This window comes from Cryptomeria japonica, chromosome 6, assembly GCF_030272615.1.
Source record: "Cryptomeria japonica chromosome 6, Sugi_1.0, whole genome shotgun sequence".
Classification (NCBI taxonomy): Eukaryota; Viridiplantae; Streptophyta; class Pinopsida; order Cupressales; family Cupressaceae; genus Cryptomeria; species Cryptomeria japonica.
Window position 1 is genome coordinate 162581139 of NC_081410.1, and position 72089 is coordinate 162653227.

Sequence of the window (72089 nt, forward strand, 5' to 3'; positions counted from 1 at the left end):
AACTGTTGAGGTGGTTAGAGATCAATAGGTATTACAATGATCTAGTAATAGCACTCAATGCCAATGCAGATCCACTTAAGCTCCTCTTTTCCTTCTGCACTTACACTCTACAAGTATCACTTCTCTCCTTTTGGTCTGGCAAGAATCACGTACCCTTCTCTTGGATCCTCATGCACAACTTTTGCCAACAACCCTAGAAAGAGTCACAACATCGACCTTATAGAAAATAGTTAGGTCGGTAGCATAAACCCTAAACCCTAAACCTAATAGGTTAAGGAATTCAAATGGTTCAATCCTGACCGTTGAGCATGCTGCATTAATCTCCATCATTTGTTTTCTGCCATTTTCATGGTGGCTGATAACCCATCACACGTTATCACTGTTTTACAGTCTTCTCATATTCCCAAGGTAGATTGGAAAGATCTTCTTCATGAATGATCCTTCTTGTACACAGAGCTTACGTGGCAACATGATCTTGTTCTTTGTTTTAATGCTAACTCATTGCACAAAGTCACTGGTTGAGCCACACAGGCTTGAAGCACTTCAACCGAAAACCCTGAAGTTGAGACTACGAACCGGTAGTCATTCAATGCTTCCATGTGCCGGTTCCCATAACCATATGCTAGTTCACCTTTGAACAAGCACACCACTTCACTTTGGCACAAATGTCAGTTCATAGTGTTATACCGGTTCTCACATATGCTGGTTCACACCTCTGCAACATATTGACATCAATGACAACAGACAATGTTATTATGTCCTCATACCGGTTCACATAATGCCAACAAAGGTAAAATAAACCAAATTGCATAATCTCAGAGCCCAATTTGAAGGTTTGAAAATGAAATAGGAAGAGAAGATAGTTGATTATCTACAAAGGGTAGATGAAATTATCAATGCAATAAGAGGTCTTGGAGAAGACAATCTAGATGAAGTCATAGTAAAAAAGGTGTTGAGATCACTTATATCTAAGCATGACACTAAGGTCTTTGCTATTGAAGAAGCTAAAGAATTAAAGACTTTCTTTATGGATGAATTATATGGCTCCCTATCATCTTATGAGATGAGGATAGTAAGTGGTGAAACTTCAAAAAGAGAGTTTTCCTTCAATACAACCAAGAAAGGGAAATAAGAAGCTACTTCTTGGGTCTCAAATCACTAGATTGGATAGGTTCTAAGGAAATGCCAACTCCTATGATCAAACCCTCCAATTGACTTGGCCAACTTATAGAGTGAACCTATTTGGTTACTAACTCTCTCACTTTAGGCTCTGCAAGACCTAGGCGGCTATACCTACTCACTAGTTATTTTCAATGACTAATGTTTTTTGTAGAAGATTAAGTATCTTAATCTAATTTCCTCATATCACAGAATGGCATAAATTCCCAGGATGGAGATATAGCAGATGAGTTCAAGATTTTTGTTGTAGAAGTGATTCGATCTTTGTGCTTGAAATTTATGTATATACACTATTGCTAGCCTATTCTATATTTCCTACTCAACTACTCCTATTACTTTTAAAGTGAAATGTGAACTAATGAGTTGTATTCTATAGATGACTAGTGCTTTTCTTCGCTGGTTGGGCTACAGAGTCTTTATATTTCTTTAGGACTTATTGTGTAAACTTATGAGACAATTTTTAAACCCACCACCTCTCGATGAGTCTGTCAGTTACTGTTTCTTATGAGCTCTACTTCAATGTCTATATGTAAACTGCTTGAATGAATTTAACCACAACTTTTAAGAGACCATCCAAGGAAGAAATACAAGGAACAATTACAATTCATGAGTAAATCTTTTGGATCCAAATCTACAATATGAAACACAGAATTTCACTGGAAGAACACAAATAACCTTATCCAATTTTAGATAATATCATAAGCAACTGCCTAAAGAAAATGCAATAATACACAACATAAACGCAAAGGAAAATGACTGATTATACTATATATATTTGCCAAAATATTACAATGGTAAGCTTGAGGCTATAATATACTCCTTCTCTAATTCCTAATCATTATCTATATTACAAAAGATTCCTCCTTTATATGAGAGTATACATTATCACCAAGCGTTGTGGCTTTTCAACATATAACCACTAACTAACACTTTTGTTAACAAACTGGAAGATAAACAAATTCAGCACCCCTATGTGTTTGATGTACTTGTCATCTTTATACATCACCATATCACTATTTAGCATCCTCATGTCATTCTCCGTCAGGAAATAATCAGACAGAATGTGATTCACATCATGTGATAAGTCTTTGTCCCGATCCAACTCTGCCACTGCTCAATTCTTCACCTCAACCAACTCCTATTTCCATTGTTCTAATGATGCCAACTCACCATCATTATAAAAAGAGGGCACTCTAGGGGTATTCCCATCATCTAGACTCTAAAAATCATTCCTTAACTGATTCATAAATTCATCATGGGATTTGAAGTAAGCCTCAGCTTCAATTCTCTCACTTGGATTCATCTCAAATTTTTGTAGGAGTCAATAATCATTAGATGAAAATATGTCTTTCGATCATTTAGTCTATCGACCCCTTTTACTTCTATCGACTACACTTTTGTTTCGAACATTACTTCGACTAGGTATTTTCTCCCTTCATTGAAATGTTGCATTTGGTCATCATTGCCACCTCCTCATCAATATACATCTGACATCCATCGGGTTTCATGTTGAAGAAACCTTAGGCTTTGGTGACTTCCTTTATCTTTCCATTGAAACACCTTTTCTATCGATATCACTACACTCCTTCAATGAATGGGTATATTGTTTCATCGAAGCCTTTCTTTATCCTCTCTTGTCATCTTCCACCAATAAAGTTGTATCGGTGAACAATGCATATGCCTTTTAGCCTCCTCGAAACTCATATCCTTATCGATATCTTTTATCAATGTAGCTTCCTTTTGTTTGATCGATATCATTCTTTCGATAAGAATGCTTCTTTCGGTGAGTTTCCTTCATGCTGCGTTGATGGTATTATTTCCTTGAAAGCTTTCTCCCGTCGATGAAAACGTCTTTGCTTTCTTTGATATCCTCTGTCAGTAAAATCATTACTTTCGATGAGTCCTTTTTAGAGTTCATCGGTGTTCCCTTTCCTTCGATGCCCTTTTTATATTGATGAGACATTGCTGGGTCTCATCGATATCTTTTGAATTTTGGATATTTCAATAGAATGCTATTAGACTTGTTCGATAACTTATGGGTTATGATAATTTCTTCCAAAGATAGATGGCTTCTATGGTTTAATTTCTCAAATCAAGATATTTTACTTAATTCAGATTTGATGCTCAACAGTGGCTCTGACTAGGGATGGGGGTATGCTACGGATACCTTCAAGAATCTAGATTCTCTGGTTTATATAAGGGAAAGGAAATTTGAAGAAAATGTGGCTTTTTTACAATGGCAGTGAGACCTAAACTGTTGTACATGAGGATGGTTCCCCCTTTTCTCTTTAGGAAAAGAATATTTTTAAGAATTGTCCATGTACTGGCAGTTCTTGGATTTCTCCTATAACATTTTGGAGGAAATAGGAATCCTCTCCTGCTCTATCCATAATCTTATAAGGTCCAAGCCATAAAGCTTCAAACTTACCATGTTTACCTTTATCTTGACTCCTAGCATTCCACATCAAAACCAAATCACCAATTTGAAATTTCCTATCTGTTGTTCATTTGTCATACAATATTTTCATCTGATTCTAGATTTTAATGTTTTGTTTTTGAGCTTCTTCCCTGACTTCATCGGGCTCTATCAACTGCACCAGCCTTTCTTGTAAAGGGTCATCAATCTCTATCCCTTCTTGTGCTATGAATTTATGTACAGGTAGGAGGTTATCTAAAGGGAGTCTAGCCCTTTTACCATAGACCAACTCATATGGGGACCTCCCTGTAGATTTTTTTACTATTATTCTATCTATCCATAACGCTAGATTTAGTTTTGAGTCTCACGCCCTTTTATTTTGTCCTAGCACTCTTTTCATGATCTTTAGGATGTTTTTGTACTAGACTCAGCTTTCCCATTACCTTGAGGGTGGTAAGGGGATGAATGAGATATTGTGATGCCATATTTTTCACAAAAGGTATTGAATTCTTCATACCTAAAAGCCATGTTGTTATCAGAGATGATCCTTACAGGAATACCGAATCTAGTAATGATATTTTTGAGTATGAATTTTATCACTATTTTACTAGTGGCCTATTTAGTAGGTATTGCTTCCACCCATTTGGTAAAGTAATCTGTGGCAACCAAAATCCATCTGTGTCCTCCACTCGACTTTTTTGATATTTCTCCTATAAAGTCTATCCCCCACTGTTGAAATGGTTCTTCAACCTGCATTGGTCTTAGTGGGAGTGATCCTTGATACTTTATTTTGCCTGAGAATTTCTAACAAGCCTCACATTTTCTAACATAAGCATAGGAATCATTAAAGACACATGGCCAAAAATATCCATCTCTCAATATCTTGTGTGTGGTAGTTTTGGCTGAAAAATGACCACCACAGACCCCTTCATGCATCTCTTGTACAATCTTCTCTGCTTGGTGTTCATCTAGGCATAGCAGCAATATACCATCTCTATTTTTCCAATACAAGTCTCCATTAATGATAACATATTTTGCAGATTTCAGTTTTAATGTTCTCTTTTGATTATCAGTCATACCATTTGGACATCTTATGTGCTTGAGATAATACATGATATCTGTAGACTAGGCTGTATTTTCAATACTGAAACTGGCTTCATCTAGTCCAACCTCATTTACCTAAAATTATTCAACCCCTGCTCCTGCCATAAGTTTAGCCAATCCCTAACCTTTGATAACTTGTGAAATCTTGAGCTCAATATTGAATTCTTGAATCTGGTTGATCCATTTACATCTTTTTCCTATGACCTCAGTTTGTCTAAATATGTCCTTCACTGCTGCATTAGGAACATATGCTATAACTTCTATGTCTACCAAATATGGTTTGAATTTTTTTATTGCTTTTACCAATGCATAAGCTTGTTTTTCATTTAGGTCATATTTAATTTTGGATGAATTCAGTGACTTACTGAAATATGCAATAGGCTGCTCGCAATTGTCCTGGTTCTTTTGTAATAACATTTCTACCACTGTATGACGAGATGCAAATGAAAAAATTAAAAAAGGTTTATTGAAATCTAGGGTATCAATACTAGTTCCTCAAATATTGCCCTTTTTATATCTAGAAATGCATCTAATGCCTCTGAATCCCAATCAATCTTAGCTTCCTTTTTCAGCATCCTCACTATAGGTTTTATGATATCTGCAAAATTAAGGATGAATCTTCTAACAAAATTGATTTAACCCAAAAATGATTGAATAGCTTTGATAGTCTTTGGGATAGGTATTTCATTTATTGCAGCTACTCTTTCAAGGTCAATTTTCACCCCTTCCTTAGACACTATATGTCCTAGGAGCTTCCCTTCTTCAACTACGAAATGACATTTCTTCAGATTAAGGGAAATTCCATATTCTAGAGCTTTCTTGAATACTTTCTCAAGGTGATCGCAATGATCTTCAGCCCTTTTTGAATAAGTTGTTAAATCATCCTAATACACCACCATTATTACATCAATCAATTCTGCAAACACTACATCCATTTCCCTTTGAAATTTTGCGCCTGCATTTGTTAATCCGAATGGCATTCTTGCATATACATATGTGCCCCATGGTGTTGTGAAAGTTGTCTTATATTGTTCAACTTCTTTAACTTTTACCTAATTATACCCTGAGAACCCATCCATCATGGACAATAAATCACATCCAGTTACTTTTTGCAGCATATTATCCATGTTTGGCAAAGGATAATTATCTTTTAATGATGATATGTTTAGATTTTTGAAGTCCACACATAGTCTTATGTCCCCATTTTTCTTTCTAACAGGTACCAAATTTGAAACCCAAGTAGAGTATCTACAAGGTTTAATTATCCCTGCATCTTTCATTTTTATTATTTCCTCTTTCATCTTAGGGAGTAAAGTGGGGTTTATAGGCCTCTGTTTTTGTCTGAATGGTTTAGCATTAGGCTTAAGAGGTATCTCATGTTGGAAGAGATCCTCCTTGTATGCTTTGAGGTCATCATAAGACCATGCAAATACGTGCTTATATTTTCTAAGTAACATTACTAATTGCTAATTCATTTTAGGAGTCAATTTATTACCAATAAAAACATGTCTTGGTGATTCTTTGCTTCCCAAATTAATTTGCTCAACGTCATTTTCTTTGACTGAGGTTCCTTTGATTTCAACTTTGTCTTGTATGTTGAAAGCTCTTTCCAATGCGACTAGTCCTTTAGGTATTTTATTATATTTTAACTGTATGATTTCTTGTCCTAAGAGAGTCTCTTTCCCATCTGCCATCTCCACAAAATCATTGAAGTTGATAGCTTGTGCTTGGTAGTGATCCACACAGTGTAAGAATTTTAACAAATCATTGTCATCATGAAAAACTTGCCAGTTATACAAGTTATCTGGAACAAAAGGTTTGACTTTTATTTCCATTTTTAAGACCCCATTTAGTGTTATATCATTTACCTTCAAAGCAACATTGGCCAAGAAGTCAGCCATGATATTCTTCGATCTGTCAATCCAACTTATCTAGAAAGCATCAAACAGTTCCATGGTATCCCATACAACATCCCTGTATTGTCTCAACCTGAGATGTTTGAAGGCATACTTTTGTTTGATTTGAGATATTACTAGTTCTAAATCCCCAAAGACACTGAGCAATTTAATTCCATTCTTGGTAGCTACATTAAGTCTAGTGAGTAAGGTTTCGTATTCTGCAATATTATTTGTACATTCAAACATCAGTTTGAAAGAATACTTGAACGTCTCTCCATCTGGTGAGATAAATACAATTCCAGCCCCACTTCCTTCCTTGTTGCATGATCCATCAAAGTACATCTTCCATACTTGATCTTTACTCTTCTTGACTATAGACTCTATCGAGGTCAATCCTCTTGATTTTGTTTTCATCAATTCTACTTTGAAGATGTCCATATCTGACTAGATGAAACATACCAAATCAATAGGTTCTGCCTCCTTGATGATGTATTTAGAGAGAGGTTCTCTCTCAATCCTTACCTCCTATCCATTTACTGGTATAGTAGCATATGATAAGTCTAGCTGGACATGACCTCCTATCAGGTTCAGCCATTGTCTTGACAATAACATACCATAGTTAGGAGGGACATCAACCATAGTGATATCCATTTTATAAGATGCTTCTGGACATGCTGCCAATTTGAATTCAACATCCTTCATGACACCAACCACTAGGATGGAACGGTTATCCATGGCATAGTATTTACCAATATTTGTGTCTACTGACATTCCAAGTTCTTTCATTACTCCTACTGGCATAACATTTATAGCAGCTCTTGAGTCAATCATACATTTTTTTATCATCTTGTTATTGATCATCAGGGTTACATAAAATTGGTCTACTTAAGAGGGATTTTTTGTTATTATTGACCCTAAATATATGGTTGGAACAGGGTTATCATTATTTTGGCTATTTTGCTTATGTTCCTTGGTCTCTTCCTTAGATACACCATTGATCACCTTCAAGGTTTTTTCTCGGTATTCTGGAAAATTCATCATCTCAAGTAGTGGAACAAAGACCTTCATTTGTGCCAAGGTGTTGGAAATATCAAATGATGTTGTAGTAGGCAGTATTGAAATGTTCACTGTCTCATCCTTATCACCCTTTTAAATCCTAGAAACTTGCAACTCCTTTTCCTTAATTAACTTTGTGTTTTCTTCCTGATTCTTGCTTGGCTTAGTTATTGGTTTAGATGTTTTATTACTTTCCTTTATGAACATGCCTGATGGTTTTCTTTATTTAGGGTCTACGGTTCTCTTTCTTAGCATATAAGTCCTTTTGGCTTGTTCAACATCAGTTGTAGTAATCCTTTCTCGCTATTCTTTAGTAGGGATCCTCAACCTGACTTCATCTTCCTCATCTGAGAATACCTATTGCATACAGCACTACTGATTAATCCACCTAGAATTTACATCACTTCCTTCACTCCCCTCAGATGAGTCACAGTTCTCAAAGGATAGTAAATTTATCGTACAATCATATGCATATTCTTCACATTCTTCCTCTCTTCCCTGCAACTTCATTGCCACTGCACACCGGTAAGGAGGATGAGGCATATCACATGCTAAACACCACATATCTTCATCAACCACCTGGTTCACCACTTTTCTTAAAGGATCTGGTATTTGGTTACCTTCTTTTGGATTCTTGTCCACTGGCTTCCCATCCTTCCATGTGGTGTTATAAGGCATATCATGCAATCTAGGTCTATCATGGCTATATAATTGTTGTTTCTAAGTTTTGATTACTTTGATAGACAAATCCTTGAGGACATTCAGCACCTTGTCCAACTTGTCATCGTCCTTTATTTGTTTAGGGGTTTTGGATTGAACAACCTTGCATCCTCCCTTCTTCCTATAGTTCCAGTTGCTTTTCTATTATTCTCTATAATTATGGCCGCTTTCAGGACTCCTTGAAGAGTTGTATGATTCTTTGTTCTGAGCTCATAGTTTGTTTTACTATCAAAAGCATTCATGTAGTACAAAATATTGACTTTAGGAACTGGTTTCATTCTATTAGGAATTTTATTCATAACTCTATTAAATCTCTTATTGAAATCAGCCATTGTTTCATTTGTATCCTTCTTGATGCTTATGATCTCATGTAAGGAAAACTCCAGTCTATTGTGATCTTCGTATTGTTCAAGAAAAAATCTCTTGAGCTCTGTTAGGCTGTTTACTGAAAAATCCAATAGTGCTCTGAACCAATCTTGGGCATCCTCTATTAATGACTGCATGAACAACTTCATCTTAACATCCTCGTATGGGAGACAAAAATCCTCCATAACTGTGTCAAAAGCCTTGCAATCTACTTCACCTGATATGGCGTTACTCCCAATGAACTTTGGTATTGCAGTCCTAATTTCATTAGGGATAGGGTGAGGATACACCATCATCCCTGAAAAGTCAAATTGCCTGATGTGTTCTGTATTCATCAACTCATATCCACCTTGGAAGAAGTTTCCATAGTTCAGTTTCACTTTGTTATTACCAAAAGGAAATTGGTTTTGTGGTTGAAAGTGGTTTTGATATGTAAAGTTATTGAAGTGATTGTATTGATGCTTAGGAGGTGTATTATTATATGGAGAGTTATTTGGCTTAGAATTGTATAGAGGGTTTTCAAACACCTTGTAAGTATTGTTTTTCACATTGGCTTTATCTATATTGTTTCTCCCTCTATTTGATCCTTGGGCTTCCTATTCACACATCGCCTTGTATCTCTCCAAGTTATGATCAATATCATCTTCATTAATATTTATACCCACTCTAGTACATGATTCTATACATTCATGTACTCTTCCTTCATCTTTCATTTCAATGGCTACTTCCATCATTTGCCTCATCAAGTTCGCCATATGATCTGATGCATCTACCTTGCTTGAGCTTGAGGATCTTGAAGCTCTTGCCCTTGAATTTGGATGGTGATTCTCAAAACCAGGAGGGTATTTATTACTACTTATCAAATTGCCAATAGTTTTTATATTCAAAGTCATACTATATATTCTAGTCGGTTAGCACTACCTAATCATGCAGTCGGTACACATAGAGAAGTCGGTATGCACAGTATAGTCGGTTACAGAGGAAAGCAGTCATAGAACATCGTATACACCGAGTATCTTTTTGAGACTACCGAGCAGTAAAGATGACACACCAAGTTGATATTCACCGAGTGAAACATATTACTAGTTACATTGAACCTGGACATGCATATGAAAACATGTTACAAGATTGAGGCACATCTAACCATTATTACATTGAAAATTGCACCAGAAGATTGTGTATGATTACAAGGACAATCTGACCAATGAAATATTTTGTTTAGTTATTCATTCGAGGAATCTTGTTTGTAAGATCGAAGCAATGAATTGGATCACTGTTTTAAGAGATCTGTTTATACAACATTAGTGAAATGTATGTATGCATATAGGAAGACTGTTACAGAGACACAGAGGTCACTGAGAAGGTTTTTAGAGAACAGTTGAAGAATAGAGTAAACAGAAGGGTTTACTGAGTTACTATATCGATTACCGAGGTATGCTATAAGCAAGGTAATCTACTCTGAGCACATAGAATCTTCTATAACATTTCAGATGTAAAGTTGCAGATATTTGTAATGTTTTATTGTAATATTGTGAAGTTCAAAGAGAAACCTTTAATAGGGTAAAAGACTCTAACCAAGTCTATAAATCGTAAAGCCTCTAATCAGGTGCAGCATTCAGAATAAATGTTGTAAAATCCTTTAGCAAGGTAGATCTAACAAATCTTGTTACTCCTAATAGGGTAAGCTATCAGAAATAGCTAAATGTAGCTCTAACCGAGCATTCTTTATTATTGCAGTAGTGAAGTTGTGGGTGCCATCCCCACCACAGTTTTTCTCTCTAACCAAGAGTTTCTGCGTAACCAAAATATATGTGTTATGGAGTGAATCATGTATGATTGTTATCTATTTGTTTTCACTTTATTTTATGTTACTGCACTATTCATTTTATGCATAACAATAAAGTTATTATTCAGGAAAATTTTTGGAGTACTAATTCACCCCTACCCTCTTAGTACATTAGCTTTCCATATTGGGCCTAACAATTGGTATCAAAGCTTGAATCTTGGAAAAGGGTTTAACTACCTAAAGAGAAAGATCTTATCAATGGAAGGCTATAAACAATCTCAGAGGATTGTATATCTGCAAGAAGAGCTGGATCATACAAATCAAGTGATTGCAAACATGCAAAGGAAAATGCAAAAAACTTTGAAAGTAAGAAGAAGATTATCTGATGACTTGCAGGATTCTCAAGAGTTAGTGGAACAAATAGAAACATCATATGAGAACAGTATATGTGAAGAGACTGAAGAAATGATTGGAGTGTTGAAAGAAAAGAACAAAGCATTGGCTGACCAACTAAAAGAAATGAAAAGAGAACATGAACATTTCAGTACACAAATGACTAAAAATCTAGATGCATTGAGGACAGCAGAGGATAAAGCAAGAGATCTACAAAGAGAGAAACAACAACTTGAAGTCTTAGTATCTAATAAGAACGATGAAATCATAAGGTTAACTGGGATTCAACAAAACATGATAGATCAACTAGGTTATGCACATCATGAAGCAATTCTGAAGAATGATGAAAATCAAGCATTGAGACTTGAAGTATCAAGATTGATCAATGAACTTGAAACAGAGAAGAAATCAAAAGAAACATTGAAGAAGAGTTATGAAGCATCAAAGATGTTGGATGAGCAACTGAATACAAGAAGACCCAACAGAGATGCAGAACTCAGTTACAAAGGAAAAGAATTTACCGAGAAAGGAATTCATACTACTGAGAGAGGAGAATCATCAAAGCAAGCTGGAAACAGGAATAACATCATTCACCAAGTTTTCAAAAGAGCAGAGCAGAGCGAATCAAGGTGATCAAACCTCATTCAAGAGAATCCAAGGTATTTACATCAAATCTCATCACACTGTTAAGCTTGTTTTCCGATCTTGTCAAATTGCTATTATCTACCAAGTGTGAAACGTCTGTTGTTTGTAAACCGTCAAACCCTAAGGATAATTTGCTAAGTTTTATCTGAAATTTACAAATGGCACCCAAGATCCAAGATCCCATAGTTGTCAAGAATGTAGAGAAGCCATCTCTGAAATACACTTTGACTCCTAAAGTTGCTACTGAACCGTATGACAAAACTGCCTTTTCACTCATCCCGGATCGAGTCTTGTTAGTTGAAGATGTTAGATTCTTCACCAAGTACCATGTTGAAGAACTCGGTCATGTTGAGATTAGTGACACATATGATGAACTATGTACCGATGGTAAAATGGATAGAAAGTATGAGCATATCAAAATCAAGGGATTAACTAAAGCCCTAACCTATCCCCGTGTGTTCAAACCCTAGTGGGTTAAGTTTGTTTTGAGCAGAGTTCATGATGATTTTATGAGGCTAGAGGAGCAACCATTCAAAATCACTAAGGAAATCATTCATGTGATCATCGGGTATCCTATCTATGATCATGCATGAGCACAGAAGATGATATCATAGAAGGAGTTAATCAGTTTAACTGGAGTAGAATCTGATTACCGAGGACTGAAACTGAACAATGTCATTGATCCAGAACTTAAGTTTGCAATTAGAGTAATTGGTTACTGTTTCTTCCAATCAACAAGGGAAAACAGTGTACCCTATGCAGCAGTTGACCTAGCCTATAAAATAGTGAAAAAGGGTATGAAAGTTGATTTATGTGAAGTATTATTGAAAAACTTGTTTGAGAACCTGAACACAATAAGGAAGCCAAAGAAGAACAACTCGGCAAATACACTGAAGTTTGGTTCACTTCTTGTATGCATGTTTTTCTATTTTGAGAAATTCTTTCCATCAGTCGATAAAGTAGTTTGGGAGCTACACCGACCAATCACCCATCAAATCAATGACTTTATCAAGAGATTGGGAGATAATTTCAATGATATCATGGATGACTACTTCAGCAAATTTCAAGAAAAGATGCACAACAGGTATTGGATACCACCATAGCTGGTAGAGAAATATAAGGATGATATATGTTTTGAGGTAGACACCGATTACTGTTATAAGAATGTTGTAGAACCAAGGACTCAATCTTTGCCACCAATGGGTTACGAGATTGACTATGATATCACATAAAAGCAAATTGATGCATATCTTTCATTGCCAAGGCATGCTACCGAACTGAGATATGGGACTTATGAAGAAGTTAAGGAAAAGGTGAAAATGAGCATTGTAGTACCTAAAGCTACTAGAAAGGCTACAAAGATGATTAAGACACTATCTGAGAAATTTGGAGAAGACTCTTCCTCTACACCTATCAAAGGCACTCTTGCCATCACCGAAGAGGAATCAGAAGCTCAAGAGGCAACAATAACATTGAGCACCAAACTACCTAAGGGTAAAGTATTGAAAAGAAAGAAAATGGACACTTCAAAAGCCCTACCGACTCCACCTCCAACAAAGAGACCTAATACAAGAGCATCAACTGCATCACCCGAGTAAGAAACAAAAGAGTGTTACTGTTCCCAAGGTAACCAAGACCTACAATAAATCTACTTGGAGAGTCATTTTGGCAAAAGAGTCTAGTGATATAGAATTAGAAGAAACTTATTGTGTCTTTGCGGAGACAGGATTTGAACCCGTGACTTCAAGGTTATGAGCCTTGTGAGCTACCAAACTACTCTACTCCGCGCCATCCCCTCATATTACCTTTGTTATAATACCCCAAAATGGGTACATCGAGCAATCCCTTGGGTATGCTATTCTCCCTCCTATATAGGGAGGGAGGATAGCATAATAATAACTTTAAGCAATTTTTTTGAACCTACCAACTCGATTTGGTTACCCCAGCCAACAAACATGCGTGAGCCATTTCACGGATTATATATCCGGATAATTCAAAGTCTCTATAATTGGCTCTGGGTCTTCTAGTCTTCAAACAACATCGACGAAGACATGTAGGTGCACTATTACACGGTAGAGATTGTAATTTTCTATAAATATCCAATGTATCATCCAGTGATGAGACTTCGCTCATCTCTTTTTTCAAAGATTGGCAAAGCAAATTATATTTTCTTTCCAATCTTTGTTTCTTTTTCTCTCTTTGAATGAGACTTTTTCTTGCCATAATGATTCGGCTAGTTTATATAGGTAATATAGATCAAATTTGAGATAGAGAAGTATTACATGGATTACTCTTTCTTTTTATGCATAGAGATTAGATAGAAAATCTAAATATTAGAATAAAATGAAAAAGAATTAACCGAATTTGCCTAATGTAGAGGCGATTAAGAAAGCTACATAGGTGAATATATAGCCTACAGAAAAGTGAGCTAATCCAACTAATCGCACTTGAACAATGGAAAGAGCTACCGGCTTATCCCTCCATTGAACTAAATTAGCCAAAGGTGTGCGTTCATGAGCCCATGCAAGAGTTTCAATCAGTTCTTGCCAATATCCACGCCAAGAAATAAGAAACATAAATCCAGTAGCCCAAACAAGATGCCCAAATAAGAACATCCACGCCCATACATATAAACTGTTCATACCAAAAGGATTGTATCCATTAATTAGTTGTGAAGAATTTAACCAAAGATAATCTCTTAACCATCCCATTAAATAAGTGGAAGACTCATTAAATTGAGCTACATTTCCCTGCCATAAGGTAATATGCTTCCAATGCCAATAGAAAGTAACCCATCCAATGGTATTCAACATCGAAGAAACTGCTAAATAAAAAGCATCCCAGGCCAAAATATCGCAAGTACTGCCCCGTCCCGGACCATCGCAAGGAAAACTATAACCAAAATCTTTCTTATCAGGCATTAGCTTAGAACCGTGCGCATCTAAAGCACCTTTTACTAAAATCAATGTAGTTGTATGAAAACCTAGAGCAATAGCATGATGAACCAAAAAGTCTCCAGGACCAATTGTTAAGAACAGTGAATTTTTATTATCGTTAATAGCACTCAACCAACTGGGTAACCATAAGCTTTTGCCAGCATTGAATGCTAGATCATTTGCTAAAGATAAGAGTACATCAAAACCATATAAGGTCTTACCATGAGCAGATTGTATCCATTGAGCAAATATGGGTTCAATCAAGATTTTCTTTTCTGGAGTACCAAAAGCGAGCATAACATCATTATGAACATAAAGTCCCAAGGTATGACAACCTAGGAATAAACTAACCTAGCTCAAATGAGAGATTATGGCTTCCTTATGCTCCAACATTCTCGCCAATACATTATCCTTATTCTATTCTAGATTATAATCTCTAATGAGAAATATAGCTACATGAGCAAATGCCCCTGTCATAATGAATCCGACAATGTATTGATGATGAGTATACAATGCGACTTGGGTAGTAAAATCTTGTGCTATGAATGCATAGGCAGGTAAAGAATACATGTGTTGAGCTACCAAGGAAGTAACAAATCCCAAAGAAGCTAGAGCAAGACCTAATTGAAAGTGAAGAGAATTATTGATTGTGTTGTAAAGACCCTTATGCCCGTGTCCTAATAAGCCTTTCGGAGGAACATGTGCTTCTAAAATATCTTTTATACTGTGTCCAATCCCAAAGTTGGCTCTATACATATGGCTAGCAATGAAAAACACAAATGCAATAGCTAAATGATGATGCACAATATCAGTCAGCCACAAACTTTGTGTTTGTGGGTGAAATCCCCCGAGAAGAGTTAGAATAGCAGTTCCCGCCCCTTTAGTAGTACCAAATAAATAACTACTGGAATCAGGATTTTGAGCATAAAGATTCGACTGACCTGTAAAAAGTGGTTCCAACCCTTCGAGATGCAGTAATACATCTAAAAAATTATCCCATCTTATGTGTTCTCCTCTTGATTTAGGAATAGCGACATGAACTAAATTCCCCATCCAAGCCAAAGAACTGACTCTGAAAAGCCCTGACAAATGATGATTGAGATGAGATTCGACATTTTTAAACCATGAAACACTTGGTTTCCATTGAGGTTGTAGATGCAACGAACCCGCTGTTAAAAAGAGAGCAGAAAGAAATAGCAAGAAAAGAGCTCCAGTATAAAGATCTTCATTAGTGCATAAGCCAATTGTATACCACCACTGATAAACACCGGAATAAGCAATATTGATCGGACCGGGGGCACCTCCTCAGGTAAAGGCTTCTACGGCTGGTTGACCAAAATGAGGATCCCAAATTGCATGAGCAATAGGTCTTACATGTAAGGGGTCGTGGACCCATGCTTTGAAATTGCCTTGCTAAGCTACGTGGAACAAATTACTAGAGGTCCACAGAAAGATTATAGCTAACTGACCAAAGTGAGAAGAAAAAATCTTTTGATAAAGACGCTCTTCGATAATATCATCATGACTCTCAAAGTCATGTGCAGTAGCAATACCAAACCAAATACGACGAGTAGTTGGGTCCTGGGCCAAGCCTTGGCTGAACTTTGGAAATCTTGATGCCATAATGCTTTTCAAATCCTCCTAGTCATTATCCTACTGCAATAATTCTTGCTAGGAAGAACGCCCATGTTGTGACGATTCCACCCAGAAGGTAATGAGCTACTCCTATAGTACGTCCTTGGACAATACTCAAGGCTCTTGGTTGGATAGTAGGAGCAACTTTAAATTTATTATGAGCCCAAACAATAGATTCAATAAGTTCTTGCCAATATCCACGGCCACTAAATAGGAACATTAAACTAAAGGCCCAAACAAAATGAGCACCTAAGAATAAAAGGCCATAGGTAGATAATGAAGAACCGTAAGATTGGATTACTTGAGAAGCTTGTGCCCATAGAAAGTCACGAAGCCACTCATTAATTGTAATGGAACTTTGTGCAAAGTTTCCTCCGGTAATATGAGTTACCACTCCCTAATCACTTATACTACCCCAAACGTCAGACTGCATTTTCCAACTAAAATGAAATATTACTACCGAAATTGCATTGTACATCCAGAATAATCCTAGGAAGACATGATCCCAGGCAGATACTTGACATGTTCCTCCTCTACCAGGCCCATCGCAAGGAAAATGAAAACCAAGATTCGCTTTATCGGCTATTAAACGAGAACTGCGAGCAAATAAAACACCTTTCAGTAATATTAATATAGTCACATGGATAGTAAATGCATGAATATGGTGTACTGAAAAATCCGCAGTTCCTAATGGAATAGGTAACAAAGCCACTTTGGCACCTACTGCTACCAAATCGCCACCTCCCCAGGTTAAGCTGGTGCTTGCTATTGCATCAGGAGCTGTCAAACTGGGTGCTAAAGCATGAGTGTTTTGTACCCATTGAGAAAAGATAGGTTGTAATTGTATAGCAGTATCTGAAAACATATCTTTAGGACATCCTAAAGCACTCATAGTATCATTATGAATATATAGACCAAAACTATGGAAACCTAAGAAAATACATGCCCAGTTGAGGTATGATACAATTGCATCACGATGTCTCAGAACATGGTCTAAAAGATTGTTGTATTGAGTAGTCGGATCATAGTCTCTTACCATAAAAATAGTTGCATGTGCAGCAGTGCCAACTATGAGAAATCCACCAATCCACATATGGTGTGTGAACAGAGATAGTTGGGTACCATAGTCAATAGCTAGATATGGATAGGGAGGCATAGAATACATATGGTGAGCTACGACAATAGTTAAAGACCCTAACATAGCTAGGTTAAGAGCTAATTGAGCATGCCATGAAGTAGTTAAGATCTCGTAAAGACCTTTATGTCCTTCCCCTGTAAATGGACCTTTATGAGCTTCCAAAATATCCTTGAGGTTATGACCAATAACCCAATTGGTTCTATACATATGACCAGTGATTAGAAAAAGAACTGCAATAGCCAAATGGTGGTGTGCAATATCGGTCAGCCATAGACCCCTCGTTACAGGGTTGAGTCCTCCGCGAAAAGTCAAAAAATCTGAATATTCCGACCAATTCAGGGTGAAAAATGGGGTCAATCCATTAGCGAAACTGGGATAAAGTTGAGCTAAAAGCTCACGATTTAAAATAAACTCATGAATAGTAGTATTAAGAATGGAACTTAATAGAAAATGAATCCAATTGGAATTCTTAAGATAAGAAATAATTGAATCTATTAAAATGACATAGTGGGTTTTCATTTACTCAAAATTCGTGAGTATATACGTATGTAAGAATTGATAATTATTATCAATTTGTATCGTGGATCCCCTATTGCTAATCAATATTATATGAATAAGGTTGCAAAATGTAAGAAAAATGTGATATAATATTCTAAAAAATGAATTTAAAGATATAATAAGTTTGCAAAATAAAATTAAAAAATAGTATATAATATTAAATATTATATCTTTTCTAAATAGGGTCTAAAAATCCTATTTTATTTTTGGTATGTTTGGTTTCGTATAATAGATACCTATCTATTTTTTGCCCTTTTAAAAAAAGTATCCACAAAAAATCTTCCTCTCTTCTGTAGGTATTATTATTAATGTTTAAATATTGCATTGTTTACTAATTAAACTCTCTCTCTGTAAACAGGGGAGACAAATCGTCTTCGCCTCTATCTATTCTATAAATAACAAGAACTTTTTCTGTACAAATTAATTGCACAAAGTTAGTTGAATAAGTTGCATTAACTGCGTCTTTCTTATTATAATTCAATTTGATTAGTAATAATCACATTCTATCGTTTACAAAATTACATTATATTATTTACAATACAAAAAATCTCTATGAAAAAACATGAGAACCCGTGGTCTACGGACCCTATTGGAAAGAACCGAGAAATAGTTTGGTTCTTTAGCATTCAGTCGAAATTGAAAGATAACATGATGGAAATAATTAATAGAAAAAAGTAAGAATATTCTAGTAATTGAAATTGAAATTAAGTATTAATAATTTCAATTATTATTCTTAAATCAAAATTACGAAAGTGAACTAGATTATGCCTAATCTTGTACTATTCCTCGTTTTATCAGCAGCAAGATAAAGGAAATAAAAAGCTAGATCTAAAAAAAAAATTCTACATTAGTTGTCCTCAATTCTATTACATATTCTATTCCGTTATAACAAAAAAATCATCATGAAAGGTATTTTTTTTTTATTGCAGCTTTTTTGTCTTAATCAAATATTCAAAATGAACACTGGGCTTTATTGCAAGAGCCCTTTATCGGGCTTGAACCGATGACTTACGCCTTACCATGTATTCGTAGATATGAATAATCTAATGGGGTGTATATATTAATACATATATATATGTGTATATATAATAGAATATAGCTATATATAGTTATATTGCTGATCCTGACAATGCAAGAAGAATATTCAATAATGAATATGAAGAAAGATTCTTTTTATTGACAAATTCCTAGGGATTTGAATATTATGACAATAAGTAGGCCCCTATCGTCTAGTGGCCCAGGACATCTCTCTTTCAAGGAGGCAACGGGGATTCGATTTCCCCTAGGGGTACTAGGCTAGGAAAGTAATTATAATACCTAATTAGGTATTATAATTACTTCCCATTTTTTCCTGGGTCGATGCCCGAGTGGCTAATGGGGACGGACTATAAATTCGTTGGCAATATGCCTACGCTGGTTCAAATCCAGCTCGGCCCAATACCAACTTGATCAATAGATTGAGATTGATACCAATCTATTGATATTGGTAAAAAAGGTAATTGGTTTTTGAATCTCGTATACTTGATATAGAAAGAATCGGAATGAACAAATACTTTCAGAATATTTGAAATAGAAAAGTTTTACAACCTGTTTTATCGACCTGGCACAGTTGAATTACTATGACTAATTAGTAAATAAACTGTACCTAGTGGGATTGTAGTTCAATTGGTTAGAGTACCACCCTGTCAAGACAGAAGTTGCGGGTTCGAGCCCCGTCAGTCCCGATTCAATAAATTGAACAATTGTTTGAGCGATCTCTGCCCCAAACAAGAGCAAAAAAGGAAAAGAGAGTAGACTAGAATAGATTTGATTATTTCTTTTTTTTCACATTTTGAATGTGGATTATACCACCGAATTATCAGCATAGATCTGCAATCCTCTTTTATCCATACTGCGTATAGCTCTATGCTTTGCGGTCATCTCTCATATTTTTGTTTGCTCGGAAATAAATAAAATATTTCAAATTTGCTAGTTCCCCGTTTTTCAAAAATGAAAAGAACATTTTTTCATTATTTAAAAAAAATAAAAAAGATTCCAATTAATTATCCTTAAAATAAGAATTCAATTCTATTTCTTTTACTATTCAAAGAATTCTGCTCATTCCAGGGTCATGGTCTTATCTTAGGATAAGATAATTTTGGGCAAAATAAAAAAGAAATAATTACCCTTTTCAGGGTTTCAATCGACTTAGATTGATTGAACTTATCAATATATAAGAAAAAAAGGACAACCTTTTTTTCTAATATATTGATAATTTTGAAAATGAAAATGAAATACCTACCCAGAATTAGCAAGCCAAAGTTTTTTTTTACAAAATTTGAATGGATATATAATAGAGGATGGCTGCTAATTAAAAAGGAAGCAACCATATTATGGCCAATTTTTCAAAAACATCTTCAGAACATAAATTCATTATGTATTTATTGAGTGAATAACTCGGACGATTCGCATCAACAACATCACTAGGACTTTGTACCCCCTCCCCCTTTTTTTAGCTCCAGTTACCCCCAGTGATTTGTTCTCTAAAATAAGGTAAAAGCTTCGGCACCTTTCTCACCCGAACAAAAGAATTCATTCTTTTTTTTCGTTTTATCTATTATTATATCCCTGTATTGCGAGGGGGATTTTTTCTAATGAAGGTAAGTTTTCAATTATTAGTTAGTCCTATTAAAATAACAAATCAATTAGTATAATCCATCAGAGCAATCTTTATGATACTTTTCTGATCCTCGAATTGGCAAAGGTTGGATCGTTATTAACATCTAAATATTTGATTGAGACAAAGACTTGATTCATTAATCAAATTTAATTTGCATGTCTGATGTTATTTGTTACTAATGATAAAATTGAATTGAGTCAAACCTTGGAACTATACTAATAAGACGGTGGGATCGATCCATTAGGGACCGTATTACTAAATCTGATATGAACAAGAGATAATAGTATGTTATACTAATTAATTTATATTGAAGAATTCATCAAATCCGCTCAATTCCGTTACTCAGATTGATCCTATTGATGGAATTACTCCATGGATTCAATCCATTTTTTTTGACAAAAAAATGAGATACTCTATGAGATCAAATCTCGAGTTATTGTAAAACGAATGGAAAATCAATCATGGAAGTAAATAATCTCGCATTTATTGCTATTGCATTGTTCTCGCATTTAGTGCTCAGGTAGTTTGGCCGATAGTAGGCCAAGAAATTTTGAATGGAGATGTGGGTGGAGGTTTTCGAGGAATACAAATAACCTCTGGGTTCTTCCAGATTTGGCGAGCATCCGGAATAACTAGTGAATTGCAACTTTACTGCACCGCAATTGGTGCATTGATCTTTGCAATGTTAATGCTTTTTGCTAGTTGGTTCCATTATCACAAGGCTACTCCAAAATTGACTTGGTTCCAAGATGTAGAATCCATGTTGAACCACCATTTAGCAAGGTTACTAGGACTTGGCTCTCTATCTTGGGCAAGACACCAAATACTCGTTTCTTTACCTATTAATCAACTCTTAGATGATTATTGACTGATCAACTCATTACGGAGCATTTGTGCTTTTTTAGGTTTTTTGCTAGTATTAGCAATTTGAATCAATATCCTTTTTTTATTTTTATTTTTATGAGAACCAATCCTTTTATTCTTGGGGTTTCCGCACTTGTAGAAAAGAAGGCAGGACGTATTGATCAGATAATCGGCCCAGTACTCGACGTATCTTTCCCTCCAGGTAATATGCTTAGAATTTACAATTCCTTGATAGTTAAGGATAACAATACAACTGGTCAGCCAATAAGTGTGACTTGTGAGGTACATTAATTATTAGGAAATAATAAGGTTAGAGCTGTAGCTATGAGTGCTACAGACAGTTTGATGAGAGGAATGAAAGTAATTGATACAGGAGGTCCACTTAGTGTTCCAATTGGTGAAACTACTCTTGGAAGAATTTTTAATGTTCTTGGGGAACCTGTTGATGACTTAGGTCCTGTAGATGCTCTCACAAGATCTCCTATTCATAGATCTGCTCCCGCCTTTACACAATTGGATACTAGATTTTCAATCTTTGAAACAGGCATTAAAGTAGTGGATCTTTTAGCTCCTTACCACCATGGGGGAAAAATTGGATTATTTTGGGGAGCTGGAGTGGGTAAAATAGTGTTAATTATGGAATTAATCAACAACATTGCTAAGGCTCATGGAGGTGTTTTGATATTTGGCGGAGTAGGAGAACATACCCATGAAGGGAATGATCTTTACAAGGAAATGAAAGAATCGGGAGTCATTAATGAACAAAATATATCAGAATCAAAAGTAGCTTTGGTCTATGGTCAAATGAATGAACCACCAGAAGCTCGTATGAGAGTAGGTTTAACTGCTTTAACTATGGCTGAATATTTTCGAGACGTAAATAAACAAGATATACTCCTATTTATTGACAATATCTTCCGCTTTGTCCAAGCAGGATCAGAGGTATCTGCATTATTAGGCAAAATGCCTTCCATAGTGGGTTATCAGCCAACTCTTAGCACAGAAATGGGTTCTTTACAAGAAAGAATAACTTCTACCAAAGAAGGATCTATAACCTCCATTCAAGTAGTTTATGTACCTATAGATGACTTGACTGATCCCACTCCTACTACAACATTTGCACATTTAGATGCTACTACTGTCCTATCGAGAGGATTAGCTACCAAGGGGATCTATCCAGTAGTAGATCCATTAGATTCCACGTCAACTATGCTCCAACCTTCGATCGTAGGCGAAGAACATTATGAAACTGTGCAAGGAGTTAAACAAACTTTGCAATGTTATAAGGAACTTCAAGATATTGTAGCTATTCTTGGATTAGACGAATTATCAGAAGACGATCATTTAATCGTGGCAAGAGAAAGAAAAATTGAACGGTTTTTGTCACAACCCTTTTTTGTAGCAGAGGTATTCACTGGTTCCCCTGGTAAATATGTTAGTCTAATAGAGACAATTAGAGGTTTTCAAATGATCCTTTCCGGAGAATTAGATGTTCTACCCGAACAATCTTTTTATTTGGTGGGTAACATTGATGAAGCTACCGCAAAGGCTATGAACTTAAAAGAAATTTAAAGAAACAAAATGAACCTAAACCTTCATGTAGTCACTCCCAATCGAGTTGTTTGGGATTCAGAAGTTCAAGAAATAATATTAGCTACTAATAATGGTCAAATGGGTGTATTACCGAACCATACTGCACTTGTAACAGCTTTGGATATAGGAGTCATGAAGATACGACTCAATGCTCAGTGGTCCACTATGGCTTTGATGGGTGGTTTTGCCATGATAGACAATAACGAAATCACATTATTGGTAAATAATGTAGAAAGAGGTATTGATATTGATCTTCAAGAGGCTCGGGAAAGTTTTAGACTAGCTGCAACTGATCGTGCGCGAGCTGAAGGCAAGAGACAAGCAATCGAGGCTGATGTGGCTCTCAAAAGAGCTAGAACACGACTAGAGGCTGCTGATGCTCTTTTGTTCAGATAAAGAAATATTAATTTATGAAATTGGAAGTAAATGGATAACGATCATAAAGAAGTCTTCAATTTGCCTGAGCCAATAACTAGGCACATTTTCACCTATGCCCATACGGTCTGCTATTGCAATTTTTTTCTCATTTTCTTTTTTGCCTAAAATGAAGAAATCTATATTTTTTTTAATATAAAATGAGAATTACGGAAAGGTCCTCAGGTCAATCGAAATAAGAAATTGGGTTGCGTCATACATACATAACATGATACAATATCACTTGAAAGAAAAGCCTTTTTGACAATAAAGGCTACAAAATGAGTATTTTGTATTACAAAAAAATTTGTAATATAAAAGTGATTCTTTATGTTCGACACCCAGGTTGAGTAGACCTCATTCTTGTAAGAGCTATTAACCAATAAATCATAGGGAGGGACTTATTTATGTCACCAAAAATAGAGACTAAAGCAAGTGTCGGATTCAAAGTTGGTGTTAAAGATTATAGATTAACTTATTATACTCCAGAATATCAGACCAAAGATACTGATATCTTAGCAGCATTCCGAGTCACTCCTCAACCTGGAGTACCCCCCGAAGAAGCGGGAGCAACAGTAGCTGCTGAATCTTCCACTGGTACGTGGATGACTATTTGGACTGATGGACTTACTAGTCTTGATCGTTACAAGGGGTGATGATATGATATTGAACCCGTTCCTGGAGAGGAAAGTCAATTTATTGCCTATGTGGCTTACCCTTTACATCTTTTTGAAGAAGGTTCTATTACTAACCTGTTCACTTCTATTGTAGGTAATGTATTTGGATTCAAAGCCTTACGGGCTCTACGTCTAGAAGATTTATGAATTCCTCCTGCTTATTCAAAAACATTCCAAGGCCCAGCACATGGTATTCAAGTAGAAAGAGATAAATTAAACAAATATGGTCGTCCTTTGTTGGGATGTACTATAAAACCAAAATTGGGTTTATCTGCCAAGAATTATGGTAGAGCGGTTTATGAATGTCTCCGTGGTGGACTTGATTTTACCAAGGATGATGAAAACATGAATTCCCAACCATTTATGTGTTGGAGAGATCATTTCTGATTTTGTACAGAAGCAATTTATAAAGCTCAGGCTGAGATGGGTGAGATTAAGGGACATTACCTAAATGCTACTGCAGGTACATGTGAAGAAATGATGAAAAGAGCAATATTCGCTAGAGAATTGGGAGTTCCTATAGTCATGCATGACTATCTGACTGGAGGTTTTACGGAAAATACTTCGTTGGCTCATTAATGCCGAGATAACGGCCTACTTCTTCACATTCACCGTGCAATGCATGCAGTTATTGACAGACAAAGAAATCATGGTATGCACTTTCGTGTACTGGCTAAAGCACTACGTATGTCTGATGGAGATCATATTCACGCTGGTATTGTAGTAGGTAAACTTGAAGGAGAACGGGAAGTGACTTTGGGTTTTGTTGATCTATTGCATGATGATTTTATTGAAAAAGACCGAAGTCATGGTATTTATTTCACTCAAGATTTGGTCTCTATGCCGGGTGTTCTGCCTGTAGCTTCAGGAGGTATTCACGTTTGGCATATGCCTACTCTGACCGAGATCTTTGGGGATGATTCCGTATTACTGTTCGGTGGAGGGACTTTGGAGCACCCTTGGGGAAATGCACCTGGTGCAGTGGCTAATCGGGTAGCTTTAGAAGCTTGTGTACAAGCTCGTAATGAAGGACGTGATCTTGCACGTGAAGGTAATGAAGTGATCCGCAAAGCTACTAAATGGAGCCCTGAACTAGCTGCCGCTTGTGAAGTATGGAAAGAAATAAAATTTGAATTTGATACGATTTATTGCTTGTAATCAAGTGACTTTCATCTGTTTGGTCCCTTAATCAAATCGAACTCGGCCCAATCTTTTCTTTTAAGATTGAGCCGAATATCGAATGGATGGGAATAGATAATTCGGCTAGAGGAAAGATAAGACCATTGGCTATTTCTTGAAGTTCACACTCTCTTCCAGATAGACCATATAGCCAAGAAAGACCATAAATAAGAATGGAAGAACTTGTTCCACCCATAAGTAAATATTTCATAATAGCCTCATTAGACCGTACATCTCTTTTGGTATATCCAGAAAATAGATAAGAACATAGACTTAAACATTCTAAAGATACGAAGACAGTTGTTACATCATTAGCACCACATAAAAACATTCCTCCTAGAGTAGCTGTTAATATGAAAAGCAAAAACTCTGTTACAGCCATTTCTGTACATTGAATGTATTCCACGAATAGAGGAATACATAAAGTGGAACATAATAAAATTAGAAACTGAAATATTTTATTAAAATTGTTTGTTTGGAAATTACCAAAAAAACTGATTGTAGGTTCTTCTCTCCATTGAAATAGCAAAAAGGTTGTGCTTAGCACTAAACTGGTTAAAGAGATGAAATAAAACCAAGTCGTCTTTTTCTGATCAGAAATGAAGTTGATCACTAGAAGAAGGAATAGGCCGAAAATCAGGATACATTCTGGAAAAATGGAACTTCCATAGAAGAGAAGCAAATGAAATTCTTTCATAAAAATGATTTAAAAGTATTAATTGAAAATGAGTTTTTCATTTTGTCCGGATCATAATTTAGTAACTTCAATGAATCTTCGAGCAACATTTTCTTTCATTTACATTTCTATAAACCTAATGAATAAGATTGAATATTCATCCATAATCTCCTTATTATCATTTATCTACGATTTATTTTTCATTCTTCTTTTCCTTTCATTTTCGTTCCAATAAAAGAAAATTTGGATAAATTTTGACAAAGTAAGTTTTCTTTTATTGGCCAGAATGCAACAAATCTATGGATCTATTTATATAGTTAGTGGGTTAATGGTAATGCACAAAAGCTTTATTGGATTCTGCCATTTTATGAATCTCCTCCTTCTTGCATATAGCATTGCCTTTCTCTTTGGCAACATCCATTATTTCGTAACTCAATTTGAAATGCATATTTCGACCAGAACGTTTTCTAGATGATTCTAATAACCAACGAATAGCAAGTATTTTTCCTTCTTTTTTTTTTATTTCAATGGGAACTTGATAAGTGGATCCACTTACACTTCTTGATTTTACTATCAATTTGGGAGTTAATTTTTGTATTGCTTGACGTAGAACAATTAGTGGATTTTTCTCTGTTTTTTGTTGAATCTTTTTTAGAGATTGATAAAAAAATTGATAAGATAATGATTTTTTTCCGTGTTTAAGAATACGGTTAATGACCATCTTAACTAATCGATTATGATAAATCAGATCAAATTTCTCAATTTTCTTTTCTACAGTACTTTGGCATGACATGAGTGTGAAAAAGGTTCATAAATTTATTTCATAAAGACTAATAGTTACTTATTTCGGCTTTTTAACTCCATATTGTAGGGTGGATCTCTAAAGGTATCAAAGATCTCCCTCCAAACCGTACATACGACTTTTGTCGAATACGGCTTTCCACATGATTCCATCTACATATATAAGATATTCATTCTTATGCATTCAAATTATGTTTACTCATTCTCATATTGAGTATCTATTTCCTTTCTTTTGGTATGATTACAAATCTTGTATTTTCTATATCTATACAATTAAGTCCTTAGGTTTAAAAAAAGAGTTAAAAAAAAAGAAGGTGTTTTAAATCGATGCTATTTGAATTGAACTTGTTCCAAAAAGGTCAAGACATTTCCAATTTATATGTTAACTCACACTACAGTAAGGGAAAACTTATGAAATGAATTCAATACAATATTAAACCTTAGACATATAATATCCTTACAAATTAGTTTGTTTTAGCCTGCTCTAGTCCCCTTACAAAATGTTTGTTATTGGGTTAGCCATAAACTTTACATGTTTTTAGCAATTGGCATGGCATCATCATAAAATGATACAAATCTTAGATAAGAATATACAACGCACTAGAATGCCCTTGTTTACAATTTTTTACTGAGACAGCATCTAAGATTCCTCGAATTATGTGATATTTAACACCGGGCAAATCTTTAACTCTTCCACCTCTTACTAATACTACGGAATGTTCTTGTAAATTATGGTCAATACCAGGTATATAAGCAGTGATTTTATATTTAGAGGTTAATCGTACTCTGGCGACTTTACGTAAGGCAGAGTTTGGTTTTTTAGGGGTGATAGTGGAAAAGTTGACAGTAAAGTTATCTTTACTGCCACTATACAAAACCGTACATGAGAATTTCTCCTCATACGGCTTCTCGTTCAATTCTTTTGAGGACATTTTTGTTTTTCGAGTATTCCCTTTCTTCATTATGGAAACTTGATTGGGCAGTTTTCCTGTTTTAACACGAATGATTAGTATATATATATATATATTGTAACAAAAAAGCTCTCTGAATCCTTTGGGATTAATTCTTCGTTCTCTACTAAAAAGAATGAGAGTGACAATCTTTTTTTAGTCCATTTTTGTTATTAACATGCTAATTTTTAATTTATATCTCGAAATATCATTTTTTATTTTTTAATCACAAATTCAATTCAAAATTGAAGGGTTAATGTCAGCTTATCCGTGTAGTTATGCATTATTTAACTAGGAATTGATTTGATGAAAGATCTTTACTTTTGTGCTTTAGTTTGGGTGGCGTGGTTTGGCTGCTCAGGATTATTTCGATGGCCTATGATAAAATGGTATCAATAGATATATAGGTTCCAAGTGGTTGTGCGTGCCAATCGGCAATGTAAACCAAGAAAGTCTAGGGAAAAACAGTTCTTTTTTTTTTTAGTCTATTATGCGAATCTAAATAGAATAAGTCTATGCAAAATAGAAGAAGCAAAAAACTCTTTGCCTACTAGGTTACATAGTTTAGTTACAAATTTTCTTTCAATAAAATGTCAATCTGTAAATAGTTACAGAATGATTCCATTCTTTTTTAACAAGGTTTTGAAAGAGTATGAAAACAAGATATAACTTCCGAAGAATAATAATATAGTTTCATTTTCAATTCTTTGGGAATGAAAAGTTCTTACAATTTCCCTTCTAGATGAGGATAGGAAAGGGATATAACTCAGTGGTAGAGTGTCACCTTGACATGGTGAAAGTCATCAGTTCAAAACTGATTATCCCTAAATCTAATGCGAGTTCTTCCATTTTTATTTTTGTTCATTTATTTTTAATATCGTGAAAAAAGAGGCTAGGGGGTTTATATTTATAGTGTATTAAATGTAAATTTAATTTATTTAATACCCACCAGAAAAGATAAAGTAAAACGTATCATTAATATGTAGCAAAGTGTTAATGAACATTCTATCCTATATATGGAGTACAAAAACTCATAATTTCACAGTATTCAATATATATATATATATATATATATATATATATATATATTGAACCCTAATAATGGGTATATGGGTTGAAACAAATAATACAAATGACAAAAAGTTTTATCAATTAATGTCTTTGTTTTCTATTACTCTATCATCTTATAACGTTAGTAGTTAGGATGATATTAGCAAAATTGAGCAAACAAAGACATTGATTGATAAAAAACTGAGAGATACTCATTATTTAGTAAACAAAATGAAAGGATATTGATAAACATCTTTCTTATAAGAAAGATATTATATAGATGATAGATAATTCATAAATCGACTTCGTCCATGAAGAAGGGAGCTATAAGTAATAAGCAATGAAACTCTGAATTTCATTGAGAGTTTGATCCTGGCTCAGGATGAACACTGGCGGCATGCTTAACACATGCAAGTCAAATGGGAAGTGGTGTTTCCAGTGGCGAACAGGTGAGTAATGCGTAAGAACCTACCCTTGGGAGGGGAACAACAGCTGGAAATGGTTGCTAATACCCCATAGAATTAGTACCTCTATGAGGTAGGCTGAGGAGAAAAAGGGAGGAATCCACCCAAGGAGGGGCTCACGTCTGATTAGCTAGTTGGTGAGGCAATGGCTTACCAAGGCTCCGATCAGTAGTTGGTCTAAGAGGATGATCAGCCACACTGGGACTGAGACACGGCCCAGACTCCTACGGGAGGCAGCAGTGAGGAATTTTCCGCAATGGGCGAAAGCCTGACGGAGCAATGCCGCATGAAATAACAAGGCTCACGGGTCGTAAACTTCTTTTCTCAGAGAAGAATAAATGATGGTATCTGAGGAATAAGCATCAGCTAACTTTGTGCCAACAGCTGCGGTAAAATAGAGGATGCAAGCATTATCTGGAATTATTGGGCGTAAAGTGTCTGTAGGTGGCTTTTCAAGTCCGTCGTCAAATCCCAGGGCTCAACCCTGGACAGGCGGTGGAAACTACCAAGCTAGAGTATGGTAGAGGCAGAGGGAATTTCTGGTGGAGCGATGAAATGTGTTGAGATTGGGAAGAACACCAACAGGTGAAAGCACTCTGCTGGGCCATCACTGACACTCAGAGACGAAAGCTAGGGGAGTGAATGGGATTAGATACCCCAGTAGTCCTAGCCGTAAACGATGGATACTAAGTGTTGTGCGTATCGACCCATATAGTGCTGCAGCTAACACGTTAAGTACCCCGCCTGGGAAGTACGTTTGCAAGAATGAAACTCAAAGGAATTGACGGGGGCCCGCACAAGCGGTGGAGCATGTGGTTTAATTCGATGCAAACCGAAGAACCTTACCAGGGATTGACATGCCGTGAATCCTTTTGAAAAAAAGGAGTTCCTTCGGGAATGCGGACACAGGTGGTGCATGGATGTCGTCAGTTCGTGCCGCAAGGTGTTGGGTTAAGTCCCGCAACGAGCGCAACCCTCGTGTTTAGTTGCCATAAGAGTTTGGAACCCTGAACAGACTATCTGTGTTAAGCCGAAGGAAGGTGAGGATGATGTCAAGTCATCATGCCCCTTACACCCTGGGCGACACACGTGCTACAATGGTCGGGACAAAGAGTTGCACCCCCGCGAGGGCAAGCTAACCTCAAAAACCTGGCCTCAATTCGGATTGCAGGCTGCAACTCGCCTGTATGAAGTAGGAATTGCTAGTAATCGTCGGTCAGCCATACGGCGGTGAATTCGTTCTGGGGCCTTGTACACACCGCCCGTCACACTAGGGAAGTGTGCCATGCTCAAAGTCATTATCTTAACCACAAGAAGGGAGATGCCCAAGGCACGGCTAGTGACTGGAGTGAAGTCGTAACAAGGTAGCCGTACTAGAAGGTGCGGCTGGATTACCTCCTTTTTAGGGAGAGCTAATGCTTGTTGAGCTCATACACTGTTACGCTTGTGAAAGAGAGCGAGTGACATGAGGATCCATCTGCAAGAGATGGAGTCTTTTGTTGTTTATCGGCAGTGAAGTTCGCTACTTGATAGTCATGTAAGTAAGAATGAAGTTCATAAGTAAGCTCATTTTCCCAGGTCGAGACAAGTTGATAGGCTCCTATTTTCTGTGTTTGTTTTAGTTTAATATTGAATTTGAAATAGAGATATTATTGAAATAATTTCTCTATTTCTCTTTTTTTAAGAGGTAAAAATCATACTTATAAAAACATTGTTAAGTTAAGTTTCACTATTTATTATTCTTTTTTTTAGTTTTTATTAATGAATGAAAACTTCACATAATAAACAAGTTTTCATTCATTAATAAAGAAAGAAGAAAAAAAAACACACACACAAATAAGGTCTCAAAAAAGGTAAGCGAACAAGAGGATTTCTTTTGCTTTTGGCAGGCATCCCCTACTACTGGGGAGGCCTACTGGGCTATTAGCTCAATGGTAAAGCGTGCCCCTGATAATTGCGTCGTTGTGCCTGGGCTATGAAGGCTATCAGCCACATGGATAGTTCAATGTGCTCATCAACGCCTGACCCAGAGATGTGGATCATCCAAGGCACATTAGCATGGCGTGCTCCTTCTGTTCGAACCGGGGTTTGAAACTGACTTTCTTATCAGAAGGATAGATGGGGTGATTAAGGTGAGATCAAATGTAGATCAAATTTTCTATTCATTCGTGGGATCTGGGCAGTCCTGGGTAGCCAATTTGGCTACTTTTTTCTCGAGAATCCATACATATCTTATCAGTGTATGGAAGGCTATCTCTCGAGCACAGGCTGAAGTTCTTATTTATAAGCCTAAATGTGTAAAAAAAGCACCTAATAATGCATCTTCACAGACCAAGAACTACGAGATCACCTTTTATTCTAAGGTGACGGAGGGATCATATCATTCGAGTCTTTTCATGCTTTTTTCGTAGGATGCGGGAAAGAAATCTATAGTATAGGATTCTTGTCCAGCCGGGATACTTTTTATAGTTATAAGAAGAAGAGAAAAAAGAGTGGAAGTAAATACTTCCTTGGTCTTCGACTCGCTCAATCACTATGAACAATTCTCGGATCAGTACATTAGGAAATCGTTATTCATCTCCTAATGAACGATGAGAAAAGAAGGATCGAAAAAGGATCTTGGAGTGTCTGGGATTGGGTTAGGAGGATCTTATTAACGCCTCCTTTTCTCTTCTCATCCAATTTTTGACTTCTTTTCTTGTCATTGGCGAAGAAGAAAGAAGGGGAACAAGTACACTTGGAGAGCGCAGTACAGCGGAAAATTGTATGCTATGTTCAGGAAGGATGAGTCGCTCCTGAATGAAGAGAGAGCTGATTCTCACGTAATCATAGGTGCGATGATTTATTTCACGGGTGAGGTCTCTGGTTCAAGCATAGGATAGCCCACCCATTATGCACTATGTAGTAGGATTGTTGTCTACTTCATTTGACATCTATGGGGATATAGCTCAGTTGGTAGAGCTCCGCTCTTGCAATCGGGTCGTTGCAATTACGAGTTGGATGTCTAATTGTTTAGGCGGTAATGATAGTATTTTTTACCTGAACCAGTGGCTCACTTTTTTTCAGTAATGGGGGAAAGGACCGTAACATGCCACTGAAAAACTCTTTTGAGACGAAGATAGACTGTCAAGAACATAGAGAAGGTAGGGTGGGTAGTTGGTTAGATCTAGTATCGATCGTACATGGCCCATAGTTGGAGTCGGCGGCTCTCCTAGGGATCCTTCTTCTAGGATCCTTGGGGAAGAGGATCAAGTTGGCCCTTGCAAACAACTTGATGTGCTATCTCCCTTCAACCCTTTTGAGCCCCAAAAATGGGGCAGAAGGAAAAGTCATGCCATGGACCGACCCCATCATCTCCACCCCATAGGAACTACGAGATCGCTCCAAGGATGCTTTCAGCATCCAGGGGTCACAGACCAACCACATACCGTGATTTGAGAAGTGGAACGCATTAGCTGTCCCTTTCGATTGGGCAAGAAGGGTCAGAGAAGGGCACTCTTTTTTAAGACCAAAGAGTTGGGTGGAAAAAAGAAGAGCTTTTAGTTCCTGGTTCTTTCGGAGTTTTAATTCTTTAGAACTTCAAGAATTCCTAGGGTCGACAACTTTTGCTTTTGGGAGGAGTTGCTCTTTGGAGAGCACAGTACAATGAAAATTGTGAGCTGTGTTTGGGGGGAAGGCTATTGTTGGTTGTTGACCTTCTATAGTAGACTTAATCAAGAGGGTCCAATAGACAGTGGTTGACCCTGTGGCAGATGTCAGCGGTTCGAGTTTTCTTATCTCCATCCCGTGATGATTCTGCGGAGCAAATCAGTCAGAATCAGCAATTTTATCTATTATTTATCATTCATGGATGTTGATAAGATGCTTTCATGTCTTTACTATAGTAGCTCCTTAAGACAGCCTTGAACGGCAAGGTTCAAAAAACTAAAGGGCCTACGGTGGATACCTAGGCACCCAGAGATGAAGAAGGGCGTGGTAAGCAACGAAATGCTTCGGGGAGTGGAAATTGAGCATAGATCCTGAGATCCCCGAATAGGTTAACCTTTTTAACTATCTATCAAATCCATAGGTAGACAAGGGGCAACCTAGCGAACTGAAACATCTTAGTAGCCAGAGGAAGAGAAAGAAAAAGCGATTCCTGTAGTAGCGGTGAGCGAAATGGGATCAACCTAAACCATTTAAACGGGGTTGTGGGAGAGCAATCTAAGCATCATGCTACTAGGCAAAGTAGTGGGTGGAATACGGCACCGTAGATGGTGAGAGTCCAGTAGCCGAAAGCATCGTGATAGCTTACGCTCTAACTCGAGTAGCATGGGGCATGTGGAATCCCTTGTGAATCAGCAAGGACCACCCTGAGATGTCACAAAACTTTTCTTTAGCCAAAAAGAAAAGAATTGCTCTAATCGAAGCTATTGGGTTTAATTCATTGGTAATGAGATCGGTAATGAATAAATCGTCTGGCATTTTGGCCCTAACCACGAGAGGTTTCATTTTAACATGCAGAAAATAACCTAAAAAAGAAAAAGAAGTCTTGGATAATTGAAGACTGTATATCCTATACGGTTGAAACCAAAGATGAAAATAGTATTTCCAAAAATGAAACAGATGATATCTACATTTTTTCACTTGAAGGTGCGTACCCTTTAGAGCCATAAGGGATCTTTCTCCATATCTCACATAATGGATGAAAGAATCCTTCAACAACCAGATCTTTTTTGTTGAAATTTTACAGGGAAATAGAACAATATCTTTGATCTTTTTATCAAAATGAGTTCGACCGGGAAAAGATCCATATAACAACGATTGTGAATTAAAAAGTCATTTAATAAGAGGAATTAAAAATGATTCGCTTTCATACACATAAGAATTCCAATGGAAAAGGGAGAACCTCGTATTTTCTATCTGTGTAATTAGAGCTTTCTGCAAATTTTCTCGACTAAAACTATTTTTCCATTCATGGAGAATGGATCGTAATAAATGCAAAAAAGGAGCATCTCGAATCCAGTGACGAAAAATTCGAACCAAAATTTCCAGATGAATTGAGTAGGGCACTCGTATATCTGATATATAATTGGAATGCGGTAACTTATCCTCCATAAGAGGAAATAGGCAATGGATGGATTGGAGACTGTTCCACCCATTCATTCCTTCTATGAAATGTTTTGATCGCATTGCGAACGAAACTTCCAAGACAATTGTAAAACCTTCTAGTATCAATTTAGAATAAAAATTCTTATTGCATTCAATCAATTTATTTGGATCGAAATTCCCGAATAAACTAATGGAATTAGTTTGTTTACGCATCCAACGAATTGAACGTTTTACAGTTAGGAAACTCAAAAAATTAGAAACTAAAATTTCCGTTGGTTCGGAGGAACCAGATCTATCTAAATGATGATCATGAGCAATTGCGTAAAGATCTTCCCGAAAAAAAAGCGGATATAAAAAGAATTGTTGCCAAGATTTATGTTTGTTTTCATTTCTTTGGAATTCACCCATTTTTTAAAAACCCCCGGACCCAAGAATAACCTCTTGGATTATTAAATGATACATGGTGCGATCTAGTTAGGACATAATAGAAAATATCTATCTGATAATTTTCTTCACATAGATCTTCATTCGTCATGAGGAAGAATGAAAATCTTTTATTTTGGCGGTCCGATCGCTCTCCTGACTCATGGAATACAATTAACTTGGTCAGTACACTATTTTTCTTACACATTTTTCTTTGAGTACTTAGGACTCATTGTGGATGTACAAACCTTGATTTACTACAGGGAAAACTTCCTTTATCGATTACTAAAAGGCTCTTAACTTCCAATTAGTAAAGGGAATTCCTCGTTGAAATGAGGAACAGAAGCTCGTTCTTCTGGTTTTACTTATGATTCAAGCCATCTAGCTTTATCCATTGACTCACTTGACTTAATCACTCACACTCTCAATTTATTTGATCTTATTTCAAGATCAATCCATTTTTTTTTATTATACATACATGTAAATAATATGTCTTTACATGCATGCATAATTTCTTGGATAAAATCCGCTTCTGATCAAAAAAGAAAGAAAGTCGAGATTCTTAGAACGACATGTTGCTTTTTCCATTTTATTTACTTTTTAGGATTAGTTGTAGCCTTACTAATTTTACCGATGGTATAGACGAATTTAGTAGTTCATCTGAATGTCTAAAAGACCATAGTCGCACTTAAAAGCCGAGTACTCTACCATTGAGTTAGCAACCCTTATTTGGAGAGATACAGTCGTAGTGCAATACGCAGTTACTTTAATCGATATTTTAACAATCGTTCTGATTGAACGACAGAAATAGAACCTTTAAAAAAAGAAATCATCAAGGGATATATAATTGAACTTTACCATTTCTGAATCAGATCAAGTGATCTTTCCGGATCAGGTTATTTCTGATATGTTAAACGAATTCACCATAAAAAATAAATGGTGGAGATACTCACTTTTATTATATTCAAAATATATGCTATTGTCAATCCCAAAATGTTGGGATTGACTGTTGGATTGGCACTAACTATAATAAGATGAAAAATTATTAGAAATAGAAAGAGAAGACCGTTAGGAATGGCAGTAAAAAAAGGTTTATATTCATTAAATATAATTAAATTTTTTCGCTTTTTATTTCCTCCATTCGGTTCATTCTCGGTGGAACAGCTCTAATCTTTTTCATTTCCATACACATTGAAAAAGATTCCTTATGTGCTTCCCTATATAAGATCGCAGGGCAAAAAAATACATAAAATGAACATATAATAAGACAAATAAAAATGGATAATAAGAAAACAACCACGAAACAAAACGTGTATAATAAAAAAATCTTATATGATTGAAAGTTATTGATAAATTTATTGGACCTAGATGTAGAGGCATTATTTATATCCCCCTCCCTTTTTTTAATAAATTTAAAGCACGTTTAAAATGACCAATTTTTCCCTAAAAATACCATGAACAGTTTCCATAGGTTGAGCTCCTAATTTGAGAAAATGAACAATAGCACTATAAATTAAACGAGTTTCATTCTTATTCATTGGATTCTAAAAACTCAATTCCTGAAGAGCTCTTCATTCGCTTTGAGACTTAACGTCAATTTGATAGGTAGCTCATTGGGCTAGATAAACAAAATACCTCCTTCTACCCCCCCCCTGGAAAGCGTATATGAAGGTTTACCTTCATACGGCTCGAGTAATTGAAATAATTGTTTAATTAGGATCTCCCTAATTATAGAACAAATAGATAATATTAGATATCTTGTTCCTTTTAATTATTAAAAAAGGAAAATGACAGATAAAATCTATATTCTTAGCTCAAGTATGCTTGAGTTATCTTAAATAATAAGATAATATTACTAATATAGTGGAATATTTCTCTCCACTTGTCGTCTTTCATCTTTTTTTTTTTTTTTAGCTCGATGTAAACTTACAAAGTGGTTATAGCTCGTTGATTTAATTTACATTAACCCTAGATTCTGCCCCTAATTGAAAAAGAAAAAAAGAAATTGATACCTGGTCTATTAAACATATCTTTTTAAGGAGATAAATGTTGAGTTAAGAGCATCTTCGAGTCAAAATAGCGGATGCCATAATCCCCAGAACTAATCATGTCGTTCAAGTTTCACGTTGCTTTCTACCACATGCTTTTAGACTAATTTTTATGATAAGATAGATCTCTGATCTGATACAAAATGGATATGTAATTATGAATAGTCATTAACTCAATTTCTATAATACATTTTGAATATATATATGTATATATTCATTTCTCTAGTGAGCTAGGTATTCAACGCTTCTTTAGCTGCGTACATTACTTCGACAGTAATGGTTTCAATCCCCTTTTGTCATGCAAATTTCTCAGTATTTCTTTCTACCTTTTCTCTAGCAAAATGAGGAATTTTACTTAATTCTAGTCAACTTTTAGGATTCCAAATTAGGCCTATATCCATAGACAATGATTTGGATATTATTTCTTTAGTATCATGAACACCAAAAATATCTAGAAGATGGTCCTCCATACCCAGAGCAAATGAGTTATAAACTAGATCAGCTATTTGATTAGTACCTTCGTAACCTAGAAAGGGTCGGTATCCCAAGGGAAAGTTTTGTATATGAACTGGTGCAGAAATAACTCCACAAGGAATATCAAGACATTTACCAATATGATGTTCCATTTGAGTACCAAATATTGCAAATGGTTCCATGTGAGTGATCATATCTCCTACCTCAGCATGATCATCTGTGATCAGTATTTCATCCCAGAAACCTTGAATTTTCTCTTTGAACCATTCCGCATCATGTTTGCAATAAGTACCTGCACAACTCACACGAATCCCCATTTCTTGAACAAGTATCTTAGTGATTGAAGCAGCGTGCATTTTATCACCAAAAACAACTGTTTCTTTGCCCATCAAATTCTGACAATCAATAGATCTTGAAAACCAAGCAGCTTGGGAAATAAATCGAGTCTGTCTGTGGATATAAGGTTCATAATCCACTCTTTTACTCGATGAACTAAGAGCCAAGGTATTCACATTTTTTTGAATCTGGTGGATCCACTCCGCCATATCTATAGCTCCCATGGGAGCTGTAGATATGTAAGGCATACCATATTCTTTATTTAAATACATTGCTGAACAAATTCCAGATTGTAAAGAGAAAAAAGGTAAATATTCATAGTGTTGAAAACTTTTGTGCCAAGCTTAAAGAATATGGTGGATTTGGTGGATTTAGATATGTCAAGTATGAGACTAGAAATAATGATGAAAAGTGACAAATTGAAGAAGCTGTCATTTGTACACTTCTAAAGTTTCGGCTAGCTCCATTAGAACTAGTAAAGTCACTTCCGAGTGAACTATACTTACATATTGATAATAGGTGGAAATATGCAATGGACTCAGAGAAAAAAATAAGAGAAGTCTAGTCCATCTATTTCCTGATATGTCTGTAGCAGAAATTAAAGAACATTTGACAACCTACAATTCTAAATTTCTTGTCAAACAGAGAGCCTTAAAATTGATGAATGGGCTATATATTGATGTAGAAAATGAGACAAAAGCAAAATGGCAGGAAATCTTCAAAATAAAGAATGTCGGTGAACAATCTCAAGTTGAAATTGTTGATGTCACCGAGCAAGATCTTGATGTCACTAAGCAAGGTCCTGACACTACCGAGCAAGACCCGGCTGACACTATTCAAATTGATGAAGATGTCATGGATGCAGAAGCACCGGAGCAGGAAATGATAGAAGGCACTACCTATGTAAAACTTGTATCTAGTGAATCTGTCTTAGAACAAGTTCAACCTTATCCGCTGGTCAAGCCACCTGTCTCTACCAAAGCACCTAAGGATACAGCACAAGGCACCGAAGGTCTCCAGTCTGAAGCAGCAGAAGGTACAACTCAAGAACAGACCTCTCAAGCACTGTCAAGCACTAACAATGTTGCAGCTGAGACCCCTAGTACCAAGACACCCAAGGAGACCACAACGGCTACAGGAACAGACCAAAGTGTTGCATCTACCAAGCAACCTACTGAGGGTCAGCAAGCCTCACAAGCTATTGTCTTGGTCCAACCAACCAAAGGTAAAGAGAAGAAGGTGAAAAAGAATAGTTTTAAAGTTGATTTAACTAAACCGATAGTGTTGCCCAATGTGGATATTTCAAAATTAAAGGGGCAAGCACTTATTGATTTTAGTGAACTATGCAAAGCAAAGGCCAAACAAAAAAACAAATGGCCATTCAAAAGAAGAATAAAGCACTTCAGAAGGTAAAGACACTACTCACAGATATGCTACCTTCAGCAATAGTGTCAACCAATGCAGCCATCCACATTCAACTGGATGAACTCCTCAACCAAATAGAAACATCTGGAGTTGATGCATCTGAGTACTTCAGCAAGCTAAAAGATAAAGAGCTTACTACAAAAATGATAGAAGAGGTACAAAAAGCTCTAGCTATAGGGAAAGTCAAGCTTGTCAAATTCATTGCTGAGTTGTCCCCTCAACTCAAGCATATTCTTTATTTATTTTAGAAACTTTGTACATTTTCTATATTCATTAAAGATATCAAGATTAAAACTGATGCAATTGAGAAAGAGATCACCGATCTCTCCAATAAGTTGACCAAAGAGCCCAATTTAGTTCAGAATTTTTACACCAAGCTTCAACAACTCATGGCTCAACAGTTAGAACTAAGAAATGAAGAACATAAGATTGGGATGGATATAATGACCCTCCAGACATTATTCCTTCCTCATCTCTCATCAGTTCATGAATAGATCAACAGAGCTACACGCCTATCTACTACACAAGAGGGAAGCACTCTTGATGGCTTAATATCACTATTGGCTGATATTCAAGCACAAAATTATTTAATGGAAAGTGTAAAGGATGCACTCTCAGTCACACTCACTGATGCCCGAAAAAAGTATAAATCTATTTTTGATCAGTTACCACCCTCGGATGGAAATTAAGTTTTTGATGTTTGTCAAAAAAGGGGAGTAATACTTTATAAGGGGAGTAATATACTATATTTAGCAAGTGATACAATTTTGAGTAAACAAGCACAGAATCGAGCATGCAAAATCAGAGTTATGTACAGTATAATGATAAGGGGAGTATATCTGAATATACTATTTCATTGACTATTGTATATATTGTCAAGTATAGTCATTTTGCAAAGTATATAGATTTTGTTATGACTTTGAAAGTAGTTTTTGTCAAACATCTCAACTAATGTCAAAAGGGGACATTGTTACTACTTATCAAATTACCATTACTTTTTATATTCAAAGTCATACTATATATTCTAGTTGGTTAGCACTACCGAATCATGCAGTCAGTACATATAGAGAAGTCAGTATGCACAGTCTAGTCGGTTACAGAGGAAAGCAGTCACAGAACGCAGTATACACTGAGCTGTCTACCGAGTATCTTTTTGAGACTGCCGAGCAGTAAAGATGACACACCGAGTTGATATTCACCGAGTGAAACATATTACCTGATACATTGAACCTGGACATGCATATGAAAATGTGTTACAAGATCTAGGCACATCTAACCATTATTACATTGGAAATTGCACCAGAAGATTGTGTATGATTACAAGGACAATCTAACCAATGAAATATTTTGTTTAGTTATTCATTCGAGGAATCTTGTTTGTAAGATCGAAGCAATGAATTGGATCACCATTTTAAGAGATTTGTTTATACAACATTAGTGAAATGTATGTATGCATATAGGAAGACTGTTATAGAGACATAGAGGTCACCGAGAAGGTTTTTAGAGAACAGTCAAAGAATAGAGTAAACAGAAGGGTTTACCGAGTTACTATATGGGTTACTGAGGTATGCTATAAGCAAGGTAATCTACTCTGAGCACATAGAATCTGCTATAACATTTCAGATGTAAAGTTGCAGATATTTGTAATGATTTTATTGTAATATTGTGAAGTTGAAAGAGAAACCATTAATATGGTAAAAGACTCTAACCAAGTCTATAAATTATAAAGCCTCTAATCAGGTGGAGCATTCAGAATAAATGTTGTAAAATCCTTTAGCAAGGTAGATCTAACAAATCTTGTTACTCCTAACAGGGTAAGCTATCAGAAATAGCTAAATGTAGCTCTGAGCATTCTTTATTATTGCAGTAGTGAAGTTATGGGTGCCATCCCCACCACAGTTTTTCTCTCTAACCAAGAGAATCTGCATAACCAAAATATATGTGTTATGGAGTGAATCATGTATGATTGTTATCTATTTGTTTTAACTTTATTTTATGTTACTGCACTATTCTATTTATGCATAACAGTAAAGTTATTATTCAAGAAAAGTTTTGGAGTACTGATTCACCCCTCCCCTCTCAGTACATTAGCTTTCCATATTGGGCCTAATAGTAAGTATTGTTTTTCACATTGGTTTTATCTGTATTGTTTCTCCCTCTATTTGATCCTTGGGCTGCCTATTCACACATCGCCTTGTATCTCTCCAAGTCATGATCAATATCATCTTCATTAATATTTATATCTACTCTAGTACATGATTCTATACATTCATGTACTCTTCCTTCATCTTTCATTTCAATGGTTGCTTCCATCATTTGCCTCATCAAGTCTGCCATATGATCTAATGCATCTACCTTGCTTGAGCCTGAGGATCTTGAAGCTCCTACCCTTGAATTTGGACGGTGATTCTCAAAACCAGGAGGGTATTTCCCTTTCTGCACTCTATCCACAACTGCCAAATCCTCATCCTTTGGGTATGTGGGGACTGTATAATTTTGTTTATTCAAGGTTGGATGTGAATGGTTTTCAGAATACTGTTGATTATACTTCCCATTCATAAAGTCATTTTTAGGTTCCATCAGACTATCTATTGATTTCTCCTTTGGATTTCTTTTACTTCTCTTCTGATCAAAGTTTAATTGCAATATGGGGTGGCCTTGTGTTATTGACCTCCTTTCGTACATAAAATTTCTTATTTCAGAGTTGCCACCTTTCTTCTCAAAAGGAATTTGTATTTTGTATATGAGTTCTTTCCCACAACAGAGTACTTTTTTTTTATGAATCTCCCCAGCAAAGTCGCCAATCTGTTGGGTATCAAATCAACAGATTGGATAGGTTCTAAGCAAATGCCAGCTCCTATGATCAAACCCTCCAATTGACTTGGCCAACTTATAGAGTGAACCTATTTGGTTACTAACTCTCTCACTTTAGGCTTTGCAGGACCTAGGCGGCTATACCTACTCACAAGTTATTTTCAATGACTAATGTATTTTATAGCAAATTAAGTATCTTGATCTGATTTCCTCCTATCTTAGAATGGCATAAATTTTTAGGATGGAGATATAGCAGATGAGTTCAAGATTATTGTTGTAGAAGTTATTCGATCTTTGTGCTTGAAATTTATGTATATACATTATTGCTAGCCTATTTTATATTTCCTACTCGACTACTCCTATTACTTTTAAAGTGAAATGTGAACTAATGAGTTGTATTCTATAGATGACCAATGCTTTTCTTCGTTGTTTTGGCTACAGAGTCTTTATATTTCTTTAGGACTTATTGTGTAAACTTATGAGACAATTTTTAAACACACCACCTCTCGATGAGTCTGTCAGTTACTGTTTCTTATGAGCTCTACTTCAATGTCTATATTGTAAACTGCTTGAATGAATTTAACCCTAACTTTTAAGAGACCATCCAAGGAAGAAATACAGAGAACAATTACAATTCTTGAGTAAATCTTTTTGATCCAAATCTACAATATGAAACACAGAATTTCACTGGAAGAATGCGAATAACCTTATCCACTTTTAGATAATATCATAAGCAACTGCTTGCAGAAAATGCAATAATCCACAACATAAACGCAAAGTAAAATGACTGATTATACTATATATATTTGCCAAAATATTACAATGGTAAGCTTGAGGATATAATCTACTCCTCTAATTCCTAATCATTATACATATTGCAAAAGATCCCTCCTTTATATGAGACTATACATTATCACCAAGCGTTGTGGCTTTTCAACATATAACCGCTAACTAACACTTTTGTTAATGAACTAGAAGATAAACAAACTCAACACCCCTATGTGTTTGATGTACTTGTCATCTTTATACATCACAATATCACTATTTAGCATCCTCATGTCGTTCTTCATCAGGAAATAATCAAACAGAATGTGATTCACATCATGTGATAAGTCTTTGTCTTGATCCAACTCTGCCACTGCTCGATTCTTCACCTCAACTAACTCCTGTTTCCATTGTTCTAACAATGCCAACTCTCCATCATTATAAAAAGAGGGCACCCTAGGGGTATTCCCATCATCCAGACTCTAAAACTCTTTCCTTAACTGATTCACAAATTCATCATGGGATTTCAAGTAAGCCTCAGCTTCAATTCTCTCACCTGGATTTATCTTTGATTTTCGTAGCAGTCAATAATCATTTCAATGAAAATATGTCTTTTGATCATTTAGTCCATCGACCCCTTTTGCTTCTATCGACAACACTTTTGTTTCAAACATTACTTCGACTAGGTATTTTCTCCCTTCATCGAAATGCTGCATTTAGTCATCATTGCCGCCTCCTCATCGATATACATCTAACGTCCATTAGGTTTCATGTCGAAGAAACCTTGGGCTTCAGTGACTTCCTTTATCTTTCCATCGAAACACCTTTTCTATCAATATCGCTATACTCCTTCGATGAATGGGTATATTGTTTCATTGAAGCCTTTCTTTATCCTCTCTTGTCATCTTCCACCAATAAAGTTGTATTGGTGAACAACGCAAGCCGGAGACATGCCTTTTAGCCTCCTCAAAACTCATATCCTTATCGATATCTTTTATCGATGTAGCTTCCTTTTGTTTGATCGATATCATTCTTTCTGTAAGACCGCTTCTTTTGGTGAGTTTCCTTCATGCTGCGCTGATGGTATTATTTTCTTGAAAGCTTTCTCCCGTCGATGAAAACATCTTTTCTTTCTTCGATAACTTCTGTCGTTAAAATCATTACTTTTGATGAGTCATTTTTACAGTTCATCGGTGTTCCCTTTCCTTCAATGCCCTTTTTATATCGATGAGACATCACTAGGTCTCATCGATATCTTCTGAATTTTGGATATTTCGATAGAATGCTATTAGACTTGTTCGATAACTTATGGGTTATGACGATTTCTTCCAAAGATAGATGGCTTCTATGATTTAATTTCTCAAATCAAGATATTTTACTTAATTCAAATTTGATGCTCAACACTACTAATGTGGAAGAAAATGACTCGGATGTTGTTGAAACTAACTTTGTTAGAAAGCTAAAGAAAGGATTAGGGAAGTACAAAGTAAAGCTTCCATTTAAGTGCTTCAATTGTGGCAAGATAGGACACTTTGCTATTAAGTGTTCTTATGAAGAAAAGGGAGATGATGAAAAATAAAATGTGAAGAGCATGGGTAACAAAAGATGAAGAAATTCTACAAACCCAAGAGAAGAAATTTTAGAAAGAAGAACAATCTCTACACAATTCAAAGTGATCCCACTAATGAAGAGTGTGTCTTAGATGTGATCTATAGTGATGATGAAAGAGAAGTTAATCTCTTTGTAATACAAGAAGAATTGGGTAAAGGACACAAATCAAGGAAAGATTATAGATCTCAGTCTGAAAATAAAAGCTCATTTCAAAGTGATGAAGAAGATGAAGCTGAAGTTGAAGTAGACCTTAAAGGAGAACTTATATGTGCAATTGAAGAGATCAAGAACTGGAGCAAAGAAAACAAGAATATTAGGAATGGTTCTATGGAGCAACAAAACAAATTAAATAAGTGGCTCAAAGAGTCTGACCTTAATATTGTAAATCTGAAAATACAATTGGAAGAAGCCAAAAGAATGCTTGAAGTATCAAGATCAAACTTGGAAGCTAATCTCTACTCTATATTCTTCTCCTATATTCCTCTTCTCTCTTCTTCCCCTCAGTCTCATGCATTCTACTCTCTATTCCTTCTACACACACACACATCACACACTCTCTTTTTTCAATCTATCTATCTATCAGAATGATAGCCTTCTTCTGACACAACAAATCTCTTGTTGACCATCTGAATTTTCTCTCCTTGAGCTACAAAAAGATTTGATCTTTTATCTACCTTGCAGACTATTTTCCATCAACAACCTTTCATCTTCATATTTTATTTTGTGTGCATATAACTATCTTTAGTAACTTCACCTACACACTAACTCTGATTTCCTACCGATTGAGGATAACAAATCTCCTCAAGCCAATAACATATTTGATCTTTTATATGTTCAGTTTAGTCTAGCAATCATCAACATTAAATACATCCTGTCTTTCATTTGTTTCCAACATCTACGATAGGATTTGATCAAACATCTGACTACTACTGAAGAGGGGGAAAAGACCTGTGAGGTGGATTAGTTAATAAGCATGCAAATCAAACATATAATCATACGAAATTGAAAGACATAATTTGAAATGCTTAAAACAAGAATAAGAATACATATACCTCACAAACCTTATACCTTCTCCTTCGGATGGAGCTTGATGAAGTGAAGGCGCCCTTGGATGATGCTCCACTTGATGTGCTTCTCTTGCTTGCTTGATGTGGATGGCTCTCCAATGTTGTGCACAAATGAGATGGATCTTGGAGGATGATGGAAATGAGATGATCAAGTGGGGATGAGATATGATTTGAACATGATAAGGATGCTAAAATGATTTTCCTAGGCTCCAAAGGGCAGCATAAGATTACTGAACTTGGAGATGAAGAATGGAGGGATGGAGTCCTCAATTTATAGGAAGAGGACAGGAAGACTGGATGGCTAGGATGGATTCAAGATGAAGGGCTAGGATTGCTTGTGAGCTCACAAAAGGCCCAAGAGAGGGTGTTGTTACTACTTATCAAGTTGCCATTAGTTTTATGTTCAAAGTTATTCTATATACTCTAGTCGGTTATCTCTGCCGAAATATTCAGTCGGTATGCACAGTCTAGTCGGTTACAGAAGAAAGTAGTCTCAGAGCGTAGTATACACCGAACTATCTATCGAGTATCATTCCATGTCTACCGAGTAGCAAAGATGACACACTAAGTTTATATACACCGAGTGAAATGTGTTACCAAATTCATTGAACTTGGACATACATATGAAAACATGTTACAAGATCGAGGCACATAGAACCGTTATCACATTGGAAATTGTACTTAAAGATTGTGTATGATTTTGAGGTCATCTAACCAATGAAATATTTTACATGGTTATTCATTCGATAAAACATGTTTGTAAGATCGAAGCAATGAATGGATCACCGACATAAGAGATCTATTTATACAACATGGATTAAGATCAAAAATACATGTAGCATGACAGAAAGGAAGATATAGAAATATATGAAGCAAGACATGTGAAAGCACTAAGTGTTATGACTGTTACAGAGACATAGTGGTCACCGAGAAGGATTTCAGAGAACAGTCAAAGAACAGAGTAAATAGAAGGGTTTATCAAGTTACTATATGGGTTACCGAGGTATGCTATAAGCAAAGTAATCTTATTCTGAGCACATAGAATCTACTATAACATTCTAGATGTAAAGTTGCAGATATTTGTAATGATTTTATTGTAATATTTTGAAGTTATAAGAGAAACCTTTAACAGGGTAAAAGACTCTAATCAAGTCTATAAATTTTAAAGCCTCTAACCAGGTGCAGAATTTAGATTAAAATCCTTTAGCAAGGTAGATCTAATAGATCTTGATACTCCTAATAGGGTAAGCTATCAGAAATAGCTAAACATGTAGCTCTAACCGAGCAACCTTTATTATTGTAGTAGTGAAGTTGTGGGTGCCATCCCCACCACAATTTTTCTCTCTAACCAAGAGTTTCTGCGTAACCAAAATATATGTGTTACGGAGTGAATCATGTATGATTGTTATCTATTTATTTTAGCTTTATATTATGTTACTGCTCTATTCGGTTTATGCATAATAGTAAAGTTATTATTGGAGAAATGTTTTGAAGTACTGATTCACCCCTCCCCTCTCAATACATTAGCTTTCCATATTGGGCCTAACAATTGGTATCAGAGCTTCAATCTTGGAAAAGGGCTTAACTGCCTAAAGAGAAAGATCTTATCAATGGAAGGATATAAACAATCTCAAAGGATTGTGTATCTGCAAGAAGAGCTGGATCATGCTAATCAAGTGATTGCAGACATGCAAAGGCAAATGCAAAAATCTCTTAAAGTGAGAAGAAGATTATCTGATGACTTGTAGGACTCTCAAGAGTTAGTGGAACAAATTGAGACATCATCTGAGAATAGTATATCTAAAGACACTGAAGAAATGATTGGAGCATTGAAAGAAAAGAACAAAGCATTGGCTGATCAACTAAAAGCAATAAAAAGAGAACATGAACATTTCAGCACACAGATGACTAAAAATCTTGATGCATTGAGAATAGCCGAGGATAAAGTAAGAGATCTAGAAAGAGAGAAACAACAACTTGAAGCCTTAGTATCTGATAAGAATGATGAAATCACAAGGATGACTGGAATTCAACAAAACCTGTCAGATCAACTAGGTTATGCACATCATGAATCAAATCTAAAAGATGATGAGAATCAAGCATTGAAACTTGAAGTATCAAGGTTGACCAATGAACTTGAAATAGAGAAGAAATCCAAAGAAACACTAAAGAAGAGTTATGAAGCATCAAAGATGTTGGATGAGCAACTGAATACAAGAAAACCCAACAAAGATGCAGGACTCAGTTACAAAGGAAAAGACTCTACTGAGAAGGGAATTCATACCACCAAGAGAGGAGAATCATCAAAGCAAGTTGGAATCAAGAAAAACATCAAAAGAAAGAAGCCTATTTGCAACTACTATGGAAATCAAGGTCACACTGCCAACATGTGCCAAATCAGAAAAGGTAAGCAACCAAATGTCACTAAGTCCAATGGTTATTGTCACAATTGCAATAAATATGGTCACGCATCTAATCAATGTAGGACAAAGTCTGTTAACAATTATCAGAAGGCAAAATTCAAAGGGTTTTGTAAAAACTGCAATAGATATGGACATAGTACCGAGAAGTGTTGGTTTAAGAAAAAGAACTATATGTGGTTTGCACACCAAGCAAATGCTAGAGGTTACGAAACTCACACAGATCCTTACCGATAGTATTCTGCAGTACCATGGGATTACAATACAAGAATATGGTGTGAATGTTGTGGAAGATATGGACATATAAGTGCCAGCTGCTTTATAAGGTTTGGGATGAACAACCAAAGATCATGGAGAAATCCTGGTATAGCATGTTTTCATTGTCACAAAGTTGGACACTTGGCTGGAGATTGCAGAGATCAACCTAGAAAAGACACTAAGGAAATAAAAGAAAAATTAAAGATGATTTGGAAAAAGAAGGAAATTGTGTCAATTGATGAAAGCACCTTACCTACCGAGTTAGGTGCACCTATTCCAAGTTAATCAATAAAGGTATGAAGGGACTGCATTCTCTCAAGGTTAAATCTTAACAGTTCCTATTCTATTATGTACTTAATTCAAAATCTGCATAGTTAAGATGTAGTAGTAAGTTTGAAATTCTATCAAAGTCTTTTGGAGCACTTTACAGGAAACCTGTCAAGTCGGTGAATACAGGAAACCTGTCAAGTTGGTAAATGAAGGAAGTTTGGTTACTCGGTTAAAGCGCAAAAGGAAAGAAAGTTTAGTGGAATGGAGTGCATTTAATGTTTTTGACCTAACCTGCACAGAACCCGATAAGGCATACTATGTACTTAAAGCATTTTCGTGGTCATTTTTTTTACTTACCAAGTTTTTGAGAGAGCAGAGAAAAGCGATTAGAGCAGAGAAAAGTGATTCAAAGGCGATCAAACCTCCTACAAAGAAAATTCAAGGTATTTACATCAATCTCAACGCATTGTTAAGATGGTTTACCGATCTTATCAAGTTGTCATTATTTGCTAAGTGTGAAATGTTTGTCGTTTGAAAATCCTGAAACCCTAAGGATCTTTTTTAGTTTTTATCTGAAATCTACTAATGGCACCTAAGATCCAAGATCCCATTGTTGTCAAGAATGTTGAGAAGCCCTCACTAAAATACTCTTTGACTCCCAAAGTTGCATCTGAACCACTGAAGCCCTAACCTATCCCCGTGTGTTCAAACCCCAGTGGGTCAATTTTGTTCTGAGCAGAGTTCACGATGATTTCATGTGGTTAGAAGAGAAACCATTTAAGATTACCAAGGAAATCATTCATCTAATTACCGGTTACCCTATTTATGATCATGCTTGAGCTCAAAAGATGATATCACAGAAGGAATTGATCAGTTTAACCGGAGTGGGACTGAAATTAAACAATGTCACTGATGCAGAACTAAAATTTGCCATTAGAGTAATTGGTTACTGTTTCTTCCAATCGGCAAGGGAAAATAGTGTACCCTGTGCAGCAGTAGACCTAGCATATAAAATTATGAAAAAGGGAATGAAAATTGATCTTTGTGAGGTGTTGCTGAAAAACCTGTTTGAGAATCTAAACACCATCAGGAAGCCAAAGAAGAACAACTCGGCTAATACACTAAAGTTTGGATCACTACTTGAATGCATGTTTTTCTATTTTGAAAAAAAATTTCCATCAGTCGGTAAAGTTGTTTGGGAACTACACTGACCAATCACCCATTAGATCAATGACTTCATCAAGAAGTTAGGTGATAATTTTAATGATATTATGGATGATTACTTCAGCAAATTTCAAGAGAAAATGCATAATAGGTACCGGATTCCACCCTAGCTAGTGGAGAAATACAAAAATGACATATGTTTTGAAGTAGACATTGATTATTGCTATGTGAATGCTATGGAACCCAGGACTCAATATTTGTCACCTATGGGTTACGAGATTGATTTTGACATCACACAACAACAAATTGATGCATTTCTTACATTACCAAGGCATGCTACCGAGCTGAGGTATGGAGCCTATGAAGAAGTGAAGGAAAAAGTAAAGATGAGCATTGTAGTACCCAAAGCTACAAGAAAGGCAACAAAGATGATCAAGGCACCAAAGGTCACAAGTCTACAGTAGGAGAAGGTACTACTCAAGAACAGACGTCTCAAGCACCTTCTAGCACTGAAAATGTTGTAACTAAGACACCAAGTACCGAGACACCAAAGGACTCTACAGAGGCTAAAGTAACCGACCAAAGTGTTGCCTCTACCGAGCAACCCACCGAGGGTCATCAAGCCTCACAAACCATTGTCTTAGTTCCATCGGTGAAAGGTAAAGAAAAGAAGATGAAAAAGCATAGTTTTAAAGTTGATTTTGTCAAAACCAATAGTGTTGCCCAATGTAGACATATCAAAATTAAAGGGGCAAGCACTCATTGATTTCAGTGAACTATGCAAAGCAAAGGCCGAACAAGAGAAGCAAATGGCGATTCAAAAGAAAAATAAAGTACTTCAGAAGGTGAAAGCACTCTTAATAGATATGCTACCTGAAGCTATAGTGTCAATAGATGTAGCCATCCACATTCAATTGGATGAACTCCTAACAAAGATAGAGACATCTGGAGTAGATGCATCGGAATATTTGAGCAAGCTAAAAGACAAGGGTCTCACTGCAAAAATGATAGAAGAGGTACAGAAAGCTATAGTTATTGGCAAAGTTAAACTTGACAAATTTATTGCTGAGTTGACTCCTCAACTCAAGCACATTCTTTATTTATTTTAGAAAATTTGTACATTTTCTTTATTCATTAAAGACATCAAAAATAAAATAGAAGCAATTGAGAAAGAGATCACCGATCTCTCAAATAAGTTGACCACAGCGCCAAATTCAGTTCAGAATTTTTATACAAAGTTACAACAGCTCATGGCTCAACAATTGGACCTAAGAAATGAAGAACACAAGTTCAGGATGGACATAATGATACTTTAGACATTATTCCTTCCTCATCTTTCATCCATCCAAGAACAGATTAACTGAGCCACCTCCTTATCTACTACACAAGAGGGAAGCACTTTAGATGGCTTAATATCATTATTGGCTAACATTCAAGCCCAGAATTCTTTAATGGACAGTGTAAAGGATGCACTCTTTATCGCTCTCACCAAAGCACGGACCAAGTACAAATCCATTTTTGACCAGTTGCCACCACCGAATGGTAATTAAGTTTTGTTGTTTGTCAAAAATGCGGAGTGATACAGTATTAGGGGAGTGATATAGTATTCAAAGCATCAAAGTATAATATCAAACAAAAGGAGTATAGTTTACAGGGGGAGTATCCCGGGCACATTAAGCAAAGAACAAGAGTAGATCACTGAGCATGCAAAATCAGAGTTTTGTACAGAATATTGATAAGGGGAGTATATCTGGATATATTATTTCATTGACTGTTGTATATACTGTCAGTATAGTCAAATTTTGTAAGTATATAGATTATTGAGTTATAACTTTGAAAGTAGTTTTTGTCAAACATCTCAACTAATGTCAAAAGGGGAGATTGTTACTACTTATCAAGTTGCCATTAGTTTTATGTTCAAAGTTATTCTATATACTCTAGTTGGTTATCTCTACCGAAATATTCAGTCAGTATGCACAGTCTAGTCGATTACAGAAGAAAGTAGTCTCAGAGCGTAGTACACACCAAGTTGTCTACCGAGTATCATTCCATGTCTACCGAGCAGCAAAGATGACACATTGAGTTGATATACACCGAGTGAAATGTGTTACCAGATTCATTGAACCTGGACATACATATGAAAACATGTTACAAGATTGAGGCACATAGAACCGTTATCACATTGGAAATTGTACTTAAAGATTGTGTATGATTTTGAGGTCATCTAACCAATGAAATATTTTGCATGGTTATTCATTCAATAAAACATGTTTGTAAGATCGAAGCAATGAATGGATCACCGACATAAGAGATCTATTTATACAACATGGATTAAGATCAAAAATACATGTAGCATGACATAAAGGAAGATATAGAAATATATGAAGCAAGACACGTGAAAGCACTAAGTGTTATGACTGTTACAGAGACACAGAGGTCACCGAGAAGGATTTTAGAGAACAGTCAAAGAATAGAGTAAATAGAAGGGTTTACCGAGTTACTATATGGGTTACCGAGGTATGCTATAAGCAAGGTAGTCTTATTCTGAGCACATAGAATTTGCTATAACATTCCAGATGTAAAGTTGCAGATATTTGTAATGATTTTATTGTAATATTTTGAAGTTATAAGAGAAACCTTTAACAGGGCAAAAGACTCTATTCAAGTCTATAAATTGTAAAGTCGCTAACCAGGTGCAACATTTAGATTAAAATCCTTTAGCAAGGTAGATCTAATAGATCTTGATACTCTTAACAGGGTAAGCTATCAGAAATAGCTAAACATGTAGCTCTAACCGAGCAACCTTTATTAATGCAGTAGTGAAGTTGTGGGTACCATCCCCACCACAGTTTTTCTCTCTAACCAAGAGTTTCTGTGTAACCAAAATATATGTGTTATGGAGTGAATCATGTATGATTGTTATCTATTTGTTTTAGCTTTATATTATGTTACTGCACTATTCAGTTTATGCATAACAGTAAAGTTATTATTGGAGAAATATTTTGAAGTACTGATTCACCCCTCCCCTCTCAGTACATTAGCTTTCCATATTGGGCCTAACAGGTGTGAAGACCAAGAGATATGCCTTAAAGGCATTTCTTGTCTCCACACTCCTCAAGGTACATTGGGAAGACTTCCCAAGGTACCTTGAGAAGAGAAAAGCGCATTGGGAAGACTTCCCAATGTGCCTTGAGAGTAGCAAGGGATGTGACATTCCTTGAAGAATGGGGAGGAGGAATTTAAAATTCTCCAAAAAGGGATAATCATGGGGATTGGAGGAATAAGAAGGAATTAAAAATTCCTTGGGAGAGGAGATGCCTAGAGGATTGTGAGATTTTGAGGATCTCACATTCACCTAGGAAAAGAGCATTAAAAGCTAGTGGTTGGATGGAAGGGACAAGGAGTTGACTTTGTGGCTAATCATGATGATTAGCCATTAGCAACTCATTAGGAGGGGGATTAGAGGAAATGTTAGGTGGGATTAGGATTTGTAGGAGGATTTGACTAGGAGAGAGAATGAGTGGAGGAAATTAAAAACTAGAAGAATAAGGTTAAGTGAGTTTAGGGAGTTTCTAGAAGACTTTATTAGGTTAATGATGAATTAAGAAGATGGTTTGTAGGAAGCATGTGGGTTAACTGATTAATTGAAATTAATTAGCTAAGAGGGAGATTTGTGAGAATTCAATTTTTAGAAGAATAAAGAAAGGGATTGATTTATTAAATAAATCAGTCACATACTATAGTGACAATATCAATTATATTTAATTAATATTGAGGAGAATTTGAATTAACATAATTAATTAATTAATTATGTGAGGAATTAAAAATAATTATTTTTAAGTGTCTACATTTTGCCCCTCATTGAAGCGAGGTGTGATGACGCATTGATTCAAAGAATAATCTTGTTTGATTTGATTGATAAGGTCTACATTTAGTCTGGTTTTAGGAAGGATTCATCCTATATAAGACAAAGGTGATCAAAGCGTCTAGTTTCAGGAAGGATTCATCCGGTATAAGACATGATTGATCACAACATCTAGTTTTAGGAAGGATTTATCCTGTATAAGACATGATCAGAGCATCTGGTTTCAGGAAGGATTCATCCTGTATAAGACATGATTGATCACAACGTCTGGTTTCAGGAAGGATTCATCTTGTATAAGACATGATTGATCACAACGTCTAGTTTGAGGAAGGATTCATCCTATATAAGACATGATCAGAGTGCAACATCTGGTTTCAAGAAGGATTCATCCTGTATAAGACATGACTGATCATAACATCTGGTTTCGGGAAGGATTCATCCTATATAAGACATGATCAGATCACAATGTCTAGTTTCAGGAAGGATTCATCCTATATAAGACATGATCAGATCATCTGGTTTCAAGAAGGATACATCCTGTATAAGACATGATCAAAATCAGAATTAATTATGTGAGGAATTAAAAATAACTAAGATAATTGTTTTTGTCTACATTTTGGCGATGTGTAGAAGATAGAAGAAGAAAAGGATGCTCCAGCGTAAAGCATGGGAGGTGTATGCCCCCTCGAGATGTTTTTCAAAAAAAGGATGAAAAATTCTCGAAAAAAAGAAGAAGAAGAATCAAGGTGGAAGAGATAAATGAGGAAGAAATATGAAGCAGTCGTGAAGAATTTGGAAAGAAGAATAGGAGAGGCGAGACCACTGGGGAAGATAGGCCCTCACGGGGGCCCATATACACCACAATGGACCCAATGAGGGGTCATTGTATCATGACGGACATATTTTCCTCTTTATATATATATATATATGATTCGATTGGTGACAAATGATGTGTAGCATTTATTGTGATGGATTATTTTTGTTTGTCTTATGATGTCATATATGGATGCAATCATGGATGTGCTATGCTGACCTATTTTGTGATGCAGAGTGGATGCTTATGTATGTATGTTTATGATGTGTTGCTGACATAGTTTTTGGATGCAGGATGAGTGTTTTTTATGCTTTATGTATAAATACCCATGTGTGAATGATTTATGATGTAGTCTAAATGTAATGCTATATGGATGAGTGTATCTTTTATTGATGCAATCTTATATGGTAAATGTTTTGTGGATAAGAAAAAAAAATGACTGTCTAAGAAATGCACTCTACATGATGTGAATGAATTAATAAAAAGAGGGAATATGCCAATAATAACACAATGAACTTAGATAGAAGAATATGGAATAGATGGGAAATGGGGAAAATTGAGAACTCCATGGGATTATTGAGTTTAGGATTTGATGGAATGATTGTGAGATTTTGTGCACAACAAATGTGGAGAGCCAACCTAGTTTGATGTTGCCTTGAGTGGCTTGCACCACTGATTATAGAAATCAGGATGCCATGAGAAACCCAGGGTGTGAACTGACTCTGTAGACAAACGGGAATTTCTTGCACACAACAATGCAAGTGTTAAGAAACACTAATACAAAGTTGTGGATTTGTGCAAGGAAACCCTCAAACACACTGATACCTCTTGTACACGAGAAGGCAAGTGTTGATAAACACTAATACCAGGTCACCGGTTTATATAAGAGGGATCCAAAACATGCCATACAATGAAATATGCCCCAATATGTGCCTATCATAACGTACCTGGATGTGGAAGAACCCAGGCAATCGTAAATAATGGCAGTCGTAGGGCAAAAGATGCAAGTCTATATGAAAAGATCTAACAAAATCTAACAAGTCACTTCCTTGCGACCAAATGATACCTCTTGCCAAGAGTAGAACTAGGATGAAGGATTAGGTTGCCAGGTGAGGGAAGGGGTCATCCCTAGGGCAAAGTGGGCTTTTGGATTAGGAAAGTGATTCTATGGTTTTGGAGAGTGACTTGTGGACTTGGGATTGTTTCTAAAGACTTCTTGAAGCTTACATAGAGGCATAAAAGCTTAGCTTGATGGGACATTCCTTATTCATGACTCAAGTGAAGACAGGTGAAGACTCATCATCATACATGTGTTTTATTGGAGGGCGAGAGGGAAGGAATGCTACGAATGGGAGGATTGGACAGAGAGTGATTTGCAGTGTCGCCCTGATAGACAGTGGATCTGGTACTTGTCCATAGTGCCACAAAGTGGTTTTCACTGGTGGACGAATTGTTTTTCTTTCTTTTTCTGATTTTTTTAATTTTTATTTTTCAGGATCTTTTTCTCTTTTTTTTTGACAATTTAAGACTTTCTGAGGACTAAGCATAAAATCTTTTGAGGTGCATGATATTCATTGGATTGCCTTCAGGAGTAGCCAACTGATAAGCTCATGATCCATATTTTGCTGTGATTACATATGGTCCAAGCCAATTAGGCTCCAACTTGCCTTTCTTTTCTCTTTCTTGTAGACTTTTCTGATTCTCCATGAGGACAAGATCACCAACATGGAATTCCCAGGTTCTGACTGTTTTGTGATAACTCATACGCAAGCAGTTCTGATATACCCGAAGATGGTTCAAGGCCTTGAAGCACCTTTCATCTAATAATTCTAGCTCTTGTAAGCGGGCAATTCTATATTCTTCCTCTGGTAGGATGTTTTGTAGCGATACCCTTAGAGAGGGGATCTCAATCTCAAGGGGAAGGATGGCTTCAGAACCAAAGACTAGGGAATAAGGGGTGGCGCCTATGGGGGTGCGGATGGAGGTGCGGTAGGCCCACAAAGCAGGATGGAGTTGGAGGTGCCAATCATGGCCAGCTTCATTGACTATCTTTTTGAGGATTTTGATTAAGGTTTTATTAGAAGCCTCAGCTTGGCCATTACCTTGGGGATAATATGGGGTGGAGAAGCGATGTTGGATGTTGACTTTTTGGCAGAGTTCTTTGACATCCTGGTTTTTAAATTGTTTCCCATTATCTATGATGATAACTTTTGGGATACCATATCAGCAGATTAGGTAGTTCAGGATGAATTTAGATATTTGCTTGCCGGTGGTGAAAGTAAGAGGGATAGCCTCTACCCACTTGGTGAAGTATTCAGTGGTGGTGATAATGAATTTATGTCCATTGAAAGATGAAGGGTGGATTTTCCCAATGAGATCGAGCCCCCACTGTGAGAAGGGCCATGATGTTATAAATGGTTGCAATTCTTGTGATGGTGCATGAATTTTGTCGCCATGTTGCTGGCAAGGGGTGCATTTCTTCACATAATTATATGCATCTACCTCCATTTTAGGCCAATAGTATCATGTTCTCAAAAGCTTTTTAGCCAATGTGAGCCCACTTGAGTGTGCCCCACAGATACCCTCGTGTACTTCGCGTAACGCCCATTCCGCCTCTTGTTTATCTAAAAACCATAGGAGGGAACCATCAAAATGCCTTCTGCATAGGATGTCTCCGAGGATGGTGTAACGAGCACATCGGTGGATGAAGGTTTGTTGTTGGGTTTTTGCGAGATGTGGGGGAATGGTGTTGTCTTTGAGGAAAGCGAAGGTTTCTTGGTACCAAGGGGACTTGGGACCAATGAGAACACACACCATTTCAGACTCTAGTAGGTCATATGTTGGTATAAATAATTGCTCGACCAAGAACTCACACTTCTGACTGTGTGGTGGCATTTGAAGGAGGGAACCAATGGTGGCCATTGCATCTGTAGCCCTATTGTTTGTTTGTGGGATTTGATTAAATGTGATTGATGTGAAATGTTTCTTAAGATCTCCATGGTACGGTAAGGAAGGAGTTTATCATCTTTTGTTTGGTACTCATCATTGACTTGTTTTATAATGAGCTGAGAATCACCATAAACTTGTAAGTCCTTTATTTTCCAGTGGATGGCCAGATGCAAACCTGTGATGAGTGCCTCGTATTCTGCTATGTTATTGGTACATGCAAAGGCTATCTTGTATGATTTGGGGATGACATTGCCTTGAGGTGTGACCAATAATATTCCTACCCCCAATCCATTTTGGGTGCAAGAGCCATCAAAGTGTAATTACCATGTGGAGGATGTGGAAACAGTCATAATGAACTCATTGTCATGCCCAAACTTTTGGGCACAAACGAAATAATTTTTTTTTTTAAATACTTAACCTAGTACAACTAACTTATTAAAATAATGCAAAACTAGTTTAGTCTTAACTATGTTTGAGTGAATCTAACCACTAAGCCAATTTAGCGAAAAACCATCCAAGTTAAAAGAGGCTTATAATTCTCCAAAAGTAGTATTATTATCTCCCATTAATAAATGATTAAACTCACTTAGCAGAATATCTCTAAATTAATTGTTAAGGAATATTAATAATCCTCATGTGGTCCTTTTATTGCCTAGGGTCTAAATAAATTTGCCCTAGCTCTTAGATTTAATAAACCTACTAAGCAAAATTTCCATTAATTAAAATACCTCATAATTTAAAATTTAAAAGGGTCCACTTGACATACATATGTCATTTTAATTCCTTAAAGATTTATCCTCCCAAAGAGTTTTTAAGACATCTTATTAAAATGCTTTAATTCCCTGAAGATTTATCCTCCCAAAGAGTTTTTAAAACATCTTATTAAAATGCTCCTTCATACTTCAAATAATTGAAAATGAATTAATTAATTTTACAATTAACCATTTTATGTCCATTTAATATATTTAATTTACTTACATATATATATAAGTGTAGATAATTATACATTGGAGACATATATATGTATTTATATATTTAGGAGGTGTGAGGGAATGTAAGAATGCATATCTATACCCCCCCCCCCAACACACACACACACACACACACACACACACACACACACACACACACACACATATATATTCCAAGGATAAGGGGGGGGTGGTTTCTTTTCTTTTTATTATTTTACTTTTAAAACAACTCTAAAAATTCACATGCTAACCGTAACCCCTTTTTTTTTTACACCCATCCCACACATATCCCTCTTTTTTTTTAAAAAAAAAAACAAGTGTGTTTGCCCTAACCCAAAATTTGGGTTAGGGCATGTGTGTGTTAAACATATTTTCTTTGTGTGTGTGTGTGCAGGTTATGTTGGGAGCGGCGACCATGGAAGGGAGCGGTGGGAGTGATGCTCGCGGAGGTTACAGCAGGGGGCAAAGGCGGTGGCGGTTCCCACGGGGGCTCCCCGCAGAGCGGCCGCAACCATGACTGTGGGTCGCAGCCCGCAGCATGGTTGCCGCTGTCTCTGTGGGGCGCCGCCCACAGGGGAAGGCCGAAGCCTTCCCGACTGTGGGTTGCAACCCACAGAGCAGCTGCGGCCGCAATTGGGGTCGCCGCCCACCGCGAGTTTCTCCGTGTTCATTTCAACCTGCATTGTTAGGGAAAGGGGAGAGTTTCACCGCAACCCCATGGTTTTTTTTTTTTTTTAAATTTCTATTTCTTTAAAATGTTTTACATACATACATACATACATATATATATATATATATAAGTATGTTTATATATATTTTTTTTTAAATATGTAGACTTCAAAATAAAACATTTAAATGAATAAAAGGTATATATATATATATATATAGCCCTTTCTTTTTATAACTCATTTAGGCAAACTTATAAGTTTTCTCTCTTTTTTTTTTTATCTTTAAAATACATACAAAGATTTTTTTAATACTATTTGTAGTATGTTGAAGGGGAAATATCCTTTTCTAAAAGGTTGGAAAATATATGTTTTATATTCTGTTTTTTTTTGTTTTAAGTATTCTGAAACTAATATTGAAAATGTACCAAAAAAACAGCAACTTAAATGTAATCCTTTTTGGTATAACAATAAAACTAAATCTAGATGCTAACCCCCTTTTTTTTAATAAAATAAGCTACTACTATAGGATTTATTTTTTGCATTAAATGAAAGAACAATTAACAGATTTAACTTAATTGCAACAACATAAATAAAACTAGAATCTAATGTGAGACTATTTCCATTTTGCATAAGGGATATAATGAACTTTTATTTGCTGAATAGACATAAATGCAACATATATTATTTCAATAGCAATAGGAATTTAATCCCAAATATAGACATGTTTCTTTTTTTTTTTGTAAAACTAACCAAATTGAGGAAATACATTTCTTTAAGGATATCAAAAAACAAAGTAAATTTTATTACAAATGGGTTTGAAAACCCAACTAGAGTTCTCCTTTCCATAGGACTATGAATAAAATAAATACATACATTTCTTAGCTTTTGGAAAATAAATACAACAATGGCTTCTTCTTCTTTTTTCTTTAGCTACAAAATAAATACATTCTTCATTGAAACTTTTCTGGAACTCAAAACAGCAACAAATCTCTTCATCTTTTCTTTCCCATCCCAAGCAACCTGCAAACAGAATACAACTTGACCATGGAGAGCTCACCTCCCAGCCTAGGCTTACTAGAAGCCACCCCCAAGTTTGGAGAACCAAGCACTAGACAGGTCACAAACAAATGAACAAACACAACAAACATAGGGCAAACACTCAACATGCATTTTCCCATCCCAAGCTACACTCTCACCAGAACTTGTGATGATCTTTCCACGGGTGGAAGTGGACCAAATACCATTGGGGAGATTGCAAGCATAATACAACTCAAGCCACCTCATGGCAAATCAAAATACAACAAATTCACCTCCACACCCTTATGCCCCCCCAAAGGCATAAAAGCCATATTTTATCCCCTTATGACCCCCAAATGCATACACAAGGCTATGCAACAAGGGTCACAAAGGACACCCTTGAGATCACTCTCCATAAGGAGAGCCTCTCACCCAAGGCTATCATACTTCTTCCACCCCAAGACCATCCTACTCTCCCAAGAGTAGGAGGCCTTGGACACTCCCAAACAAGAACACATAACAAAAATAACAAGGGAAAGAAAATTTACATTTTTCTCTTACAAAACAAATTACATATACACATCTTCTCATACAAGCATTTCTTTCTTTCAAAACAACATAAACAACATAACTAAAAGTAGGTAAAAACCAACCTTAATCTGCCAAAAGGTATGATAGGCTTAGTTGGAGATGAGCAGCCCAAATCCACACAAACTCTTCACCAACACTTCACCAAGAATTCTATCCTACAACTATTTTCAAAAATTGCATAATCTCCAACAATGGAGAGTGGGTGATTACTCACTAAGTCCCTAATGCTTGCCTAAGAAGGCCTCTCTCCCACTTCCCAACCCCTTGGGTAAGGTGAGAGTTCCCATTGGTTGCTCTTCTCAACCTCTTGCATGTTGCTAAAACTGGAAAGGGAAAAGGTGAGAGAGGATGGGGAAGAGAGTTTGACATCAAAAGGGAAGGTTGTCTATCCTAGGAGGAACCTTCTAAGTTGAATTTTCGCTCACCTTGGGAAAACCACTTTTTGAGGTGACTAAACAGTCACATGGGAGTAGTCACATGTTTAAAAATACCCCTAACCCATAGTTATACCCTTTGGACCTTTGGAAAAGCCCTAAAACTAACCCTAGGAGTCCATTTGACCCCTTAGAAACCCAACTAAAGTTAACCTACGGGTCAAACCTGAGTTGACCACTCCCAAGACTCCCTACCCAAGGCAAATTTGGGACCACACTCATGTGTTTGAATGGATTTGGTAGAAACAAAACTTCCTCCAAGAGACAAGTCAAAATCAATGACACTAATCAGCACATGTGTCAAGTGACACAATAAAATACAATATAAAAATCACACATGGAATTTGTCTCTTGTAGGATTACACATATACATAAAATCAATTTAACACTCATGCATCATTTACTTTCACAAATAAAATACAATACAAATGGGGTGTTGTCTCTCCAAATAGACAACCCCTGGCTTAACAAACGTACATAGGTCTAGGTTTGGTTCTCCATATTATTTCCATGGTCACATGGATAATTTTCCTGCGCATCTCAATTAACACATTAGTAATTCCAAATAATCACAATTATATATATAATTAAACACATGGATTTCATTGCACATCAAACACTCATACATTTGACAATAATAATTCAATATCCCATTCATTTAAATTTGATTCCACATAAGCAATTATCATAATCCTCAAAATTGAACCATTCATATAATAAGCATCCTATTTCTATCATCAAAATGAAGTCCTGCAAATCTAATAATGACATACATCATTTCAAAATAATTCTATTCTAACAAAAAAAAAGTTTCATAATCATAATGCATAACATGAAGCATCAATATACGTCAATGTGATCCAAATCATGGAATCATATAAGTTCTAAATCCATAATGCATAAAATAAAGCATCCATAATAGTCTCAATATGAAAATAATAGAAAATGTCAGGATGAGTCGGGGTAGGGCCTCACACTCATCTGGTAATTTTGTGAGAATAGGATGGTCACCTGGAAGTGGAGCTTTAGCCAACTGATCTGCAATGACTTGTCCCTTGATTGCCTTTCTGTCCACATATTCGATGTCAAACTCACTTAGGAGCATGACCCATTTGGCAATTCTACCAATGAGAGCAGCTTTTGACAAGAGATATTTAAGTGGATCAATTTTAGCAATTAATTTTTTCTTGTTGTTTAGCATATAGTGTCGTAGTTTTTGTGTGCTAAACACTAATGCCAAACATGCTCTTTCAATGGGAGTGTAATTGAGTTCATATCCTACCAATGTCCGATTGATTTAGTAAATGGTGTGCTCCTTCCCTTGATCATTTGTTTGCACCAGTAATGCCCCCAATGCCACTGTAGTAGCACATATGTACAAAATGAGGGGTTTTCCAAGGGTAGGTGGCATCAAAATTGGAGGTGATGCTAGATATTCTTTTAATTTCTCAAAGGCCTTTTGACATAAGAAATCCCATTTGAATTTTGTGTCTTTACGCAACAGGTGTGCAAATGGATGGCACTTGTCTGCTAGCTGTGAAATGAAATACCTGACAGACTGGAGTTTTCCCTAGAGACTGTGCAGTTGTTTGAGAGTTCTTGGCGGAGGCATTTCCATAATAGCTTTTACTTTTGTAGGATCGACCTCGATGCTTTTGCGGGAAACAATGAATCCTAATAATTTTCCCGATGTGACTCCAAACACACACTTTGTGGGATTCAGGCACAGTTTGTATTTTTCTAATCTTTCAAAGATCTACTTTAGAATGGTAATGTGTTCTTGTCTTGTCTTAGATTTTCCTAGCAGATCATGCACATAGTCCTCAATAATTTTATGTAAGTGGTCATGAAAAGTTGTTGTCATGGCACATTGGTATGTAGCTCCAGCATTTTTGAGATCAAAAGGCATGACTCGATAACAGAAAGTAACCCATGGTGTTGTGAATGCAGTTTTATGTTGATCCTCATCTGCTATCCTGATTTGGTTGTATCTAGAAAACCCATCCATTAGCGATAGCATTTCACACTAGTACATTCAGGTCAAAATTTTGACGGCAAATCGTCAGAATTCCGACACAATTTCATCGCACTACCGACAAAAAAAGCCATCGAAAACTTTGTGTCGGAAGTTTCGACTATCATTGTGGTTGTCACAATTCTGACATCACCTCCAACCTTTCCGACGGCCGCCATGGATGCTCATACCCCAAAAGAATACTGTCGCGATCCCGGCCTACTGTTGGAATTCTGAAACCAAAGGGTAAAATTCCAACAAAGGAGTGTCGTCAAATGCACAAAATCCTCGTTGGAACTCTCCTAGAGGCCATTGTAATTATGATGGCCTCCAGGAGAGTTCCGATGAGGATGTTGTACATCTGACGGCACTCCTCTGTTAGAATTTTACCCTTTGGTATCGGAATTCCGACGGTAGGCTGATTTTTTGGAAAAAAAAATTATAGAAAAAGATTGACATTGGTATCTCTCTTCTATCTCTCTTCTCTATCCCTCTCTACTATCTCTCTTCTCTCTCCCCTCTCTAGGTCTCTTTCTCCATCCCTCTCTTCTTCTCTCCCTCTCTACTTCTCTTTCTCTACCCTCTCTAGGTCATTATCTCTTCCTCTCACCCTCTCTCTCTCTCTCACCTCTATAGGTCTCACCTTCCATTCCTCCATCATTACCCATGTTGTCAAGTTGCAAGATATTTCCCAAAGTACTTGGTTGCTAGGGTTGATTTGCTTAAGTGTTGGAGTCAGAGTTAGATGAGACCTGCATGATTAAGCTGTATTAAGTGATCAAGTCACCATGATCTCAATTGTAAACATGACTAGGTTCTAGGGTTTTAGGGTAGCATAGGTCAAGATTGAGGTATGGTGGTCAAGAATTACCTTCCAATGACCTAGTAATAAAGACTCACTTCCTTGAACAAAAAGGTTCAAGGTTCAATTCTCTGTTATTATTGGACTACTAACTCATTAATAGGGAAATCATTCAATTTTCAACCCAAGAACGTATAATTGAAACAGGTCTACACTATATGTGCACTAAGAAACTTATGAGGAATACTAACTCAAACTTGAAGCAACTAAACAAGGAATTGATGAAAAGCATAATATTATACCATTGATTCTACTTACATTAATTTAACCTATTTAACATGAAGCTTATAACTCTATTCAGGAGATAAACTAACCATCTGGTAATTATGAACTCTATTTTTCCTTTGGCTACAGGAATAGTCACAAAATGAAGTTTTTGTGGTTGCAGGATAGTCAACAAAAAGGATTCTAAACTGTGAACAGAAGCTCGATATAAACTTACTTAGAAAAACATGGAAGTAAACAAAAGTGGATGCTCTCCAAAGTGGGCCCCCTCGGTTGAGCCTCCAAAACTTTAATCAAAACTAAAGATTAGAACAACATCACACACATGTTGAAATTCTGAACAGCAAGATAACAGAACTGAAAGTTCTTTTATTATTAGACTGTAAAAGCAGAGTACACTGAATACTTGAAAAGATAAAAACTGCATTACATACTCCATCCTTAACTAATGGATTTATAGGAAATTTAACAACTGACTAACTACACAGCTGATCCACTCCCAACAAACTAGGAGGATAACATATATTAGAAATAAAAACATAGAAGGATGAATCATTCAAAGACTTAGTCGAATGCACAATTATAGGCCATGGCATCCTCTAGATCTCCTCAAGAGACCTACACATGTTCTAAATCAATAACTGCATCAACTGCAACTGGGATCTCTGTCAAAATCATCAACTGTCGGCTTGACTGGTTCAGCGACCCTATTTGAGTAGGATTATAACTCTTCTAAAACAGCAACCAATGTCTCTATGTTGACTTAGCCTATCTTCCAGCTGCACACATAAAAGTTAATACGCACAACACATATTTGAACAATATTACTTCTAACGAACATTATATCAAGCATCATCATATGATTTATAAGGTTGTTTAATAGATGGCAAAGTTCATAGTTGTAAACACAAAAGGCTTATACCTATCACAACCAAAATGTCTAAGTTACAAAAAATGACAAATTTAACATGACATAAGTTCATATAAAATAACCAAAAAGGATACTTATCATTCATCACCTTCCCCTCCATCTATTTCATAGGTCCCTTCTCATTTTGAAGTTAATACTACTCACAATACCCTTGATAGCACTATTACACCACCCCCAGTGATGTAGTGATGTATTATAATGATATGAATAGTTAAGCTTTCTATAGTCTTTTCAAATTCCATAAATGTACTTTCTAGGGGCATGTGTGATGATCTTTCTTTAGTGAGTGATCATTCACACAAGAAAAAAAGTTATTTTCCTATAATTGCACTTGTTATAGTCCCTTTAGCCTCTTTCTTGTCATCTCTTACAATGGGGAAGATTGTGATGTAGATGATTTTTTATAGACCGACTTGCAAGAATGGTACCTCTTGTGTGTTTTTGTTTTCTTGTGAATGGAAGCTAAGGTGCGAAAAACACTTCCTAACACTAATTTAGTGGGGGAGATAATACAAAAAAAATTACAAATCTTATTACAGAATAAGCAACGCATATTGTATACACTAAAAATCGATCTGGAGAAAGACTTAATTAAATATGAAAATATTTAATTAATGTGTCTTTTATTCTTCTACTATATAAATAAATTTAATAATTGTTTTTATATAGTTCATTTATTCTTATTCTTCCCACTTAAACCATTTTCCTCTATTTTTCCAATTAAATATGCGAATTAATTAATTTGGGTATTTAAATATCTCCTTTCATTAAATTTGAATTTAAAAATTGAATTTGAGCACATGGCTCCTACTCCTAACCACGTAGCCTAACCACATTCTAACCTAACTCATCCAGTCCAACTAAGGGTTTAACAAATCCTATCCCCTCCAACTTCCTTATACTAACCATTTCTTGAGTGTATATCCTCTCTTGGAGACACATGGCACTTATGCCACATGTTTGCCCCCTTTGTTGGCATATGGTTGGAGATTCCTTGCCACTTGTCCCCTCAGGGATGACTAGTGTCCCTCTTCCTAACCTCTTTCCAAACTTCTTCTCGACCGTTGATTTCTCCAGATTGAATCTACACCATCGATTCTTGTCACTTTACCTCTGATCATGGAAATCTTATAAATACCCTCTCTCTTGGCTACGAGAGGATCCCTGAGCATTGCAGCATTCTCTTAGCATTTCCAACATTCGTAGCATAATTAACATTGCATCATAGAATAACATAGCATCATTTTCATTTAGTATATTGCATAATGGCTTTCATGATAGCTTCATCGTAATGTAGATTTACATAGAATTGCATTAGATCTTTTATCATAGCTTGCATTATTATATTCCCATCTCTTGTGTTGTCACTTTGCTAACATCATGCATCTGAGATCCATCCTTTGAACCAACAAAGTCCTCAAGACTACGGAGCAATGAGACAAATTTGGGGAGTTTTAATATCAATTGCTTATTTCATTTGATTTCCCTAATAAAATGTTTCATTAAGTATGTATGATTATATACTTATTAATAGACTAGAAACACAATATTTTGCACACATAAATTTTGGCGCCCACCGTGGGCCTCAACCCCAAATTTTTTAACAAGTTTTCTTATAGGAATTTTCTTGTCAGGTTTTCGCAAATTTACAAGGTAGCATTTTGGGGACTAAGTTTAGCTCTTCACGATGCAGACAAATGTTCTCAACACCCAATCTAGTGTTTACCTCACTGGAAATGGCATTTCTATAAACTACTATAGCTCAATACAATAGATTTTTCTTGCCCATTCTATATGTTTCTGTTTTGGCACTCTTATTTGATATTATAGCATTTTTACTCCATATTTTAGCGTTCTGGTGTTAGAAAATAGTGTTTATGGGGGCTAAAATAGTATTTTGTCTACTTAATCTAGCATTCTGGTTTATTATTTTAGTGTTTTTTGTGCTCAAATCAGTGTTTTTAGTTAATAGTGTAGCGTTCTGATTCGACAAACTAGCGTTTTTGGTTTCTATGCTTGTGTTTTTAGTTATGTCTGTAAAATTGCATTTTCTAAAATCTGATGCACAACTTTTTGTTTTGCAGACACTATGTCAGTTGTCAAAGACTGGAGTTATAAAACATTTTGCAACCAAAGACTGAAATATAAACTACTAACATTGTGTGCAGCCGTGGGATATTGCAATATTTATTTGGTTAAAATAGGAACATAGACTAATTAGGAAGGAAAATAACCAACATGTCTTGCGTGTCTTTCATGATAGATGAGTATGTTGTTGTCACAAAAGTTCACCCACTTAATGAGCAATCCTGATCATCAACCTTGTGTAACATTGAATCAACCTCTAAGTGTGGGACTTGCAGAAGTGAGGTTGAATCTCCAGAGAAGGTCGGCTTCCTCTTCAATCTAATGCAAGTGTTCAACTAACCCAACACTAAATATTCTATTCTAATGGTCTAACAGGGAAAAGGGAGAAATAAGGATGCTAAAAGAAGGGAAAAGTTTCACACCTAGATTGAATATGATCTTCCTGCATGTGTTTGCACAAAACAATAATAAAAATACTCAAGGGTGTGCAAAAATTTCTATTCTAATTGCTCAGCTAAGTGTGGGTGAAGGTTAGAATTCTTGCAGAGTGAAAAGAGGAACCAAGCTAGTTCACAGATAACACCTGAAGAGGGATTAACACAATCACCCACAGCTCAAGAAAACAAGCAAGAACTCATTCAAACAATTGGGTAAGAGAGATAGACACGTTATAAGAGCTGAAATTAGGCAAGACAAGTAAACTTTATTAATATGAAGGCAAGGCAATTTTTACATATGTAGATGACATAACAATTTCATAGAGAAAAAAGAGAAGATCCAAAAAATATTACAAAAATTGCCTTTATAGTTCAGGCATAACTCAGACTGGACTACAATTGAAACCCTAACCCTAACCAGGGTTAGGTTACAAAAAAGGTAGAGGGGGGAAGAAAATCAGATCGACTGATCTGATCTATAGTGTGCAAAATCTCCTTTGTGAGTGTCTAATCATCTGGGAGGAAACAAAACTACTCCATAGATGAAGAAACCCCTACATGTAAGCATGGTCGAGTACACTCCTAGGAAGAAAAAAAGACTTTGATCCACCATGAATGAGCATAGATTCCATCTGAAATTGCCTACAGGGGCGTGGGAGGGACAATCATCTCTTGAAAATCAGGACAAATCTGCATGGAATGGCATCTGAGAAAACTCTATCAGACCCAAAAGTATTCATAATGCCTAAAAGAGGCATGAGTGGCATCCAAAATTGGCCTACAATGTCACTTTTGGAGTAATGGTGATGATTTCCAGTGGTTGGAAGCAAAATGGATCAAAGATTGGGCCCCGACTCACCACAAAAAATGTCATGACTACCAAGTCCACAACCACCCACTTTTAGAGCAATTGAATGTCCATCGTTGATTAAGAGATCTTGCACGCAGATGGACGTGTGAGATCTCTCCATGTGAGCACTCAAAAGCCCAACGGAGGATTAAGTCATGACCATTGATCGTCCACTATATGAAAATCCAATGGTCGAAGATGCACCACGCATCAGGCTAGACCCACCAGGTCAGAGTTCGGCAAGACATAGACCTTCAGCAAGACAAAATAACCCATCTAACAGCATAAGAAGGTTGGCTGAAAAGGCCCCTTTGTTTGAGACTCAGGCCCATTGGCCCCACAAAACTGACAGGATCTGATGTGGCATCTAAGTCATCTTCATATGTGGTGGGTCGGGACCACATTCGTCGCCGTCATTTCCCCGCAAGCTCCCTAGGAAACCTAAAAATTCATCGCAAGATAGAGGGAAGCACCTTTGTCTTCCTGTTGTTTACCTCACAAGGACCTTTGAACTATTGCGTTTGCCTTGCAGGGTGGCGGGAACACTACTTGCACCCTTGTTTTCTTACCCTGCAGGGCATCACTACATCCACAAAAATCCTCATGGGATAGCAAGGAATAACCTCCTCTTCATTTCTCTTATCCCATGAGGCCAAAATGCTTCCCCAAAATTACTTGTGGGATGGTGGGAAGATCATTGTTCTCTTTGTTTCTTACCCTGTGGGGTCGTCGTGACTGCATGGATAGGCATGTGGGATGGTGGGATGACTATCTGCCCCTATAAGCTTCGTTTACCCTGCAGGGGTTCTTTGTGTGCCCTATCCTTCCTCGCGGGGTAGCAGGGAAGAAACCTTCTCTTTGTTTCTCTTATCCCGTGTACAACTTTGCCTTTCTCTTTTACATGTGCAGGGAGAATGATATCATAGGTTGGGATCACCATCTCGCTATCTCGTGACACCATTTGCTAGGCTTGGAAAAACTTGTGGGGTAGTGGGGCCCAAAGCCTGAGAGGAAACAATCAATGTTCGATCAAGAAGAAATAAAGGGGAACTGACCCGCGAACGATAGGGAATCCTCTAGTCAGTAGAACTTAAGTGAGTTGATAGGCCGACTTGGTCAACTCAAAAAATAATTGGAGACCGAAAAGAAAAAGACTCCTCTGTAGACTATCAACAAGGAAAGCGCATAACATGAAGGTTATCCAGGTGCACATAACACAAAGGTTATGCAAAAAGGCTTTGAATTTCTTAGATTAGATCTGCAGCCTAGTTGACATAAAAGGGGTCAACATTTTGGTGACTCAGATGGGGGCCCAAAGCCTTCTTAGGGCGAGACCAGATGTCCTTGTATATCCATTGGGCATAGAGTCAAAAAAGGAGAATAAAAAAGGGGACCCTCTCTACATCCACAAAAGATCAAAATTTGGCCAATCGGAAGGGATTGACCTGTGCACGAGCACTTATAGAAAGAAGAAGAACATAAATTACAGTTATTCACAATATTTATAAAAGGATCTGCAAATCCCTAAGAACATGATTTGAGATGTATGCCATTGACTGCAATGGGGAGGTCTTCACTATTTAGCCTAGTCAGATTGAAATAATTAGCCTCCTTGCAGTCTGTAATCACATAGGGACCACTCCATATTGCATCAAATTTTGAGTCTCTCCCTGCTTTTTCTCTATCAACATCCAATTTTAGGACAAATATCCAACTTGGAAGGTCCTCAAAATGGCTTTCTTGTCAAAATACCTTTTAACCTGTCCTTGATGGACATTCAAGGTCTTCCTAGCCCTATCTCTAACCTCTTTAAGCTTTTTTAAGCTCAACATACCTTACCAATAAGGCATCATTTTCCAAGTGATCCAACTGATATGCTAGGTCTAGAGATGGCAACTCAAGGGATAAGGGAAGCCTTGCTTCCCTTCCATATACTAGCATGAAAAGTGAGTAGCCTAAAGCTCCTTTGGGAGTGATTCTATTAGCCCATAGTGTTTTCCCAATTTGAGGTGGCGTGACCTCTGATTGTCTTCATGAGTCCTCTTGATAATTCTAATGATATTTTCATTGGAAGAATCAACTAAGCCATTGCATTGGGGATAGTAGTTTGATGATGTTTTCATAAACACATCATGCTAGACTGCCCATTGACTAATCTAGGATCCCACAAAGGCCTTAGCATTGTTTGATATAATTGTGGAAGGGGCTCGAAATATGGTTGCAATCCCCTCAAGGAATTGAACCACCAAATTTTATAGTTGCATCCTTCAAAGCAATTGCCTTTGTCCACCTTGTGAAATAGTCTATAGCGGCCAAAATGCACTTGACATTGGATTGATACAACAAATAAAATCAATCCCCCATTGTGCAAAAGGTTGATCACTTGAGATAGGATGAAAGGGCAAAGCTGCCAATCTCTCTTTACTTGCAAAAAGTGCACACTCCTTGCACCGTCTGACCCATTTGTGAGCATCACCAAATAGATGAGGCCAATAATAGCCCGTCCTTATGATTTTCATAGTTGTGATCCTTGCTAAGAAATGGCCACCTGAGGGTCCATTATGAAATTATTCTAGCACCCTGAGGGTCTAATCACTATGAATGCACCTTAGCAGGACACCATTTAGGTCCCTCTTGAATAGATTCTCATCCACCAAAGCATAGGGGGTGGACTGCAACCTAAGGTGTCTCCTCTTGGTTCTATCAAAGTGAGGAGGATAGTTGTCATCCCTTAGGAAGGCAATCATATTCTAGAAGCAGTCGGTTTGCACATTTTCCTGGTTTTCAACCTGTTCTTCCTCCTGTATCAAAAGGGAGACCTCTAAAAAAAATCAAAAGATGAATTGAATTACTCATAGAGTCCTCTTCCCCTCACTAACCTAGTAACTTTGATGTCAGGGTCATACTCCATGACCCTAGTGATCCATCCAACTCTTTTCTCACCTATGTCCTTGTTGAGAAGGAAATCTTTCACACCTGCATGTGGAACTAGGAGTTTAATCTTGTTGTTTGAGAGCATGTGTCTGAAACTTTTTAGTGCTCTCACAACTGTGATGACCTGCTTTTCCATTTAGCTATATTTGAGCTCATAATCTTTTAGGCCTTCACTAAAAAAAGCTATGGGTTGCTCCAATCCTTCCTAATTTCACTGTGTTAGGACAACAGATATACTTGCATCTCCTCCCAATGTATAAAGGATGAAATCCTTCTCATCGTTTGCATTTACTATGGTAGGAGCCTGAGCAATGGCCTGTTTGATCTGATCAAATCCCTCATTGTCTTCCTTGGTCCATTTAAATGGAAAAACCTTCTTTAGCATGGTTGTGAGAGGTTTGACCTAGGCTACAAGGTTTGGAATAAACCTTCTGACAAAGTTGATTCTCCCAAGGAAGCTTTGAAGTCCTTTCTTGTGATGTGGAAGTGGAAGAGACACAATGGCTTCCACTCTCTCTAGGTCTATGGGTAGACCGTCTTTAGATACAATGTGTCCAAAAATTTTGCCCTGATCAGTGGCAAATACACACTTGTTGGGTTTCAAAGACACGCCATATTCTCTGCACTTTTTGAATATTTGCTCAAGGAGAGCAAAATGTTATGTTGCATGCTTCGAGTATACAGTGATATCATCAAGATATACAAGCAAAAATTCTACTAGTACTCCCTTAAAGGCCATATCCATGGCTCAGAGAAAAGTTTCACCTACATTTGTTAGTCCAAAGGGAAATTTACAATAAGCATAAGTGCCCCACTTAGTAGTAAATGCAGTCTTAAACTGGTTTGATTCTTGGACTGGGATTTGATTATACCCTGAGTATCCATCCAAGAATGAAAATCTTTCTGAGCCACTAACTTTGGCTAAAATTTGTTCCATAGAAGGGAGGGGATAATGATATTTGAGGGAGGCTCTATTGAGGTCCCTAAAGTCTACACACAATCTAATTTCCCCATTCTTATTCCTAAATGGAACAAGATTAGCTACCCAAGAAGAATGCTTGATTGGAAAAATAATGCTAGATTCTATAAGCTTGGATAGCTCCTTTCTCATCAAAG

The 72089-nt window shown here is 36.4% G+C and overlaps 3 protein-coding genes, 2 non-coding genes and 6 pseudogenes across 5 annotated transcripts; 5 read left to right on the plus strand and 6 right to left on the minus strand.

Moving 5' to 3' along the window:
* Positions 1–13917: 13917 nt before the first annotated feature.
* LOC131068237 (photosystem I P700 chlorophyll a apoprotein A2-like) lies at positions 13918–16122 on the minus strand (annotated as a pseudogene).
* A 25-nt stretch (positions 16123–16147) lies between these two features.
* On the minus strand, positions 16148–17791 carry LOC131068238 (photosystem I P700 chlorophyll a apoprotein A1-like; annotated as a pseudogene).
* A 1392-nt stretch (positions 17792–19183) lies between these two features.
* TRNAY-GUA (transfer RNA tyrosine (anticodon GUA)) lies at positions 19184–19267 on the plus strand. Its single transcript has one exon. It is a non-coding gene; the product is annotated as a tRNA-Tyr (tRNA).
* A 2182-nt stretch (positions 19268–21449) lies between these two features.
* On the plus strand, positions 21450–22925 carry LOC131033492 (ATP synthase subunit beta, chloroplastic-like; annotated as a pseudogene).
* Positions 22926–22934: 9 nt separating this feature from the next.
* LOC131035774 (ATP synthase epsilon chain, chloroplastic-like) lies at positions 22935–23410 on the plus strand. The gene has a single exon (XM_057967514.2). It carries the CDS (start codon positions 22935–22937, stop codon positions 23340–23342), a length of 408 nt encoding a protein of 135 aa, XP_057823497.2. The 3' UTR covers positions 23343–23410.
* Positions 23411–23767: 357 nt separating this feature from the next.
* Positions 23768–25195, plus strand: LOC131035772 (ribulose bisphosphate carboxylase large chain-like; annotated as a pseudogene).
* Positions 25196–25226: 31 nt separating this feature from the next.
* LOC131876554 (NAD(P)H-quinone oxidoreductase subunit 2 A, chloroplastic-like) lies at positions 25227–25913 on the minus strand. Its single transcript, XM_059221984.1, has one exon. It carries the CDS (start codon positions 25911–25913, stop codon positions 25227–25229), a length of 687 nt encoding a protein of 228 aa, XP_059077967.1.
* A 304-nt stretch (positions 25914–26217) lies between these two features.
* LOC131068266 (small ribosomal subunit protein uS7c-like) lies at positions 26218–26685 on the minus strand. Its single transcript, XM_059207079.1, has one exon. It carries the CDS (start codon positions 26683–26685, stop codon positions 26218–26220), a length of 468 nt encoding a protein of 155 aa, XP_059063062.1.
* Positions 26686–28398: 1713 nt separating this feature from the next.
* On the plus strand, positions 28399–28470 carry TRNAV-GAC (transfer RNA valine (anticodon GAC)). The gene has a single exon. It is a non-coding gene; the product is annotated as a tRNA-Val (tRNA).
* Positions 28471–33447: 4977 nt separating this feature from the next.
* Positions 33448–34785, minus strand: LOC131876555 (maturase K-like; annotated as a pseudogene).
* Positions 34786–36949: 2164 nt separating this feature from the next.
* On the minus strand, positions 36950–37825 carry LOC131033524 (light-independent protochlorophyllide reductase subunit B-like; annotated as a pseudogene).
* Positions 37826–72089: the final 34264 nt, after the last annotated feature.

Excerpts from the sequence above, each read along its gene's own strand:
- LOC131035774 (XM_057967514.2), top strand. The coding sequence starts at position 22,935 with ATGAACCTAAACCTTCATGTAGTCACTCCCAATCGAGTTGTTTGGGAT.
- LOC131068266 (XM_059207079.1), bottom strand. The coding sequence starts at position 26,685 with ATGTCATGCCAAAGTACTGTAGAAAAGAAAATTGAGAAATTTGATCTG.
- LOC131876554 (XM_059221984.1), bottom strand. The coding sequence starts at position 25,913 with ATGAAAGAATTTCATTTGCTTCTCTTCTATGGAAGTTCCATTTTTCCA.